Source organism: Chanos chanos, chromosome 1 (assembly GCF_902362185.1).
Source record: "Chanos chanos chromosome 1, fChaCha1.1, whole genome shotgun sequence".
Lineage (NCBI taxonomy): Eukaryota > Metazoa > Chordata > Actinopteri > Gonorynchiformes > Chanidae > Chanos > Chanos chanos.
Window position 1 is genome coordinate 19,013,292 of NC_044495.1, and position 72,089 is coordinate 19,085,380.

The window sequence follows — 72,089 nt, forward strand, 5'->3', positions numbered from 1 at the left end:
GTTGCCTGGTTTATCTACAGTTCTTTTTCGCCTCCACCTCTTTCACTCCTCCCTGAGCTGAACGCGAGTCGTGGTTGGTTCGGTTGCTAAGCTGGAGACGCAGAACGAGTCCCATTTGTCTCAAGCTTAACACTCACCACTTATTGCTGAGATAACATGCGATACCAGAGTCTCTTACAACCACAGGCAAAGTTTCAGTGGAAAGACTTTATATGATAACACTTTTAAAATAAAGCTTATACACTGTCAACAATATTTCATATTTTAATGCAATAGGCCTTACAATGTAGAGTTTACAATCAACAAAACAAAGGTCGCAAAATAGTATTCATGCTAGTTTACAACGTGATAACATTTTCCTGCCACTGCTGGATCTTTATACAAAGAAATAAGAATAACTTTTTTTCTTGCTTAAAAAAACAAAACAAAAAACATTTCGTACGTACTCAGTGTGCTTGTTTAGTTGAGGACAGAGTTCCATTTCCCCCTTGTGGTGGCTCTTGTGTCCTCATCAGTTCTGCAAAACGACTATGCTTTTTTAAGTAGCTAAATAAAGGCTACTTTACGTTTGCACAGTTGCTATCCGGGTCTAAAGGTCCGCCCACCCATCCAAATAGACATTACTACACCTAATGTTGTTTTACATATCTATGGTAACTTTAAGCCTGTGGACTTTCTCATCGAGTTCAACATTAGTCCTCTGAATAAGCCAAATATTGCCGAAATAACAACAGAAAATGGATGTTGATGTTGATCATACTTGCATGAGTTTGTTTACATCAAGGCTGCATCTCAGTATTGTCGTAAGTAAAACATTCAGGGAATTGAGTTACTTCTGAAAATCTGAGAGTTCATTAATCTAACACAGTAGTAATGAGTGATTCAAAGCATGTTCTTGTCAAAGGCTGGCAGAATTTATTGGAAGGTGGTAATCATTCATTCATTTTCTAAGCCACTTATCCTAGTTAGAGTCGCGTGGAGGTGGTTTTCACAAAAAGTAAAATACGCATTGCCATCTTTGTGAAGTTGGCAACAGCTGTATTTTAGAGGATTTGGACTGAAACCATGTCCTGAACCTCTCATCACATCTGACAGCAGCTTTTACCAGCTCTACAATCAATTATATGGCCGTTTGTAACCAAGCACCTATATGTCACCATGTTTATGTTAGTATACTTAAGAATATACTCGGCAAATATGTAAATAAAGCCATTTTAGCAGGTGTAGTCTTCAGTGTGAGAATCACAAGTTTTGTCTAAATGGACTGACTTTTCATACAGTGCACCATTCCTCAGTAATCAACCCTATAAGTTCTTTAATGTTCTTTCCCTCCGTGTTTACAGTTAGACAGCTGTAGTGCACTGTATGGGCAGTTATGACCTTGGTATAAACCATTTATATGCTTATTCTTGCCTTTTCCTGAGTACATTACGAGCTTTATTCTTTCCCTCAGGATAATTCATGGAGAACTGTGCTTGAACTGATGTACAGGAGTACTTCACTATCATTTTAACCCTGTAGTTCATGAGCAGTTGACAGGCAATCCTGAATGGGCCTCGCATGAGTTCTGGAAACATTCTGAGAAAAATACATTTTAGGAAGGCAAGAAGTGTTCATTTGGCTAGTTTTTCTTTTCAAAATTAAGCTTAATATTATCTTACCTGCATGTGAACTACTTTTTTTTTTTCACTCCACAAGAACGTCCCTGAACAAAGAGGTAAAATTAATTGAAGAGAACACTGTGTTTTTCATTGGTGTGTTGCCTGACAAACTTATCCACTACAACACATGTTGAACAGAACTTTCCTAACTTTATTATGACATTATGACAGCTGCATAGCAATAAATGCCTGGAGTTACTGCTCTCTCTCTCTCTGTCTCTCTCTCTCTCTAGATAGATAGATAGATAGATAGATAGATAGATAGATAGATAGATAGATAGATAGATAGACAGAGGATGAGTTAAATGCAGAGGTTAAATTCACTGTTCACAGTGTGTGTGTGCAATCATGGAGATTCTGTTCTATGTTAGATAGATAGATAGATAGATAGATAGATAGATAGATAGATAGATAGATAGATAGATAGATAGATAGATAGATAGATAGATAGATAGATAGAGATATATATATTGTTTTGTTTTGTTTTGATAAATCAAATCAGTCTCCTTGACAGAGTGCTACATTCAGTGTTACCCCTCAGGAGCATAGAATGAACTTTGTGATTTGTGCCAGGCTGTGATCTGTTGGGAGATGGTATGCTGAGACTGTTTTCAAGGCAATTGTCACAGCAGTTACTGGTAAACCTTACCATGCACTATGTGAGAAATCGTGTCTCTGATAGCCGCATTTGGTTGTTTAGGCAAGAGGTTATGTCAAGACTCCCCTAGATACAGATACCAGGATATCAGAGGTTGGACAAGCCCCTGTCCCCCTCAAGACCTGAATTATGAAACTACTACTTAGTCTGAAGCTGGGAACAGACCTGCAAGAGTGTGATAGCAGCACAGCTATAGTTGTGAGATCACCTCTCTGTTGGAGACCCATGATGTGCAAAATCCCTCACTCCCTGTTTTTTTCCAGATGATTAGTAAATATAAAAGGCTTCATGGCTTCCTCAGAACTTTTTCCCTTAAGCCATCAAGAGACACATGCCCTGCTTTGGCAGAATCACTGACCTTTACTCTGACTGCATAGAAAATGAGTGTGGTTAAATAAAAATAACGCATGGTGTTTCCACTCCTTTCCACTCTCCCAAGGGTAGTGTGATCTTTAGGGGATGAGTCAGTGCTTGTGTGTAACAAGCTACAAGCACAGGCTGTGATGTTTCGTCTCCTTCTGCTGGCTCTTCCGCTCAGCGTCATTCAGAGGAGGCTAATGACATGACAGCACTCCTTTGACATATGGTTGTTTGGATGGCATGCATATTGTCCCCCTCTTTTCAGGATGTTGCTGAGGCTGCTGTGGATGCCATGAAACATGAACATTGGTGAACCATGTCATTTTTACTGTACGGACAGTTGGACTTCTGCAGTGTTCATTTACACTATCTGTCACGGCGTCTCTATAATCGAGTCACCAGCTCAGAGGAAGATGCAGGCGTTGGGTCTATATTTAGCTACATTTTGAGATGCGTGAGCTTCAAGGCATTTGAATAGAGCTGGGAATGTTCTGGGGACCCAGCTTTTGTTCTCTCTCCCTTCTTTCTCTCTCTGTCTACATGGCAACATGCTCAGTAGAGCTTGTGGATGTGTCAGCGGATACTCAGAATGTGTGGATGAACATGTAATACATCTGAGAACACTCAGTGCTTAACCCTTCGCAGTTCATTTCCCCTACAAACTTGTTGCTTTTTTATGCTTAATTTTGCAGTAGTTTGTCTGCAAGATTGCAGAAAAGGCAACTCTGCTATGTCCTGAGACTTCCCTTTGACAGAGCAACAGACTCTTGATATAGCCTAAAAGGTTCAGTGAAGTCTGATGATCCTTGGTGCATGGTAGTAAACTCAAAACCCCTTATGATTAATTAGTGTGTGTTAACCTAACCTGTTCTGCTGTAATAATAATGAAGCCTGAAGACAAATGACCTCATTATGATCCATAGCCCCTGAGGTGAGATGGAGTGGTTGCACTGGAGAGCTTCTACCCATGATCATTACCAAATAGTTCTAACTGGTTCTTAAAGTCTTCACAGAGCACAGACTCCCCTTATACTAATCCTGTGTAGTGTTCAATCATTATACAGATTTCTGGACTATTTATATTTAGCATATACACACAAGTCTGTGCTGTAGATAGTAGGAAAGAAATGGAAATAGAAAGCACCTCTGAACTGATCAAAATAATCCTCAAGTGGAATTACTGAGGTGTGCTTTTTTGGCTACAGTTACTGAGGAGTTATATTCCTTTTTGAATCCTCATAAGCTGTGATGTGGTATCATGATAAGCAAGGTTAATGAACACTGGCCGATGAGTTCAGAGAATTCATGGACTCTCTCTAAGCAACACAGATTTCCAAACCTCAACAATAGGACAGCTGTGTGAAGTACTCTTTCCATTCAGCTGATAATTCAGTCAGGTTTTTGAAGAGAGTCTTTGTGGTGTTTGGTCATTTGATCTGTTGTTATTCCCACCCTGTAAATGGAAAAAATCAATATATATCAAGCTTGAGAGCTGTCTTGTAAATCAACACCAGTAACATAAAGCTATGAGTGATAAGTAAATTAAAATGGTGGAGAGTTACATAACGCCTGTTTCATGTTTATTTGCCAAATGGTATTTGCATGTACTTGGCCACCCACACAGTCAGTCAGCCTGAGCAAACTTAAACAGGATAACAAATGCACACACACACACACACACACGCACACACACACTTACAGACTACAGAAGTGGAAGAGTGTCTGTGTTGACACACATTGTGTGAACATGGATGTCTGTCTGACAAAAAATTATCTGGTCATATTCTTTTCTTGTAATACAGATAATCAAGGAGCATTTTGGTAAATCTACAAATATGTAGTCCTAATTTGTTTTGAAGCCTTTCTTGTGACGAATCGTTACTGTTTGTGCTATGACTGGCTTTTCCTGTGTTACCTTTCACTGTATTTATCAGGCACTCAGATGCCCAAAGCAGTCGACAGTATTTCTGGTCATCAGTTTTGCTGTCATGATTTCTCCCACACACAACATATTTAGCAGGGATTATTTTTGTAGCCATCTGCTGAGTGCTTGTGGAAACACTCAAAAATTCCTTCAGAATCATTAATGTTGACTATTTACGGCATCAGCGGTGAAATGCTGCTGTCACACCATTGTGCATACGTGAATATGCAGTCACTGTATGTTGACTCAAACTGCAAGACCATCTACATCACATATCAATCAACAACGTAAAATCTAACATGGAAATAATGCCCCCTGTTATTTTCAGCTATACACATGTATCTATGTATATAAGGTCATTTTTTATAGTGAGAGAGAACTTGTGCTGTAATCCCCCCCCCCTGTGTAGACAGTAGAGTGTAATCACTCATTAAGAGGTCATTTGGGCAATTCATGTGGCCTTTATTGGATTTAACATAGCAAGCACAGTGTGGTCTGTTACCCCTGGTGGGGGTTGATATGTCTTTATTTACACAGAGGATCTGCTGCATGAAGATGGTAGCATTAGATGTGCATGACTGATCCAGATTCTAAGGCTAGTGATGTGTTGAATGGAAGGGACATCTCTCTCTCTCTCTCTCTCTCTCTCTCTCTCTCTCATTCACTGTCCACTGTCTTGCCATTTTACGCAGCTAATCTTTAGATTGTTTGAATCACCCACCTTGTAACCGTACTATGGCTGAACCCTTTAACCGTACTATGGCTGAGCTTGGCAGCTACCCATGTGGGGAAGCCCTCTATCCCACAAGCATAAGGCAGCACACATCAGATATGTTATTCACTGAACAAGGCTATTACAGCAACAGCCCACAGTGAGCTGAGGGAAGCATGGTTCCTTCAAACCCTGTCATAGAAGCATCCCTGAGCTGTGTTTCACTCTCTCCACCTTGTGCTGATGTGTGGCAATGATCCATATCAGGCCTTTATGAATAAATAAACTTATCTACTGTTGAAACAATAGCCAGTGATTGAGTCTTGAACTGAATGACTTAGTGTTGTTTAGCTTGACAGTGTGTTTCCTAGCAACACTGAATCTCTTTTATCCAGCATGAATGCCAGACTCACAGAGCATTCATTTTTTTGTTTTAATCAAAGAAAATGTCTATTATTATTATTATTATTATTATTATTATTATTATTATCATTACATTTAATACTTTGGTTATTACGTTAAATTTTCCTGGTAACTGACAACTAGACTGAGTGTTATAACAAATTCCACTGCATTCCTACTTCAGTCTCAGTGCCAGTGACAGAAACGATTGAAAGCTCAATTAATAGACTGACAACCAGCATGGCGAGGCAAAATGAATTTATTTTCAGCCTGAAAGACTTAGACTGAAGCGTAAACAGGGGAGCATGCACTGTGCTCATGCAAAGGAAACTCTTGATTTCAGAGCTGGGATAAAGCTTCATTTTTAAATATTTCTTCATTACGTCGGCTTCCTGCCACTCTATCGATTGGTGCACTGTGTGTCTCCGCTTCTGAATAACTAGAGGAGATTGTTTGAACTGGGATACAAACACTCCCAAAAAGTTCACGGCTCAGCGCATCTCTGAAATGACAGGCTTGTGCTTTGGGTCTCAGGAATGTGAAGCCAAGCAGAAGCTCTGCCATCGTTTTGTCGTGGCTGTTTGATGTTTACTTCTCTAAAAATATAGTGCCATCTACTGCACTATATAAAGCTTTAAAAAAAATTAAGATGGTGTAAATGTGAAATATGAATCAAATATTACCCCACATTGGAAAAGCCTGCAAAGGAAAAATCTGTGAAGGTGTACACAGCTGTATGAGAGTGAACTGCTGGGCTGATGTTCTTAAAGAGGCATGCTGGGACCCGAATTCTCTTATTATGTAACAATGCACAGCACACAGAGAAGGCTGTATCTACAGCCTAGAGCTCAGTGTTCATCAATCCATGATAAATGAACAGATTTCCTTTGACCGCTGGGCAAACAAATGACTGTATCCATCAACCTAACAGGCGCAAACAGCAGCCCAATGAACAAGCTTTTTAACAATGAACACACCTCTTTCAGATAAGTACAATGGTAATGTTTCAGTGAAGTGCACTGAAAAAAATCAGAGAACAAACTTTAACGGTAAACTGAGCCCGTACCAGTTTATCTGGTTGCAAGTCTGGTAGCTGTAACCTGTTTAGAATTAAATTCTTAGGTTCACTTTTAAAGTACGTGTTTCAGCACCTTTTAATAGTTTTAAAGTACTTTTAGGACTTTAATATGTGTTTAGTATTTGTTTTCTTCTAAGGAAATGTAAAATGTATTGTATGTGGTTGGCACACCTTAAATTTACTGTAAATTAAATTTCAATGTATGTTGCAAATAAGCAGTGTTGTACTGGCGACCAAAACATTTTTATTAAGGTACAGGGCAATATGTCACACTGTGAGCTGATTGCCTTGCTGTAATAAAGAACATCACAGCTTATTTTGTGCCTTTGAAAAACGACCGTTACATTCACTGCAGCTGTATTTACTCTCTCCACAACATCACAAAGAGACTCATGTTGAAAGATGGTGACTAAGAGTTATGGTTACAACTCTGTTATGGACCTTATGAATCATATTATCAGCTGGAGATAGGGAAGGGTTGTGGTGTTTTTCGGGCTCACACAGAACATGGCTTAAGGGAAGTGATGCAATTTTTTCTTTTCTAATTTGATTTGGCAAATAAGGAAGCAGTGTATCACTACTTAGTACAGAATTTACTTTTCATTTTTGAATCTGCACATTTATGATTGTTAAATGAATGAAAAGATCCTATGACAATAGATAAGTTCTATAGCTATAAAGTTGAAACCAGTGTGACAGTGGTGTGTTCGAGCAATGAAACAAAACAAAACTACTTAAAAATGGATAGCACTTACACGTGTGTCTAGATTTCCTCTAATATTGGTGTCTCAAAACTGAGAGTCTCACAGCACTGACCTTTAGGGCAGAATTAATGATTCACTCATGTGGTAGTGATAATGAAGCATTTTCTTATTGCTCTGCTCTGTTCCCAAGAGAAACGGACTGATATTACCTCACCGTGCATTGTAATTGGAAATCTTATCATTTATACTTTGTCCCAAAATTCAAAGAAAAGAGACAGAAAGGCCTGGGTTTTTAGATGAAAAGCTTTTATCTTGCCTTATTAGGAGTTTGGATCCATGCTGATTCCTTAAACAGATACCAAAAGCAGGTGATTCCAGGGCAATTGAGTCCTTTTTGATAGCCATTTACAGATTCCAAGAAAAGTCCATTTCATTAGCTGTTTGCTACCTGAGGTAGTGCAAATCTCCTGTCACAAGAAGAGCCACACACTGGACTCGCGCTTCCTTCAGCTGGCCGTCTATCTGGATTGGGGCCCTCTGTGGTTTCCTTTGGCTGTCAGTCATCTGTAATTAGCTGGAACCTCTTAGCTATCAAATTGAAGCCACCTAAGCCTGCTGTCAGATAAGCATACAGTGCAAGAAGAACCAGAACACGGTATATGCCTGACCGTTGCTTAATAATTAATTGTGCTGAAACAATGTGTGTGTCTGTGTGTGTGTGTGTATGACTCAGCATAGCTCTCTTCAGGAGAGTACAGTGCACTGTCAGTGAGTAATTGATCTGTCTGTGTGTGAGTTCGATCGTGTACTGTTTCCATTTTCTCAGCACGCTCTCTTGCCACTATAGTCTATAGTCCATTAGTAATACATACAACAGGATTAGCTGCACTCTACAACACTGATCTTTGAACCATAAGGCAGATGGTATATCTGTTAACTGCAAATAACATTAAGAGAGAACATGTCCATCTTGAACATTCTTATTGGTCAATGTCTGATTTGACAGTAAAACAACACACACAAAAATTAACTGGATTTTAAAACCTCTTCCATGCTTTTAGAACTCTTATATAATCTGGGCATAGGGAAGAACAGGGAATGATAGTATAGACTGGCAGCATTTCTTACTCACAGCATCTCATTATTTATTCTATACTATCACAAACACTGGCTGCATGCATGTTCTTTGCAGCTGTGAGATATTTGGGTCTACAGAGGTGAGAGATTTCTTTCATTTCTTCTTCACTCCTCAGCTCTCTGCTCTAGTTACCCCAGGTTAACTGCATTGCTCACTGCTTGTCAGTATGGCAGCTGGTGATAGTCTTATCCTTAAAACAACACTCTTCAGAAGCAGTGACTGGTCACCTCTTATCACTGCAACCCTGTCAACCCCTTGGAATGAGCAGGGATCAATACATCTATCCCATGATGCTTTTCAACTGGCCTTAAGGTGCCATCTCTAACTCTATCGGTGTGGCTATCAATGAAGCTCACTATGTTGCTGTCAAAGGTCAAATTTTCTGTCAGAAAGCTTTGGCCTTATAATGACAAAGAGTTGAAAACTGCTATCAGTGGTGAACTCCATTTGACATGGTGCAAGGTGACTGAGTATAAGTCAATCAATCAAACAATCAATAAATAAATACATAAATGCATAAACAAATATCATAATAAATGTACATAAGTGCTTGAGGCAGGAACTGTTGTGACAATGAATGAAAATACCTGAGTAACCTTATTGTCTACAAAACCCTCTAAGAAGCAAAATAGAAAGTTGCAGTCGGCACAGCAAGCCACAGAAAAGTCGCTGAACTCATCCTCTAGTTTTGACTGGAATGTTGGCAAATGGAAGGAAATGTGAATAATTGCTTGAAGTGGCAGTTAGAACCATCACATTGTTATGAAATCGGCTAATGTTTTCTTTTTTTTTTCTGACAGAATACTGTTCTGCTCCATTAGGCATTAAGAATAGTATATGCAAAACATTTAATATGAAAGAATTAATCTGTCTGAATATTAACAAAAACTGCTCAAACAGTTAGCAGGTGTTTGATTACAGTCTGTTTCTCTCCCTTTTTCCCTGACCATTTTTAAACACTTGTAATTATGAATGCCCTTTTAGAAATGCAGGAATTGTGTGTGTGTGTGTGTGTGTGTGTGTGTGTGTGTGTGTGTGTGTGCGCGTGTGTGCGTGTGTGTGTGTGTGTGTGTGTGTGTTTGTGTGTTCCCACATTCAAGAATAGTTATCAGTGGCAGGCCCTCATCTCCCCCTCTCTATTATGCCATCTGGACCCATCTGTGCTGTTGCTGCAATGAAAATGTGAGGGCTGAGGGTTTCTGGCTTGATTCAACTGTCAGTGTGTGTTTGTGTATGTGTGTGTTAGATGGTCATTCTCATGGCACAGATGGGTGCCCACCAAAACTAGCAGACTCAATCCCTGGAGTCAAAACTCAGTGGCCACCCTGCATAGAGAGAGGTCCACTCCTCCTGCTTAGAGTTAATCCACTTTTAACAAGCAGATCTCTGTGTCTAAGCCACGTGTTAACTTCACAGCATCATGAAACACCCTCACTGACATATGAGTCGTCACACTAACCCCAGGTGTGTTCACAAGCTTAATATAACCCAGTTGGAAATAGCATGTGGGCCTCTATCCTGCAAACATGTTCCACAAATTATACTCAGCATTGTTTATAGTATATTTGTAAAGTTATGTGGCCAATGAGCTCAAACTTTGTTTGAAAAGATTTGGAGATAAGCTTCTTCCTGAAAGCATTTCAGCTTGACGTTATTCCCTGCTGGCTTCAACTCCTGTGTTGCTTGGTTACTATAAGCATCGCACTGGTGCACACTGGGGGCCATTTCTCTCGTTCTCCTCTGTGTTTGTTAATGTTTTGTTGTTATGTGCAGCATGGAGTGTATAGAGGATGACTGACAACTCAGGAGGTCATCTAGGAGGTCAAAGGGCATAACCACTACTCTGCAGTGACCCCCACTCCCGGACAGCAGTGATCAGCTGAGAAACTGTGTCAACTGTCCACTGTCCTGTATCACATTCCACAAGCCCCTCCCATGCCCTGCCATGTCACCTCACAAATACCAGCCTTGCAATTCCCAGTAACCCACCCCATCATCCCCCAGAGTTGCCTTTTATAGGGAAGGGGGCCATCAGTGATCCAGATTTTAAAAAGAAGACAATTTTTCACCTGCTGTTTTAGATCACGGGCTTTCCTTTTCCCTTCACTTCTATTAACAGGTCCCAAGGAGCAAGTGGGCAGACTTAACCTCCAGAAACAAATCATTTTATTTTTGGTACCTGATTCTCAGCATGGCGAGACAGCTCTAAACCCAACCAGCTGTCCCCTGCCACCCGTTCTTTTATTCTGGGTATGTAGCTTTCTTTAGGCAGGATTAGTTTACCTCTGCAGGGGGAGACTGCTTTCCGCCTGACATATGCAGGGAAGAGAAGCTTGCCCTGTGTCTTAATGCACCTCTGTGCCGTGTGTGGGACTGACTCACCGGTACAGGTGAATCAACACAGGAGCCATTCTCTGCATACTGCAAGGGCTGAAAATAACACAGCAAAAACAAAGAGGTTTGTTGTCAGGTCAACCCCCCACAGTCCTTTTGGTGGATGACTGTACCATGAAGACTGTCTTGGTAGTTAAAATGGTGCTTTCTTAAAGTCCTAGAGTCAATTAAAACTAAAGCCCCAAGACTTGTTTTTGTTTTCAGTTGCATGACGCAGTTTGATTTCCTGGGTACTAGAGATGTCAAGCCATATTTGGTATTGCAACTCAACACTTTGATAACGGCTATCATCAAAACTGACTTTGAAAAATGGCAAGTGTCTTATCCCACCACTGCCACTGTGTGCGTGCTGAATGGATTTGTAATGAATACTCAGCCGGCTTTGTGAAAGCTTGACGTCAAACTGTCACATTCTGTTACCATCCACAGAGAAGTGGCCTCAAGAAATGAACTTTTTCTTGTTAAGGAGATTTTTTAGAAAAATAGTTTGGCAGGGAAACACAGCTATGCTTTTCAGTCTTACCAAATACATGCCCTTATCACCTTCCAAAATGAATTATCTTGCAGTATGTATAACTGGCATTTACTGCGGGTGCAATGCAGAAAGTTTGAACTATATAAAAGCTGGTCTTGAGTATATGCATGCGTAGATGTGTGTTGACACCCATCAAGTCTTTAAGCTCTGTTCACAGAATCTGACAATGAAACAATGAAATACTTTGGTCACTTGCATAACATGTTTACATACATGTCTGCGGTAGAAAACAAACAAGAATTCTACAGTTAGGTTGCAATATGTGAAAAATAGATTAGAATCTACAGAATCATTGTCATAAACATTTAGCTACAAGTAATTGTCAAAAAAAGGAAAGGGCTCAGTAAATGAGAGCAAGCAAATACTTCCAGACTTATGCTTCCAAACATGGGTTGTTTTAGAGTTACCTAAGTGATTAACATTCCTTCATGCTTAGAGTCATGTGTGAAAATGTGAAAATATCTCAATGACTTTGCTTGTTGAGGCACTTGATGGGAGCTTCAGTGAAAAAGACTACTGTAATTGCTGATGTTTCACAAGGAACTGTGGCAAGCACAATGTTTGTATGGAATTTTGATAAAAAGACATCATTAGCTGAGGTCAGCTGTGGTTAAAAGTGCATGCTACGAAATCACAATTTTCACAAACCGGTTTTAAATGTGAGGCGACCAGACAAACAACTCTGAATCAGCTGACTGTAAATATAAATGTGGAGCATGAGGAATCAGTTTCATCAAGAACTTCACGGTGAGGGATATTATGGATGGGTTGCAGTTTAGAAATGTATTACACTGAAACATGTATGTGTGCGAGTAAAGTAGTGCAAAGAACACAGGCGGTGGTCTAATGAACTGTGAAAATGTCATATGCTAAGATGAATTATCCTTTACCGTGTTCTCAGCAAACAGACAAGAGGATATCAGGACCATGGCAAAAGAGCCCTAACAGATCTGAATAAAGCATTTTCTATTGTGAAGGGCTCTGGAACCTCTGTAGGATCCATTTTCCTGATATATTTTATGATCACTGAACACCCTCTAGGACAAGGTAAACACAACTAAATACGCAGCCATCTTGAATGGTTTTGTTTTAGACAGTGTTTCATTGCAGGCAGTATCTTGTGTGAGGGTCACACAAATAATCATCAGACCCAGGGCCAAAATCAAAGTCTTCAAGTCTAATTTCACATGGTTTTGAAGTGAACTGTGTCAAATTCATCATCCACAATTAGATCATAAAAGGATTCAGTTTATATCTGTGGACCTCTTAGATGTCATCCTTATGTACTTTAAGGGCATGAACCACATCACAGGTATCCTTTAGCTTTTCCTTGTGGTATCTTTTTTTATTAGATAGCTTTCATGTTCTGACTCTAAAGTTGCTTTGAATTGGAGCTTTGTGACTTATCTATAAAAGACAACAAAGAACAAAACTGTTAAATTCACCTAGAATGATATCCCTCTCTGAAAAATAGTACTTATGAAAATAATCTGGAACTACTGCTAGGACTATCGTGGAAAACTAGAATTCTGATCATCTGAAAGTAAAAAATATCCAGTTGAAATGTAATATATACATATAATACACACATAGTTACATGTAACATGCAGTCCTACAATGGTAATTGAATCAACTCTCCTTCAAGATAAGCAAGAGACCTTTGTGCATTTGCAACTTATATATGAGACCTTGCAGAGGGGATGTAAATTTATCTGATATTTAACAGGTTCCAGAAAGAGCAAACAAGGCTAAGCTCCAGCATTAACAAGAAAAAGAAGTTCTGATAAGATAAGATAAGATAACACTTTATTAATCCCCGGGCGGGGAAATTTGGGTATTGCAACAGCTGGTGATCAACTTCAAATCTCATGTAATGTATTTTGTTTGTTGGAAAGTTATGCCGATTTTTTCATACTCTCCCACACTTGGAAATAAGTTTCTGTTTCATGACTAACTGCACTTCATTAACTTAAAGGATGTCCTTAGCAGTCTTGTCTTGTCCACGTGGACATGTAGATAATGCTGACGCTAAGCACAGGCCTGCTGCCTGAATACTTCAGTCAAATCAAAATAAACCCCTAAACTATTCAAGAGGGGTATTTTTGCCTACTGAGAAGACAACTCCACAGTGTGCAAATTAACCAGCGGCATGTGCACACCAATATGTATTTGAATCAGAGATGTGAAATAAATAGCTTTGTGAGTTTTTGCCGGCCCTCACGCCTCTGAGGGAGTCACAGAGGGCACTGCCGTTTAAAGACAAGCTCTTGGCGTGTTGTCGGGCACAGGGGATTGGAGCTCTTGCCATCTTGGCAAGACTATTATGAAACAGCAGAATGACAGGGATTCCAAAAATGGACCACTGTGACTAGATCCAAATGAACCCCCTCACCCTGGCCTTGTCATAACGGAGCACAAAGGGGTGCTGTTCAATATCAAAAATAAACAAATGATGTTTTTTTTTTATTGTGCTTGTTCATGGATGTGATTTTGCCCTATCCTGCTTTTTTTTTTGTATTAGCTTTTCTATGGGATGCAAAAAAAAAGTCTCTTTTTTATGAGAAAATTTTTTATGAGATCAAATCATCTTATCCACACATTGGTAAGAGCAAACCCTTAAATTCAGTTTTCTCATTTGGTCAATGGTTGCACTGAAGTATACACCACATTTCCTAAAGCTGTTCACGTCCAAATATCTGTGGCTTTACAGTGTGAACATCAGTGGACACATCCACTCCTGGACTGGTCCCAGACTGGAAGTGATCTTCCTTGGCGGCTTCCTCACCACGTCCATGGAAGCCCATGTGGTAGACCAGAGAGGAAATAGGGTACCGGGCTTCATCTGCTTTCATTCAGGGCTTGACCTTTGTCTTGAGACCTGTTTTCTCAACCACTTGCTACATCTTCAACATTTCAGTTTGACAGGTGGATATTGACAAACCACTGATTTTTGTCAGAGGAGCATGTGCCGGGATCTGGGTTTAGACCACACTGGAAGCTTGCCTTGACAGTGCTCCACTCATCGTTATAGAGTGGGTGACTTCACAGATAACATCATAGATTCCCATTTGCTAAAACTACCTCAGCTTTTCTCAGGATGTCACAAAATCATAATAACCAGTCACCAAGACATCATAAGGACACCATAAGAAGCTATATTCATACTTGTTCAAAATACATAATTGATGTATTATGATTGCCTTATTATTCTTTACACATAGTGTTTTGAAGTGAAACGCTAGAGATAGTGTTTAATAATGCACTTGCTGATGTAACTCGTGTCAGTTTTGCTTCACTTTTGCCATGTTGTGTTGTACAGCTTATATAAATTGAGGGAAACGTGAGTAGAGATGTCATCTACCTCTGTTCTCTCAACACAGACTGTTGTCTCCCAAGTAGCAGAGTGACAAACACTGTCTCAAACCACAGCAATGAAACACACACCCACACTCGAAATGCTTACAGTCGCTCAGCACTGTCCAACCATTAAGCACTAGACCACAGTGCTCTCTCATCAGTGCTGCTGATATAAGGTGTTCTTCTAATAGATTTGACACTGACGTGATCCTCTTGAATAGGACATGGGCTGAGTGCTGAGCTGGTCATTAGTGCCATTGCTGTGCTTGCAGTCACATATAGGGAGCTATGTATGCATTATAACACATTGCAACGTCTCAAAAAGGATAAATTAGAAGGTGGCACTCCCTGTGAGTGAAGGGGAATTGTGAGCCTGTGAACAGGTGGCCTGTACTGAGTGTATGCGTACGTGTGTCCTGCTCCAGGATGAAAAGAGGGATAAGACAAATGCAGCAGAACAAACAAGAGCAATGATGAAAGCCTTAGGCCTGCTTGGACAGACAGATGGGATGTAATCCACCAGAGGAGGGAATGTATCAACACACACAGTACAGCAGCACGGACAGTGGGCTCATGTGACATGCCATGTACAGTTCACATATGTGTTGGATTGATGCATTGTCATGAGACAGTAGCGGTGTCTGCCTCTCTGGTCGGGTGAATGGCCAGAGCTACTGTTTCAGATGCTATGGCTGCTTGTCCCAAGGGTCTGGACTGGTTACCACATTTCATTTCTGTTCAATGCCCTGTCCATTAATGTTTTTCTCCAGGATTCCCAAAATAGGATTTAATTACATTTAATTATATTGTTGATGCTGTGAACACACAATGTCAGTTTCTCCACCTTTTATGCCCCATAAATGCTTGGTAAATATAAATTATAATTATATATAATTATATCATACGGTGGAACTTAAGAGACTTGAACAAATGCATGTCACTGTTTTTCCATACTCAGTGTGTAAAGTGGATATTTTTAAAAGGGAAAGTCTTGAGTCTCACAGTTTGTTAAATTTATTTTCACAGTTTGAGTAAAATGTGTGGCTGCAAGCATAACCAGAAGACTAGACCTGACTTTTTTTTAGCCCCACCGTGAAATCACACATTAAACATGAACACAAACAGTTGGTAAGCATCTGTGTACCAATTTTAAGAACTTGCTGGCAATGTTCGGTCCACTGTGTGAAAAGTTCAGTCAAAATCTGATATCATTCCAAAACAAGCAGAGGATTAATATAACAGGATTGTATCAAGGCTCTCATTCAGTGGATTATAATTGAAACTGTTGAGCGCCTGACCTCTCATGTCAGAAATAATAAACAAAGATTACCATGTCTCAGGATGTGTCCACTCTAATCATGTTACACAAATTGTTGCTTTACAAAGACATCATCATAGGACCCAATGTTTATATATCATTCACAGATGCTCACAGTTGAGAAAAATGAAATGATGAATGAAAATATTTGATTTATTGATTTATTTATGATTTATTGAAATACAGTCAATAGTTAATAAGGCTAAAACCATAAGCCTGCTGTTTTTAAATGATCAGTCAGACCCCTAAGAAGCCAGTTTGGGATCATTGATGAGAAACTGAGATATCAGGATGATACAAGAGTTTCTCATCAGATTTGTTAATTGATTACACCAGAGACAATAGGTGATACTAATGAGCCAAGTCATCAGCCAGCACATTAGGGTAGAGAGACATACACGAAAACTGTTGGCCACTGAAAAATCTCGTTTTAGGATTCTGTAGGTTGAAAAGGGATTTCATTGGGTGCAGACTGTGAATTCACTGGGAATCTAATACTACTACTACTACTACTACTACTACTACTAATAATAATGTATTTTATTTACATTGCAGTGAGAAACTAGGACTTCAAGGGAATAAAGGAACAATCATGGCACTCCAAAGGCCTGTCAGATGGACAATGAACTGTGAAACCCAAGACCCTTAGATACAGTAAGACCTCAGGCAGGCATTAGCCTCACAACCACAGTTAGCCAGTTTTCCATGTATGAAGCCACTGGTTTGTGGCATAAAAATGATTCATTGTTAGTATGTACTCATAGAGGAGAAAACATTTAACCAGACTAAACTTAACTGGTACGCTGCTCCAAGTCCTTTAAATAATATGAGGATACTCTATATTAAAAAATAGAGACAAAAATACAAGACATATGTGGTCCAGACTTCTGTAATATTGTATAAAAATATACAAACATAAAATGTGGACAATGAATTCTGATAGGAGATTTTCTATTCAAAATGTAACTCAGCGCAGGAGAAAAAACAATGACCAAAAAAATAACTTGTGGTGCCATCTTGTGGCAGAAACATAGCAGCACACTTCACTTTTGAACGCTTCAAGCTCTCCTTCAGACTCTTCAGACAGGCCACTGCCCCCTGTTACGGTAGCAATACTCCAGTGCATACGAGGACAATCTTTCTCAGATTACTCAGTAACCGCACAATAACCACATGTTCAGAGAGAAATAGAGCCTGTTGAATTAATCCATATGTACTGCCGGTTCCCTCCTGCAAAACCACAGTGTTTTAACCTTTCACGTAACGTCACCATTTGGTCACGTTTGCTCACATCATGATGGGGGTCAGCCCACCCTGTGCTGCAAAATACAAAGAATGCACACCACCACAGTGAGGGGGCTGAGCACAGAGTCTGCAGGAGGTCTAATGGCTGACCAAACAATCAGAGCGTGAAACCAGGAAACCATTACACTCACTCACACAAACAAAGCAGTGTGAGGACTCAGTGAACCCTACCCTGCCTCACAGCACTCAGGTATGGACTTAGAATCCACAGTGTAAAGCCATAAGGACGGTGCATAGGTACATTAAATCCTATTACGGCGGGGCCCTGTCTGACTGATTAGAGGGTTAAGGCTGAGACAGCACCTCTGTAATACACGGGCTGGGACTTTATATTCCTCTGTTATGACAGTGTCAGTCCTGTTTTCTTAGATGACATCCTCACAGTGCCACGTGTGTTACTGTGGGTTGAGTTTGCATTTCGTCTCCTGATTTGAAAATTATATTTAACAATTATATCCCTGAAGCAATTTCAGTATGTTTGCATTTAGAACAGATTAGAATGTGTTAGGGAGAACACTGTAGACTAACACTGGTCTGTGAGGCTTTTAACAAGCTGACGCTGTGTGGTAAGGATGAAAATATTAGATATTTGAAGCTCTGGACATTATTGAACTAGGATTATTATGGTAATTAACATTTCATATTACAGTAGCATATTTAAAGAAAATCAGAGTAAGACAAAATGAGGTGTCTTTATTTTCTCAGCAGAGAAATTGTGTCAGTTCACCAAATGTGTAGCTGGCCAATGAGCCATTGTCTTAGTTACAATAGTGTAAACAAGAATTATAAAAATGTATTCCATATTTTTTAAATAGCATACAAATCATTTATCATGCTCGCCTCCTCATTAAGGAGTTGTCAGTTACCGCCTCTTCACTACAATCACTGTCAAAAATTAGTCAACGTGACAACTTGTCTGACAACAGATAACTGGTAACTTTAGATATCTCATTAAAGAAAAAAACATCTAACACTCAGAATGATGCATTATCAGTAAAGAGAAAAAAACTACAAGATCTATAGCCACTGACAAAAAATTGTGTTGGATTTATCATGCTAAACTGATTGCCAGGACAAAAATATTCATTTTTCTAGTGAAACTGATGAAGATCTTTAACACAAGGGTATGACCTAGCAACCCTAGTGTATGTACAGCACACTGTTTAGCAGAATCTCTGAGGCACTTCCTGTGTTACTCATTGACTTCCTGTGAACGTTTGGCCCCAGGGGTCCTGTTCTAACACGCTTTAGAGCCCCCTGGGAACTCTGTGGGGAATGGATTAATAATCTGAGTGACTGCAGAGATTTGACTGCTTTAAGCCGTTGGAACAGAAGGACCGTGAACTCTCTCTTCCAGCTCCCTCTCTTCTGTGCCGTATAATCAGCACTATTTCGTTGATGCTTATTAGTCCTGTCACAATGCCTGAGAATGCCTGAGGAGAGAGGAGCTGTGTGCTGATTGGCTAGGGTGTTTCTAAGCACTAAATAAATGGAATGTTAAGTTAAATATTTAATAGCACTATGTGTCTTGCCCTTGTTTCCTTTGTAAATGTTGTGCAAGCGGGAATTTTACCTGAAGAGAAAGGAGTGAATTTCAAAAAAAAAAAAAAAAAAGAAAAAAATGTCTGTGTTAGCAGGTAATGTTCAATAGCCTACAACCTCAAAGAAAGGCAACGTTATACATGATTGCATTGCTCTTTCTCTCTCACTCTCTCTCTCTCTCTCTCTCTCTCTCTGTCTCTTTCTCGCTCTCTCTCTCTCTCTCTCTCTCTCTCTCTCTCTCAAGCTGCATGTCTGGATTCAGTGCAGCGCAGCTGCTTGGGAGAAGGTGTTGGTCGGGTCATGGTGATTCTTGGCAGCATTTTTCCTTCTGAACTGGACAGCACCACTGTACGTTCCCACAGAGAGCAGTGCTGGCCCTGGGATGCATGTGGCAGGGCCTCCTGGTGGAGGTGGTCTTGCTCATAGAGGAGAAAATGACATGGGGCCTGTTGTGGAGTTGCATGGTAGGGAAGGGGTGAATGTAACATCTGGTGATACAGATGCTCTTGAAGCTTAGTAAAAGGCTCCAACAGGCGTGTGTGACCAGGTTGAGACTCACAGCTCTGTACCCAGGAGCAGTCTTTGGCTCTTTGGAGGACTGGTCTTTTCTTCAAAACAGACTTGAGGGGTTGTGTCACTCTCTCATTGTGCCTTGTCTGTTGTATGGAGGCAGAAGTGATGGGGTAGACTGTCTGTACCACAGGGCTCTGGAAAGTGATATGGGATTGCAGAGGCACATTGGACATCAAGGCGCAAGGCAAATGCCTGCAGTCATTTTGTACGGGCTGAGGCTTTACAAAATGAACACTTTTGCTGGCTGGAGATGCATTCTGAATATGTTCCCCTTTTTGTACTTGCTCAGGTGAAGCTGGTTTCATTCCATTTAACCTTTGGAAACAAAAAGTAAATAACAAAACAAATGGAAAAAATTCAAAAGAAAAACAGAGACAAATAGCAGCAATAAACTGCAAAATTTGCATATCACCATAAAAAGTGTTGCAGCTCTCCCAGGCAAGATCAGGTTTAACTGTTATTGATGAAGCTCTATCGCTTCAAAACAACAATCCATTTGTTGTATTATATGTTTCAGTTGCACATTATCATCACTTTTACAGAAGAAGAGCGATGCTTTACAGCTGAGAAAGCATCTGCACAGGGTATAACAAGATAAGTGTGGTACCTTACGAGTGATCAATCTCTATTTTTATAGTTTGTTTTGGAATGCTGAATTACAAAGCAAAAAGATGAGAGTGATCTAGTTTTAAATCTTATTCTCAACAACTTTCCTCAGATCTGTCTGTGGGTGTTTTTCCTCTTTGCTCATGCAGATATACACGTGGTTTCAGTAAAGCCTCTGTGCTGACCTAAAAAGGGCCATTCAGCCTTACAGTGAAAAAAAATGTACCATACTATTTCAAATTATGTTCTCGTTCTGTGTTTCATAAGCTCGGTCTTAACCACACGTTTCCATTCCTCTTCAATTCCATTTTAATAGTTCAGCTGTTAGTGCTGATAGCAATGGAAATCTCTATGGCCCCTCTCTCTCTCTCTCTCTGTCTCAGACACTTAACCTCCCTCTCCATCCAACCTCCCACCTTACAGCCTCAGATAAAGGAGTGTCACAGAAATGTGCCTTCCCTTGTGATAGCGTGCTGAACTGAGCTTTAAATCATTAATAAGCAGAAAATGACTCTGCACGCATCTGCCGGATGAGATATCGACTTCGTCTTCTCATTTCTGCTTCATGAAATTAATGAACAGCTTTTTTCAATGCAAAGAGGCGTTGAGTCTGTGGGGGGAAAAAATGTTGTGCTTGAGAAGGAGGCATGAGAGATGAAGTGGAAGTCAAAAGTAAGAGAATGTAAGTACTTTTTGGCCCAAACGTGCCTGGGTTTCCCAATATCAGCAAGGAACTGCTTATAGCGAGGTGATCTTCAGCTTGTAGCAATTGAACTAGAAATATAAACTGGTGAATTTCTTAGGCTCATACCCTCTTTGTTATTCAAGCAAAAAAAAAAAAAAAAAAAAGGTCAGGAAGACAGATTGCTCAACACATCATCTAATCTCAAAGTAAAAGTACAGATAACTTCAACAAACCATGGGATGCTTGCACATTTCAAGATCCCAAATGAATAAAGAAATGTGAAAATCATCCACCTGTACCCTGCGCGTGATGGTGGTCTCTCCTGGTCTTTTTGTTCCCGCATGTTCATGGATTTGATGACAGGTGGAAATTTGCAGATGCTTGTGTATCCCGTACCCTTCACAATCAGTGTGCACCTGTACAAACACGTGCAAATGCTCACAATGCAGTGAGAGACTCAGTAAACACTGCATACATTTAAGCATCCTGTGTAAGAGACATTCATAATGAGTATATGTGAGGAACTGTTTGTAAAAACAATAGCATCTGCTCAGCTAAGCACATAATCATGCAGTCATATGGAATACTGTAATAAACTATGTTTAATACTTGGATTCACTGTAGTTCAAGGTAAGAGGAGGCAGTTTGAGGCCTGTGGTGACTTGATTCCTGGGGTATCGTTGTGATCTTTTGACCTTGGGGCAGATGCTTAAGGGGGTCATAACAGTTGGTAGGCTTCTTAAGCTCTGAGTCTCCTCTTCCTCCTCTTCATCATCATTCTGATGTTCCTCTCTCATCCCTGGCAGAGGGAGCAGACTCCCCACGACATTCTACAAACCACATAGATAAATCATACTTTCATCAAGTTCTGACACTACATAATGGAAACATCACATAAAAGGAGTCAACTTTGAGGCAACTACATCAAAGTTAGCTATACAGGTATGTCATATTAAGTTGCATAGGCATCACAAACATGTGTTAGCTGCGAACAGCTTCTAAAATTTCTTAAATCTAACAGAGTTCAAAAGAGGGCAAATAGTTGGCGCATGAATTGCAGATTCGTAGACTTCAGAGTTATTTTGTGTGTTATGGGACACTGTCAAAAATTTGACACCACATACCACCAAAAAGGACAAATCAGGGTTCCCTCCAGGTGCACCTCTTTTAGGCACTGTTTTACAGTTTAGAAATGCATCTCACAGGATTCAAAATCTGGCTATTCTGACACAACTGGTCACGTACTTTGAAAAGTCGCGTCTCTCTTTCTCTCTCTCTCTCTTGAATAGTTTTGATTATTGACAGTCAGGCATGTAAATGGTTGCAGCGGAATTTGAGCAAAAAGTGCTCTCTTCCAATTGTGTTGTGTCGCTTGACAATGCAGTGCAACTTTTAGTGTAGGGGAACTGACTTGCTGTCTAACATAACAAAATATGCTTGAGCTAGCCTCAGTCGCATAAACTGAGATGACCTCCATGCAAAATGGAGACTTGTGTAATTATTTACATGATAACGGCTCACTGGTCAATCCAAATTGGAAGAGAAGATAAACTGCACCAGAAAAGAAAGACTGTGGTGATAAATTTATGCTTGACTACAAGGACAGACAGAAATTTTAAGGCAAAGATAAAAAAAAAAACATCAACTGCCAAAAAAATCACCACATACATGCTGTTTTGACCCACTCTCAATAACAGAAATATTATTTATAGCCAAAAAAAACTGAAACACTGAGCAGTGGTTAAAGTAATAAAGTATATGGTAAGGCTTGTCTTTTTCATGTGAACCTATCGGTAGGTTTATGTTTAAAGAAAGTGTTAAAGCCACTTAACTATTACTAACTGTAAAACATGGCAATGGACCTGTCATGGTTGCGCAGCCATCTCATGGGAGTCATGGGTTCGAGTGATTGCAATGGTATTGCAATGGACACACTGGTAAACTGAATCTATAGTTTCAGGAACACCAGGATGAAATTAAATGGTTTCACTGATCTCACTGATCACCAGATCTAAACATCAGACCTGAACTTTTAGTGATGTTTCTGGGAGGCAGATCTCCTTGAGGTTCAAAGACTATTTCCATTATTTTGTGACTCTGAGGACTACAAACTGTTTCCCTCACTTTATGAACAGACATCCAGGAGCAACGATTTTATGAATTTCTTTATTGTGAATTTATTTAATACAAAATTTAGTGAGTAATACAGTAACCTAGATGCACTGCTTGAAGGAAGTCAGTGAAATAATTATTCAAAGGGAAATCATTTTCTCCTGCCAGAGTAAAACGTACCTTGTTTTGGAGTGAGACAGGCTCAGAATAATGAGAAGGCACAGGGGAGGTGTCATGACAAGGCCACGGGTTTCTTTTGTTCCTTAGATTCTGGACCCTGCGGAAACGAACCTCAGAACGCCTGTTACAAGGACAGAGTGGTTAAAAGTTTTGTATAAAATCTTTGACTTGACGACTAAGTTGAAGAAAAACTTCTAGGTACATATTCTAGGGACACTAACTAGTCTGTTATTTCTGATTCAATTTTAACAATGACTTATGCTATTTTGAATCACTTAATCAGAGTTCATCTTTTTGTGGTATAGGACGGTGAAGGTTTAGGCAAAATAAACATGCTGTATTGTCTATTTATGTCCACTGTAGAAGAGCAAATACATCACAGATAAAACGCTTACCAGCCTCTAGTCCTGTCCATGTCAGCTTATTTATCAGCAATGCCCAGGACTCACTGTTCCTTATTTATCCTTATGGAGAGAAGGATGTGAGAAAATGGCTCTGGCAAAAAATAAAAAAGAACTCAAAAAGAGTAAATGAATGTTAATGATTATCTCTGCAATTTGCTCTGCTATAAATAATTATTATAACTAGGATAAAGATTTTCTTGAACATTACTTCTCTAACTAAAGAGCAGGATTTCAAAAAGAAATTCATTAGTGTGAGAACACATTTACATATAAATAGGTATTTTATAGCACTAATTCAAAGCCTGAGATAGGAAAAAGTGCAACGGAATTGACATTCTGATAATTTAACTTATTCTGAAACCATAAGAATTCTTTAAATCTGTCTTGTGCTTTAGAATAAATAGCTAATCATGTGTACAATCCACCATGAAATAAACTGCTGAGTGCCAAGTGCTCTTCCACTGGAAAACATTATCTTCTCCAAGCTTCAAAACTAACTATACATGAAATGGCTGGCATCTAAATTTATTCAGTTTCTGATATACAGCAAACCACAGAAAAAGAGCTTTAAAAAATGCTGCATTTTGTCAGCTTAAGACTATAGAACACACAATTTTGGCGTACTTTTGATATTCCAAAATAATTTAATCCATGCAATATACTGCAATTAAACAGATCACTGAGCGTGAAAAGAATAAGAGCCGAGACAAACAAAAGGACATACCTTTTAAAAGTGCAGCCCTGGGCATGCTGGCACAGGACAAGACAGGCAGCTAGAGGGGACTACTGCCAACGCTGACTTGGTCCTTTGACTGAAGACAGGCTTTATTGTGAAACTACTGTGAACACGACACAGGCCACTGAAATGCTGCTGATTGGCTGGTGGATCTCCTTTAGCAGCTATTGTACTTGTGTGTTTGCAATGTTGTTTTTTGGGGTTTTTTTTTGTTTGTTTGTTTTTTATGACTATTATCAGCAAAAAGGATAATCTTTATTTTCACAAAGGGAGAGGAGAGGGGTTATTCAAAGACGGCCTTCTTAGTTAATCAGATAGTTAATGAGTGCTTCTATTAGATAGATTTGACTTTTGACTGAAGTTATCTGGACAGCTTGTAAATCCTTTGTGTTTCTCCTAATGTCTGCTGTGAGTACAGTACATTTCTAAGATCCTTTAAACTTCAAACGCCATGGGTGGAATCTGGATGTTATTTGATGAAGTAAATGAGACAGGATTTATATTCTTTGCCTCCTCTGATTAAAAAAAGAGACTGATTCACTCCAGTTTGAACTCCATTTAGTTTTATGCGCTTGTGCCTGTTTTGGAAGTAAAACATTAAGCATAAACTTTAGAGCTGGCACTCTGCAAATGCTCAGTGGTCTGTGAACCAGTCATTAATCTGAGGTCTGTGGGGCTCACTGAGGTATTGGGTCCTTCAGGCCTCCAGCTGTGTTCTCCCATGGGGCACTGCTGCTAAACACCTCACCACCATCAAACACATTCCACTGACCATAATGATTAACTTACTCTGGCAGTCGTTTGCTCTCTGTAACGTATACACCTTTTGAGTCTACTATCACCCTCAAGGAGGCTGCACTTACATTATCAAGTGTTTAATGTTAGGAATTTGAAAAGTCACACAAGATGTGGCTTACTGTGTCTGTTAAGTTACACACTAATATATATATATATATATATATACACCAAAAATGTAGTAAGCCTTAATTTATGAAAACAACATGTCCAACAAATAACAACCATGATTTAATAATATGAAGAACATTGTCCAAATGGACCGTCAAGGTCACTGACAAGGACGATTTTGTTTGAACTGCAATAAGACTGGCCACCTAGCAGATTCAGTGTAAAGAAACCAAGGGTAATGTAATGAAAGCCCTCAGTGGGTATTTCAAGAACATATTTTAAATGTGTTTATTGAAGTGGCCACAGCCATCTCTATTCAAACATGAAGAAACTGGGTCCAAATAGAACAGTACATCATTTTCTCATTGTGATTCCGTCGAGGTTGTGTGTGTGTGTGTGTGTGTATTTGTGTGTGAGTGTGTTATAGGCAGGGGGTAATATTTCACAACTGATGAATAGGAAGAATCTTGATTTGAGATGATTATATTCCTTTATGCAGGTGGTGTTCTGTAAGTGCAGAGAGAGAAGTGATTCCATCCGCTGCTGATGGAGTCTTTCCTAAAAGGCCATTCAGAATTTATACCCTAAAATTCACTTCATTCCAACAGCTACTGCAACTACACTGGAAGGAACATGAGAGAATTTGACAGTAGGCAGAAATGAACCTCTTTATTGGGCATTTCTCACTGATGGATTTGTTTTCATACCATCACACACTTCCAAGGGTGTGGAACTCTGAGCGCACACAGCTATACAAATAAACCTTGCCAGTGTATCATATACACCACGGCATTCTGGACACCACAATCAAGCCACACTCAACTGTATACCCCATCTGCATGGTCTCATCAAAAGTTTCATGAGGAATGACTGGGCCAATAGGGCTAAGAAAGTGTCTTTTTCTTTTTTTTTTTCAAATTCAAGACATCCCATAAAGTGAAGAATGTGTAGCAATGTGTCAGGTTCTAACCTGAGGTGACGATATTTAAGTGGGATATGTTCTATTAGAGTGTCAGATGGAATGTAAAAATAAAGTAGGCAATAAGAAAGAGGCTCTGCTAATCCAATTGGACAGATCAGTCATTGAAACAGTTCAGTACAAACACACCAAACCAAACCAGCAACTGCAAAATGAAAACATTTCTCTGGTAAAAGTTATGGAAAGACTATCTCAATATAACCCTGTGTTTGAACAGAGAATATTCTCAACTCTATTTTTATTCACATATGTGCAGAACTCATGTCCATACAGAGCAGTTATTTCTCATAACAATGTTGTTTTCATATTTCATTTTAAACGCTTGAGCAAACAGAACTGTCAAGCAGAAACAAAATGAATATTGTATACCACAAGCTGATGAAAACCATGTAATTCAGCAGATTGTGAGAATGTTATGGGGGGAGCGAAAAAAAAAAAAAAAAAGTAATACTACTTGCCTAGCCAACGCATCATCCTTCAAATATAACCTGCCTCTTTACTATATCTAACACCAAAAATGTCTCTGAGAAACGTCCCAAGACCAACAGTTAACACAAAAAAGGAACAATGAAAAAGCAATAATAAAAAAAAAGAGAGGATACAACGCTCACTAACTCTGGTTTGGTAGGAAATAAATGGAAATAAATGGTAACAAAAACATCAAGATGGTCCTTAAAACATCAAACTCGGCATTCTATTTTGTTTACCCATGTAGATCCTGTGTGAGTCTTCAGCCCAGAATGTAATAACAATGCTCCCATTGGTAACCTAATGCTTACACAGTTCATTTCCATACTGTCTGTTCAGCTAGTGCCGCCAAATCAGTTATTCCACAGCACCCAAATCTCTGTGTAGAGGTACCTGTGAATTCTCTGGAATGAAGGAACACAAAACCAAAAAAAGAATAGAGGGACAGGAAATGGAATGATGAACAATCAAAGTAATTTCTTGTTCTTTTTAGGGGAAAAAAAACAGGAGGAACGCAGTGATAAACTTTGAAGCTGAAGAGAAAGTACTTCTTTCTTTTTGTAAGGGTTTTTTTTTTAATTATTATGTTTTTCTTTATTTTATCTTTTTTGTTCTCCTCCTATTACTGTTGATTCAGTGCAATGCATGGAACGATAAAAGGGTCCCCTGGGGTTTTTCTTGCGGCGTTTCTTGAAAGTGACGATGATGGACAGAATTTTTGGGTTTAACTGGTGTCCATGGACTCCATGTTAGCAGATGAGGAGTCCCTCTGGATGCTGTCAAAGATGGCCGCCAGCTCAGGATTGGAGCTTATCTGGGACTGGAACTCACTCATCAGAGGACTCTTCTCTGCCTCTGGGATGGTAAGCAGGGCCACCACTGCCCGCATGGCCGATCTTTTTAGCTCATCTTGTTTCTCAAACTCCTGTTTCACTGAATTAGCCTTTACCTGTAGCAATGTGAGAGAAAAAAAAATAAACTTAGTAAATCTCAGAACCTCAAAGATCAACGAACCAAAACAACATGTTGTGTTAATTGTAAACATCACAACAGAGCCCAACACATGTTGAGAGAAGTCAAGAGAATACTAGGATTTTTTTTTTTCCCCCCAATGAAATACTTGATGAATGTGATACACAAAACCAAACCGTTGTTAATTATATTTGTGGAAGACTGCAAAGGCTCACCTTTGTAGTACATGTAGCTCTAAGAGGCTCCACAAGTCTATCCAGCCTCTGAAGAACTGCACTAGGGCACAAAGTAGACAGCCTGGCCAGCATAAGGAATGTCAGCATCTGGGAGGGAAACAGAACTCATGGCTTTTAACCAGCACCAATGTCTGTGGTGATCCTCATCTGCATGTTTCACCCCATGTGTCTATTTATGATGCATTATGCCATGGTGTCTTTGATTTTACTACACAGCTTCTTTTCCTGAGCAACCTTTTATAAGCAGAATACGCCTCAAGCACTGAACTGAATAATGTGACTAATTCGACTAATTCATTTTAGATTCAATGCCGAGCACCCACAGGTGTGCCCTACATCTGGGATTGACAGTTTGACTCCACTGTGTGCTTGACTGGTGTAGCTGCCATTTGAGGGGGAGATCATGGCAAAATGGAGTGAAGAAGAAAAAAAAAAAGTCATCACAGAAGATTAAGAACAGTGATGCCTACCTTAATGTCATAATGGTCCTTCAGGCCATCCTCAACATGGTTGAGGAATTCAAAGATGTCAAGTCTATCTAGGCAGCTGTCCAGCAGAGTGTACATGCACTCAAATGCAGCCTTTCGGATGTCTAGACCATCATCCACTGTGTGTTTAAATGGGCCCATTTCCACCTACAATCGAAATTTTCATTGAGTTTTATATGGGAAGAACACAGTGTTAAGAACAAGAACAAGCAGCAGTAAATATTGTGCATTACCTCTCTGATAAGTTCCTTGCGCACTTTGGTCTCATTATAGAGATGAGGGAGAACAGTGTCCAAGAGGTCACGAATGAGGGAAGGCTTGTTGTGGGCAGCAGAGTTAAACGTTACCAGGGCCACTCTTCGAACATTGAGGTCTGGATCTTCCAGCGTCTTCAAGAAATCACCTGAAATCCAAAGCAAGTTATCAACCCGACAAACAACACTGAACAGTCCTGGTGCGCTATCCACTTTAAAAATAATGTACCCATACCTATGCAGTTCTTAAGAAGAGGATCAATTGTCTGTGGGTGGTCTGAAATGGTGAATTTAACAGCAGTAACTACTGAGCTTCTGGCGTAAGATGACCCTGAAGGAAAAAATGAAACAGATACAAATGAATATCCCAGAGCTCGCGTATTGTACGATTTGAGTATAAATTTGATTAGATGATCCATGGACTCAAGAGAATCTCACCTGACAGTAAATAGCCCTTCAAACGAGGCAGCAGTGTTTCTGGATCTATAAGTGTTAGCTTGCCAAGACACTCTGCTACCACATTCCTGGTGCCTTCCTCTGTGCACTCGCAGTGTTTCAAAAGCAGTGCCCACACGCTCTCCACATAGGGTTTGAGACCAGCCACAGAAGCCGAGCTGATGATCTCCTTCAGAGAGTGCAGCAGCAAGTACTGCCTCTTGGGCTGTCCAGAAATCTCCTGTAAAACAAATGGCAGGTACTCCGGCAGGTTTCCCACACTGATGCTTCCAAGTGCATACGAGGCAGCTGACTTCACCTCTTCACTGGCCGAAGAGAAAGCATCCAAGATGACCGTTTTAAGCTCGGGCTGGCTGCTAAGGTCTACGTGATGACCAACCTCACCTAGCGAAAGCAGGGCCAGCAGACGAATTGAGTCAGTGGAGCGGGAGTTCTTCACATCCTGGATGAATTGACCAACTACTGCTGGACCCTCTCTGGGACAAGCACGGGTGAGAGCGGCCACGCACTTGGCAATCGAGTAGTAGGACTGCTTGTGTGTAAGTGCAGCACTCTGAGAATACACAGGGCCTGTTAGCATACGCAGAAGGTCCATGTACCCCAGACTGGCTGTGCCTGTGCCTACCAGCGCCTGGAAAAACTCCAGCATTGCGCTGAGGGCACCACCTTGCAGCAGTGGTGAGCGCACCAAGGCAATGAGCTCAGCCAATATGGAGCCACTGATCTTGGACAGAGAGTCAGGGTGAACCTTGGCCAGGGTGGTCAAGAAGCTGATGGCCATCTGTGAGACATGCATGTCGCTCTCGCTGATGAGGGGCGGAAGTTCTGCCAGCACAGCGTCTATCATAGCTGGGGTTACACTGTCACTGTAGTTCTTTACCAAGATGTCCAAGGCAGCCAGGGTGCTCAGCTTCAGAGCACGCTGGTTTTTGCGTAGGAAGGAGGCCAGAATGGGCACGGCCTCACCCAGGATGGGTCGCAGGTCGATCTTCAGGGGTGAGCCGGCAATGAGAGTCAGTGCCTTGACAGTTGTCAGTCTTGTGATCTCATTCTTGAGACGCTCTAAGAATATATACAGTGTCCCTGGAAGGTCAGCACCCAAGCTGTCCCCAAGATTGCAGATGATCTGTCCCATACATGAGATAGCACGCTCCTTGACCTCTTGGTCAATATCGGCAGCCTTCAGCCTCTTGATGGTGCAGGCAAAGAGGTCAGCAATGTAGGGCGATGCATCAAAGGCGTCAGTCTGCTCAAGTGGCCGGATGACCCGCACAAGTTGCTGGGTGACAAGTAGGGCCTCAGAGGTGATCTTGTAAAAGGGGTCACCCACGCAGGCCACAACAGGGGGCACCAAGGCCTGAACATGGGGATGGAAGACTTGAGGTTGATGGTTGCACAGGATCACATAGAGGCAGGACAGGGCATCTATCTTCAGATTGGAGGAGCTTGATTTATCATTGAGGGAGAAGATTATTCCTGTGTGGAATACAGACATAAATCATGGTTTTCCTGACACATAAATACATCTGGATATTAGTCAGAGTGACAAAAGAGCAAGAAGGAACATTCTAGCCAATTTCACAAACTTTTCTAAAACAACTTCCCCATGAAACCAAAGGACATTATGCTATTCAGTCAGTCCTTTGCAAGAATTTTCTTTCTGCTTTGACATGGAGGATTATGCCACAAGCACATACCTGGGACTAGTACTGGAATATGCTGAGTAAGAGCCCCAGGCAGGACATTCACCAGCTCTGTCAGCATGTTGAAGCAGCACTGACGGGTTTTCACACTCTTTTCTTTCATCTGCTTGTGTAAAGCTTTCACAATCATGGGCACCTACAAAAGCAAATAGCTTTTATGTCACCTGATACACTTACAATCTGGAAAATAGCCAACATTTCATCTATGTGGCCGTGCAGATACATGTGTGTCTGAGTTCCTCTACCTGGCTCTGAAGCATGGTGAGTGGAGTCTCTCCCTGTTCCATAGCATCCGGGTCACACAGCCAGCTCTGGGCCGGGCGTGTCTGCTTGAGCAAGGACAAGTAGGCATGGAACACATCCGCCTTCACATTTTCCTCTCGCTCTTTAAAGCGAGCGATAAGTGCCGGTGATACAGTGCGGTAGAACTCGGGCAACATCTCATGCCTCGTGCTCACTACCGCATCCAAGCACTTCGCTGCTGCCCGTCGCACCTTCCAACTCATGTCATCATCATCACTGTACTCGTCATCACTTCCTGTACCAGACACACGGTGCAGAGTAGAGACACAGATTTATACAGTAAGGCCAACAAGGTCTGACTTAAAAAAAACAACAAAAAAAAACGTCCAAACTGTTCTAGACTGTAACAAAGAAGACAATTTGTAAAGGGAAATGATGGACTAGAATTTCTATTGCTAGCAGGTTTGTGGAAACATATACAGTGGAAGGTAAGTGACATTCTCAGATATACAGAGGTATACTCCTTTGGCTAGTTCTTGAAATTTGGCTTCCTGTACCACTTCAGAACTACCTGAATTTACCAACATACGCAGACAGCAACTGTGGAGACACAGATTTCTCACACTTGAAGCCACTCTGATGTGTGGCTCTGTCAAACACATCCTATATTCCTGCCATCTCTAACAAGTTTTCCTGGGTTGTTTACAAACAAGTGTGTATTCAGAAAAATGAATTATTGAGGGGACTTCAGAATGAGAGAAAAAACTAAATGGGTTTAACCACGCGTGTAACTGAAAAGGAAGTCAAAAACTTGAAGTCAGGAACACTGCAGAATCCTGACAAAAGAGCACATGCTGCTGAGAGAGAACAGAATTGTTATGCATTTTACGTAGCAGCGCTGCCCACTGAGTTCATCTATTCCTAAGAAACCACCATCATGTTCCCTGAAAAAGTATTTCATTCCAGTCCATTAAAAGGCATTTTTCAAAAAGACATACAAACCAGCAGACACTGAGTACCAACAGAGCTTTCCAGTCTCTACTATTGATAGAATTCTTTTATTCAGAGAATTATTCATAACTGCCACTAAACAGAATGTAGAATAGGATGCCTTTCATGACACAATCACTGCAAATGAGACAATATGTGATACATGACAACCAGATAAGAAAGGGAAGGGAAAAACACGAGACAGCTAAGCTCTCAATGATGAACTTCACACATCTTCACAAGAGCAAAGGACTAGTGGTACAGTAGTTTAAAGCCTGCCTGGACTTTACTGGATAATAACCCCCCCCCCCCCCCCCCCCCCCAACACCCCAAAACAGCCAATTGCCCAGCTAATTCATTTGGTTAGGAATGCTTGGGTCTTATTCAAAGGCAGCAGACTTCACCAAAGACTGTTCATTCATCCACTCCTATAATGAGGGCGATTTGACAGTCTGGTTCTGGTCTTTCACTCCTTCCAATGACGCCTTGCTCTTGCACTCAAATATACACCAGACTGCTTCTCTCATTGAACCACTATCAAACTGCTACACTAAGAAGTAGTCATAATTGTAGACTCAATCTGTCAATTTCCTAGTGAAAGAGCAGCAAGATTAATGATGTTATGGCATCATCATGCCCATGCAGAAGGTGCCACATTAGGCTAAGGTTCATCAAGCTGCAGAATTACAGCCAAGAGATCTTCATAGGGGCAAGGGAGAGACAACAGATTGTTCTTCATTGGTTTGTGGCCAATGAGAGTTGACAAACATCTCATACCTTGGTAGTCTTCGTCTGCACCATCAGCGTCCATAGCATTCTCGTCTTCATCCTCATCATCGTAGTTGTAATTAGGATCATAAGTCAAGTACTTGAGACAAATGCTTATGACTGTCGGAACGTGGGGGTAAACTTCCTTTGGACACCTGTCATTGAAATTGAATGTTTGTAATAAGTGTATAAATAAAGCATAATAAGGCGAGCTGCAGGTGTTAATATTCTCTCTGGTTTCATCATGTTTACTTTTTCAGTTCTAATCATAAACAACAACCATCTTATCCTTCAATGCAGATAAGCTTATGTTGTTGCTTTTGTTTTGCCTATGCACTAACTTATTTGAATAAATAAATGAAACACACAACATAAATAATTAAAAAGATAAGAATAAGCCAGTGGGATGTATAAAACCACAGTGCTAAAGAGACTGCTAAACAGAGGTCAAGGAGATTGTGCAGTCAGTTCTTCACCAGGATTAGACTGCGGTGAGGGTGAATGCTATGGATACACGCACATCTCTGACTAACCGACATCACATTCTCACTGTATGCATCGGCACAGAGCGAAGCAGGCTTTCCCCAGGTACTGAAGAACATAACTACTGCCCTCCACTCAATGACTAATGGAGTCTTAAGAAATACAGAAAAAGAAACTTCAAAAAAGGGTAATGTGCTGGGAAAGAATACCCCAGTTACAGAAAGTACCGTTCAGTTGTTCAACTGGCAAGTCACAGCAGGCCCATTCTTGGCATGAACCTTATGTTACTGTTTTTCCCAGGTATTCCCTGACTCATCAAGCTGCATGACCATGCACAATGTGTTAGTCCACAGTGACAGCACAGTTATATAGCTGTTATATTCGGCAGTATGTTCCTGAGAGTGGTCAATCACTTTATATATTAATCCAGAGTCAGTAACAAAATGAATGAACGAAATAAAATTGTGTGTGTGTGCTATTTAAGTACATGTGCTGTGAGGACTCCAGCAGACTTGCATGAACAAGATCACTGTTGTATTACTAATCTAAAAAAGCATTATATACACACAGTATAATCAATATAGATATATACACTCACATACACATTCTATACATATGTATTTTTTTTTTTTATTAAGTTGACATACCTCCTGACAAATGATTCGAAGGCCTGGATGCAGTACTCCCTCAATTCATCGTCATCAATGTTGCAGAATTTAACCACTAGCGGAATGATCTTCTCTAAGTATTCGCCTGCAAAGGAGGAACACACACATTTATGTTCAAACAACATTTCTAATCAAAACTAACGTTGACTGCCAAGCCCTCGGAAAGATCTAAGGAGGCTCTAATCTGTAAAGGCGCACAAGGGTTGGGGGACTTTTATCAACAAGCAGTAGCTCACTCAGAATTACAAATCACTTTAGAGTCTGGTCTGATAAAGCCCCCTCGCTTTTCCATACAATACAGAGAAAGATCTTAAAAGATGACAAACTTAATTAAAATAGTAGCACCAGAGATAGCTGCAAAATGGTTCTGAGTGCGTTCCACTGAAGCAATCTTGCACATCTTGCCTGCTGTCTCTGAGTCATCAAACTGAGGCAGTAATTGGTTGATGGCATAATTGCACGGCACTGCTGCTAACCTAAATGGCTTGTCCCTTCATTTCATTTCCACTGAATACTTTGTCTCTGCAGTGCAGTGACGGGGCAAAACCATACGACAAGGTGACAGGTAATAACAGCAGTCCCAGAGATCATCTTATTGCCTATCATCGGCATTTAGTCATTTGTTCGGTCAAGCTCCAAGGAGACTCAACTTCCTAGAAAATCCTTCCCCTGTTACTTCGTTGCAATGACAGCAGAGAGAACAAACAAAGAATGTTTGCTGTATTTTATGAAAATGGTCAACAAATGAAAATAATTAAGTTCTATCACAAGGTCTAGAAAATTTGAAAAAATGGTGTCATTGACACAGTGAAATGAAGGAGATGGGGAGTCGAAGCCGGAATCCCTCAAACCACACATCAGTTCAGGCAACCACACGGTGTAACATCATCCCAATTCAGTGTCAACTTCAGTGATCTCAATTTGAACATAAAATTGTCCCACATTTGAAGGGATTTTAGATGGCACAAACTATGAAGCAATGAGGTGGGTGTCTGCAATAACTCTTGGCAGGGGACAACAAATTTAGAATACGGGGGTTTTTCAAAATGTATCATTGCAAAGAACCTTATCTGGTCTCCATGTTTAATCAGATTATAAAATCAGCACTAATAAAATCAGAGCACAGTAATTATTAAATGACTGGAGTTCTGACTGTGTTCCATACAAAAATAATGTATGCTTGTTCTGGTGCTGCTAAAAAATAAATACGACTTTGGATAAGTACACATCATAAAATGGTTTCCAAATTAGTCTCATGAATTTAGCCAAAACCAGAGGCTTTAAACATAATATAAGACCAGTAAAAAACTACAACAAAAACAAAATAAGATGCCCTTTGAGCAATCAGCATGATCTCACCGATTCTATGGCCCGCCTGCCGGCTGATAGCTGCAATGCATTGAATGTAAGTGCGTGTTGTAGACATGGAGTCATTGCGAGAGAGCTCAGACAGTAAGTGCTCAATGAGGTCCACAAAGACCAAGTTTCCACAGCTCATAACCAAGTGACCCAGGGCAATGATGGTCCTCTTCCTCACGGCAAGGCGGGGGCTGGTCAGCTGGGGCAGTAGGCAGCTCAGAATGGAGGGATGGAAGTTGACTAACAGGCCTCCTTGTCTGTTAAAAAAAAAAAAAACACACACAGTTAAACTCAAGTACTGATCTGAGAACTAAGAACTGAGAACTAACTCCATGTCTTGTGCTGTATTGCTGAATATACAATTAGTCTTATGTGTAATTCCATGTTATGCAGTAGGGCTGAACGATTAATCGATTTTGAGTCGAAACCGCGATTTGAAACAATGCGATAAGCAAATCGCAAAGGCTGTGATTTATGATATACGTTATGCAGCGTGGCTGACCCAAGGTTTAAACTGTCCTGTCAATGGTTTTTTTTTAGTTCATGCCGTCCGCCTTGTGTGACAGTCATGTTCACCAATCAGAAGTGACCCAAAGGTGACTGTGTATACTCCCACCAACAACAAACACATGAAACCTAAGGAAAGCGTCACATTTGTGGGGCGGAAAAATGGCCTCCGCCGATCCAGAAGCAACGGTGGACAATTTAAGTGCAGTGGAAAACCCACGAGGTACCTGGTACCAAAAATTTCTGAATAGCTTCTATGAATAACAGACCATTGCTATAGAACTATCTTTTTTAGAGGAAGCAATAATTTTTAAATCGCTTCACCTCGAGGTCTTGTATCACCTTGTCGGGGTTTATATGGCTTTAGTGACTGGCTCGCCGTATATCACCCCTTACATGTTCAGTTGTTCTACGTTTTATGCCAATTACAAAAATGTAATAAACATGCTGAAAGCAGTTCATATCTTTAGTTTCTCATCCTTGCATTAGAATACAGAGCAGTTAATATTTTGATGGTATCTCATGTGGTAGTGCTCCATCACATGTTTTAAATCTATTACATAGTGAATATTGAACTGAAGCTTGACTTTAAAAAAATTATATCACAAATCCAATCGAAATCGCAATATCTGTCAGAAATATTGCAATTAGAAATGTTCTCCAAATTGTTCAGCCCTATTATGCAGGCGTTCTTGTGCTGTATAGCTGAATATACAACTAGTCTTATGTGAGACCAAATAGCCAATCTTGAATTTATGAGAGAGTGGGCGGGTTAAGAATTTGCATTTTTTTTGAGTGGCAAATACTCTTAGGCAGACAAAACTAGATCCACACAAAAGTGGATGTAGTTAGTCAGTAAAATAATATAAGCACAAATTTCCTGAGACTATGACTAACACAAACTGCAAGGTGAAACGCTAAACATGAAAAACACTTCAGGGCTGCAAACCAAAATGTAGTATGTACAAAACTTAGGCAATCCTACAGTGAATGAATGGCACATATAATAGACAGTAACACTAAAGCAATAAAGAATACAATGTTGTAAATGCATATATCTATCTGAGGTACAAATTTTAGGCCATCCAAATGCAAGCAGTAAAAGGGCTGTCCTGACTGTTATCAAAGAGACTCAGCCTTATGCATTTAAAACCCAGTTACATGGGTCTGCGCATATGCACAGGTTGTGGAATATTTAGCTTGCCCACTGTGTAGCTCATGTGCTCCAGCTAATTGTTTTTACAGCTATGCACAGAAACCACGCAGTGTCAAATAAACAATAATGAATGGTTAAGAGAGGAAACAGGAGAGGATTTCCAGTGACACTTGAAAGGGATTTATGTAAAACTGCCACCTTGTGTACAGAAAATCATGATGCGCTGACAAGTATGAAAGTTGTGTACAAAACGTGTCAAACATAGCACAAAGGGATGGGAGTCTCCCAAGGCTAAAGATCTGACTGCTTAAAAGGGTGCGTACTTCTGGACCACAACTTGGACGTACATACAATAAGTCACCTTGCCGGCGGATATGTACGCTGAACATGTTATATATTTAAGATAATATTTTTCATTTCAGGCTATTATCTGAATCAAACAGTTTCTGACAGGTACAGGTAAAAAAAAAAAATAGACAAAATGAAGGTACGCACACAGGTACACCAGCTGAGAAAATAAATTAGTCCAAGCACTTACAAGGCTATTTATCACTAATATCAAGCTACTGAGAGCAGTTCACAACACCCCTATCAATCTAAATCAAATTTTGCTTGGGTCAACCCTGGTCTGTTTACACCAATCAAAATGAGGTATTTATGTGATTTACTCCATAAAGGCTACTAGCCTAAACCATATTAACAAAATATTCATGCAAAAGGAGCTATTGTTGAGAATTCTACCCTAACATGCCAGCTAATGCCTACTAATGTTGCCATCTTGAAGCGACTGTAAATTGGCCTGGAATTAAAGCAAGGAGACACTTTAAATACCAAAATCCAATTCATGAATACACAACTACAGACTCAAGACTTGGAGGCAGAACAAATCTGTGAGAAAAAGCAGCTCAGCGAACCGAGAAAACGGCATGAAGGGGTTCTCAATATCAGTGAGGAGAAATACAGGTAAAGATCAATTGGCAAGAGCCGATAAGATCCCAGAGCTGACTCTACCACGACAAAAACACGTAGTCACTTTAGTCAGGTTATGTACTACTCATATGTAAGCAGTCAAACACACCTGCACAGCATGTCTGCCATAATATCCAAAGCCTCGAGCTGCACAGAGACGTCTTCCTGTTTAGCAATGGCACTTGTGAGACGACCTGTGATCTTTTTGCATACACTGGCAGCAAGGGCGGAACCTGGAGTCAGAGAGAAACGCACATGAGGTCACCAAAATGTATCAGATGGGCTCTGTATACTCATAATAACCTATAACGGTAGAGAGTCCGTGATCTGAAATCTTCAGAGACTTAACAACATGACTTTGTTAAGTTTACCTTTTCTTAACTCTATCAAATCAACATTTACAATTAGATGCACATATAACAGGAGAGAAAGACTATGAAAGCTTGTATGTCAAAAAAGTTATTCATGTTTGACTATAAAACAAAAAGGTCATGGATCATACCACTGGACGCTGGAGGGAGCTCTCCAATCACTGTCTTGAGGCCAATACTGGAAATGTCTCGCAGCTGCTCTTTGTCAGAGAGCATGTTGGTGCACAGTGTATCAACAATTGTTTCAACTTGGTACTCCTTCACTTTGCTTACAAGTGGTCCCAAACTGTAAAAGAAAAGTGCATTACCCTTTAAATGACTTACTGATGTCGCAAACAAAGTTTAAAACAATTCAGTGTCATTCATGCATCAGTACAGTTTAAGGTTTGATAAATAAGAAGCTTCAGGAGTTCAACACCTAAGCTAGTAGTGAATCTCTAGCTACACTGGTATCTGCGCACAAATGATCTCTGCCAAACATCAATATACACAAAACAAAACTCAGAACCATTTCCAATATTTAAAACAGTACATAATAGTGCCTCAGCTGCATTCATCCCAATCAGGTCAGGTTAATACATTTTCACACAGTTTAGACTGATGTCACAGGTCAAGTCTTCTGCGGCATCCTCCTTATACTTCTGTAGTATGTTGGTGAAGTATTAGTTGACCATGGCTAGCTGCTTTTATTAGTCCATTTAATTACTGTAAGGCTATCATCATTCTTCCACAACAAGTTAGAACACTTGACATTTTGTTGATGGTGGCATTTTGTTGTTTAAGCACCACACCCAAGTGTTCAAATGATCACTGAATCGCTTTGTACAAAAAGGTACTAAATTTGCACTTTAATGGGTTATACCATGTCAGAAAAAGCAAACCATAACATGTAGTCAGAAATCTTCATTCTTACTTTAACTGTGTGGTAACTCATCTAAGCATATGACTTTTTACATGTTTAATCGTTCAGGCTACAGTTTTTTTGTCCACCATGTGACCATAGTCTCCCTCACTAGTTCTCAATGGATTTGCTCATTTTTTGTCTTTCACCTTGTACTTGTGCATAGACATCAAAGTTGATGTGTATTTACTTTTGACCTCAGCTGACAAATGACAACCCCCCCCACCATCAACCACTCTGAGCAACTATTCCTGACAAGTTCGTCTGCATGTTGACCATCACTGAGGCTCCTTTCAGATGTGTTAGCGATCTCTACCCCTTTCAAAGTCACTAAGATCTCTTCCTGTCACCATGGCAGCCCAAAATAATGAATAAATGTTCCTGCCCAACATTTTTATACATGAATCCAAGTACGATGGGATGTTAAATTTTTAATCAACTCTTGAACAACAACTGTGTGGAAGTGCCTGCTCTAAATATACTTTGTATTCCCCATTTAATCAAGGGTTTCCCTTATTCTGACAACAGTCTTTCTGAGCATGTAGGTTAACTAACCACGACACCAAAAACAACTACATATTCAACAGCAAAGCATTAAATGACAGAATCCATTGATGTCACTCTATTCTCACCATTTGACAGCCAAGTTCTGCACTTCTCCATTCTTGTCCTCCAGAAGTTTGAGGATCATCTTCACTACCTTCCGCTCACTGTCATCATCCAGTTTGATGGAGTCCTTCTGCAGCTCTGACATCAGATCATTGGTTGCCATGAATCTAGAGGAACAAAGAGAACATAGAGTGAAGCTGACAAGCATCCTACATCAGTGCAAAACTGAATACGAGCAATCCTACAAGTCCAGCATGTTGAACCTCACAGAAAGCAATTTATGTCAAGTCCAGGCTTAATCCTTGTCTGAGAAATCTCCTCAGTGTGTTTACATGATTGTCAACCAGAAGACTAAGTTTAGCTTGGCAATAAGTCAACGGAAAATCCATGATGAAAGTCCCATCACTCGTCTCTCTTGTCATGGTTGACTCATCATAATCCTAAAGAGGTAAAACTGGTGCATGCTAACTTCAAGACAACATTTTGTTTTTGGAATTACAGAAACTTTCACCACAATGCTAATACATACTACTGGACAACTCTGCGATCTAAATGTAGCAACTATGAACTTAAATTTGAGGTCAGGGAATGTCCAGTGAGAAATCAAACATGATGAATGATGCATGCTTGGTTGAAACCATTCCTCAGTGTAGAGGGAAAGCTGCAACAGCCAACAAACACAAGTAAAATAGCTGTAATTGTGTGTAAGGTAACGTTAGGATTTCCAAAGAGACTGCCTCAGACAGCCTAACGCTCTCACAGGATGGAGAGAGAATAATGAGGTTGGCATATGTCACATTTTCTTAAAGATAATCTCTAACTACCACCCCCCATGCCCCTCCCCCCAAAACAAACAAACAAACAAAAACCCAGATGAGAACATTTCAATATTTCAGTCACTGATGTGAAGCCTCATGTGAACAGTAATGGAAAAAAATGTACATGCTCTCCACTGACGATGACAGTATTCTGGCATGCTTTAAATACCTGAATACTAGCAAAAACTACTGTAGTTGTGATTGTTTTTCAGAATTGTTTTACGGGGAGTACGTCTTCGCAGAGGTGCTTGACAAATAACCTGGTTCTTACATATGCATATCCAAAGACACTTCATAATACAGCTTGACTGACAGATTTCTGTGTTACGTGTGCAGAGTACACGTGTCCATCAGTGAGACAACCTGTTCAGGAGCCTGGAGCATTTCTGGCAAAATGTTCTGACACAAGAGAATGCACTAATGTGGGAATGGGTGGAAGGTCTGAACTTGCGTGTAAAACATGCAATATCATTCAGTCACTGTGGACTGCACAGAACATAAGTAAAACATGGTAAATCTGCAGTTGTCATAGCCTAAAAGAGCCTAAAAAAATCTGTGATTTCTCCTGTAAAAGGCTAAGGTGTACCATCACAAATGATTAAACAGATAAACCTCAAGAGCTAATACTGGGCATTTTACAGTGACATGATCAGAGTTTTAAGTGATAAAACAAACGTAAAACGTCAATATGCTTACACCTAGGCCTGGTGGGTAAAGGAGGACTTACAGAGAAACAACTGTCACTTACACCCGGTGGGCAACGTGGGACCCATGTCGAGGTACACACATCGTAGTCTAATTCCACTGGCCATTCACGCAAAAATAGCAATAGCAAACGAACAACACAAACGTTCAAGCGCGGCTGCAATGCAAGCTAACGAGTATTTAAGTTGCTGTCCAAGAGAGCAGTCACAGTCACATTCTAGCTCACGTTAGACTGAAAGGCTACCAATCACATCTTGTAAATATTTACAGAGCACTACACTCAATACACTCCTGTTTTCTCTGTCATCACCTTTCAAAATTAGACGTTATAACCTCACTTAGAACATTAAAATCATAAAAAAAAATTCCGCAGTTATATAGTGAGGCAGTTTAAATTGGTAAACTGGACTGCTACAGTTAGTTTTGTTGCTGTCTGCGTTAGCATAACTACCTTCTGCTAATATGCTAGCCTAGCGTTAACTACACTGGCGGTCTCTATGCTATCTAGCTACATTAGCGAGCTAACTGGCTGGTCCAGTATCACTGACAGTCTCTATCATGTCATACACAGCAAACACCAGCCTTTTCACTTGGTTCCAGGAACACCTGCTGCAAAACCATGGGTTAAAATTATCTAATGTAACTTCAGAGAAAGCAATGGCTACACAGGGCAGGCGTTTACAGTATGTTTGCTAAATAAGCAAGCTTGCTACACAAAACGGCGAATGATTTGCGGCCTAACTAACTTGTGCATCGTTCCTTAGCCGACCACTTGAGTAACGGGCGATCCCATTCTCCATTAATAAGGTCTGGACACAAAACAAATGGTACAAATGCATATGCATGTAAATGTACTTTGTTTTAGATTTGATGGCATGTCTTACCTGAAATCCTTGTCGCTAGATGTCATTTTTTCCAAGAGATTAGAGATATGGTATGAGGCACTCGCCATGTTTGCAGTCTGTTGGGATAGCTTGCTAGCAACCACTTGTGAGTATCGAGGGCCAGAATTAATTACCTAAACCTTTCGCTTTATTGTCTGTAAAATGCAACAGGCTGTTAACAATTATTTGTCTTTACTTAAGATTCGAGGCGGCGTTCAGAGGCTTTAAGACGCAGAACTGACTTTCATCCCTTTGAGTTTGGATGTGTTTGAATGGAGATCTCCTACTTCGCTCTGCAGAGGGAGGAGCTGCCAGTCCAGACGTTGTCGTTGACAGGTCAAAGTTGAATATGCTTTTTGGAGGCGGGACCCGGAGCAATCGTTTCTTGAACGTTCTTCTTCTGTATTCATATTGGCGGGTCGAGAGTATTGTGTGCGGTCATTATGGTCAATGTTAAATAGCAACAACAGTGACAATACTAAAAACCATCATCATAATCAGCAGCAGTATCGTCGTCATTATTATTACTGTTATTATTATTATTATTATTATTATCATCAACAACAATAATATTAATAATATGACGTATCTCCAACTAAAATCAGTCTCCTACCACAAATTATCTAAGTTCTTCCATCTAATTAAGTACTATCAGAATGGCAAAATATAATTTTTTCACCCAGTAGGCACACCTTACACCAGGAGCTTTCAACTTTTTTCGACATGCGCCCTCCCACTTTGTCTAGGTTTGAACTCATGCCCAGCCCTCCCCCTCCTTCTTCACTGTACTTGCTGGTTTACACCAAAAAATCTTCTAAAAAAAAATCTTGCGCCCCCCTTGACAGGTGCTTGCATCACCCCCACACCCCACGGTCGGGTCCCACAGGTTGAAAACCCCTGCCTAACAACACCCCTGGCCGATTCCTGTAAGATTGGGGGGGGCAATTGAGATGTTGCAGAGCAGACTGCACAAATCCTGCCATCAACAAAACATTGTCAACCAGATTTTGCCTCACTTCTTTGTACCAAACCAGACACTCACATACAACATGCTTCTGTTCACTGTTCCTTAACAAGTTTATCTGCAGCGTCATTCATTACAACAATCCCAAGACAAACCTAACAAAACCAGATTCCACATTCTCATACTCTCATATTCATCAGCAGAGTAAAAACAACTACCAGGAGCTCATAGACTGATATGAGAAAACACTACAAACTGGAAGTGCCCAAATCCAGTCCTGGGGGTCCAAAAGCCTGCTGCTTTTTGTTCTCACCTCTTGATTAGAGGCTGATTTTTAGCTGAAAACAGGTGAGTGTGCTCTTCAGCCAATGACAGACCATGTGTAGTTGGTTGAAAAGAAAAGCAGCGGGACTTTGGCCCTGCAAGACAGGATTTGGGCACATACAGAGCCAAAGCAAAGTCAGAACAGGCTCCGCTCTATGCCAAACTTCCACTACCCACCGCAGTCCAGGTTTTCTAGCCAGCAACTCAGCTGAGTAAATTAGAAAATTATTTGCAAGGTTTTTTACTTCACCAATGGCCTAAACCTCTTGTTTTGTCAAACTCATTTTGCAGCAGCTAGATCTTCAAGACCTAAACTTCATGTCATCAAATATGCCCATAAAATCTAAAACAGGAGCAATCTGAGAATCCTTGGCATGTCATCTAAGTATTACACAGTAACAGGGACAATGTAATGTAATGTATGCTTATATGTTGATATAGCTCTCTGAAATCCACCAGCAAAGTGCTGACCAATTCCTATACAGTCTACATATATTGGTTTGAGCTTCAAGACCACTCGAAATTTTCATAATAATTAACAGGCATTATCGAAGTTTGGCAGGTATTCAACAAAAAGACAGCATTTAAACCCCTCTCTCATGTCCAAAAATAGAGCTAGCATCACGTTAATTACCTTTTTACATTTAAACTCTATGAGTCAGCTGAGATCACCAACTCACTGCCAAGCCATGCCTCTAAAATGTTAAAAACAGTCATTTGCTACTCCTCTCTTGGAGAAGTGCATACTTGCATATTTATAGGGAGCTTAAATCCCTAATCCACAGCCTATTTTCAACAGTTAAAATAGCATCAAGAGGAGCTGCTGCTATATTTGAAATATTCCTGACTTCCTTTCCAAATAGTTTCATCATCAGAATGTCAAGAAGCCTCAATGCACCTCCCTTTACTTGCAAAGATGTCATTTGTCATTATGTATAACAATGAAGATGGAGCTTACTGAAATTATAAACAAATGTAATATGCACACTAAAAAAGCAGAAAATAAAGAAATTGTACGATTTGTGTTGGTTCTTGAAAGCCAGTTGAACAGACTAAGAGGCAGACTAGTAATGGTGATGTTGTCAAGACAGTCTCAAAGTCTTGAAACAGTCTTCTCATTTAATTTTGGAATCATTGTTAGGAAGTACATTTATCAGAGAAGCTACATAGCTACATAAGCTACCATCACAAATGCTGAGGAGTGCACCGAGGTCGCTAATAGCTATGGTACAAGCTGGTGATGGACAGGTCTCCTCTGCTAAGAGGAAGGTGAGCATGTCAACAATGAGAAGACAGGATCCTTTCAGATCTCACAGACAGTGATGCTGCAGGTCAGAATTGCTCTACTTTAGTAGTGAATGGGGTAATGCGGAACTAGACAGGAACGACTGAGCTCAGCTCCATGTAGTGGTGTCTGAGACTAGTAAAGCATTATATACTTGCAGAATAAGAGAGTAACAAAAGTCACTCTAGGGATAGTTTTCTTGAGCTATATGGGGTTCACCCAACATCCAGAGGTATGTATTCATTTGACTCTATTGGACTATTCTGGCACTGATGAATTGGAAGGGAATGGATGCAAGGAGTTCACTCCTCTATCAACATGCGGAATTTATGATGATACGAGTGATATGAGACAGCTAGTTTTTTTGTTTTTTTTGGTGTTGTTGTTGTTGTTTTTTAAAGAGTTCAGATGTGCAGAATCTGAACTGCAATTCTAAATTTTAACAATTAGCTTTTAAACAACACAAATTCACCTCTACTGTTGTTTATACTTGCAGACATGTAAGATTGTAGATCTACAGCAAACAACAGACCTTCATACACAATTTCACATATACATGCCACAAACCTTCACACAAACCTTGTGTTGAGCTGTACAGTCTCACAATTTCATAAATTGTTTTTTTTGCACTTCATAGCACCCATAGGATGTATTATGTTCACCCTAAAAATAGAAAGAGCCAAACCTTTTTGATTTTTTCTGTTGGTCGTATTCTTGTCATCACTTTGCACACCTCAACCTCCCTTACCAAACATCAGCCACATGCCACAATTTACTGTATTTGTAACACTTCACTGGAAGTAACCTATAAACCCTATTTGACCTCTGTCAGGCAGCCGACCCTGAAACTCCAGAGGCATGCTCAAATTCTGTATTCCAGCCCAGCCGTCCATCCTAGTCTTAAAGCACTGTATTTATATGGTACGCACTTTTATATTTATCTTGATGGCTTCAAAGACAACATTCAGTAGCACCCTAGAATAAACCCCATGATACTCCTATGATCTTGCCTGAGGTTTAATGAGTCTGAGATTTCAAACATAAAATCTTTTGTCATTGCAGTTCTCTTCCGAATCCTCACACTACCCAGAGACATCCAGCCATCTTAACAGATCCAGTAACCCTCTCAACTGCCTGAGGGAGCCTGGTGGGGAGCAGTGTTATCTTGTCCACTCATTACAAATCAACAGTTTTGAACACCTCTACATGAGTGCCTTTAATACTTGTCCTAAGCTGCTTTTTCCTCCTTTGACTAACATCCTTAACACTTGATGGATCTCCTCCTACTTCACTATTGTCAGTACATTTCTTCCGATCTGACTTCTTTTTTTTTCATTTAGAGGCTTGTGTTTGCTCAGTGAAATCCATATTACCAAATATTCAGTCCAATCCATCTGCGTTTTTACCCATATTGATTGTGCATCAAAACTTAAAGGTTAATGAGAATGCCACGGAAAAAAATGTTTGTGAATTAGTTTTGAATATATCAAAACTAATTTACGTATCTGTCCATTTGTTCTTTCTTCTTGAATGATGGGTATTTGAGCTCTTCAATCATGAATGTATCATAATATTGATCAGGCACAGAAAGTTATCAGTTTGACTTTAATACTTCGGCTGATATTATTCTTCATTGTGACAAAACATGTCTGAAAGGATTCACATTCATTGAAAAATGAGGGGGAAAACCATAAAGTATGAATGAACATACCAACAACATTCTTATGATAATAGTTGTATAGTTGTGTTTGCCCAGTTACATTTATTCCAATGGTGTTTTTCTTGTTTTTCCTTTGCTTTGTTTTGTTTTTGTTATGTAACATGTCAATTACTACCTGAAAGATAACATTAAAAGCAGCAGTTTAAGTCTTGCAGGAAAACCACGCTAAAGAAAACTATGGAGAAAAATAGAAAGAAAGACAGAAAGAGGGGGAGAGAGTGAGAGAGAGAGGGTCATGTGTACTCAGAGTTGAATAAGGGTAATTTGGACAGGCACAAGAGCACAAGAGATATAAACAAACCACCAGCTGACATTGTTTGAAGATTCAGAGGACAGATAGATATAGATTTAATCAGTAGATTTCAGCATTATTTATCTCTTTATATGATTTATTTGATAGCATTTAGGAGAACTGTGCTGTCTTTGTCAGATCCCAGTTTCTAATTGAAATTCAGCGCAGGTTTTCTACATCTTCACTAATTTGACTCTGAAATCAAATAAGGTATGGTTTGATGCACCACACTGTTTCATAACTCAGTGGCAGACAGGAGGTCAAACACGATTAAAATTATGATTAAAGCTCCATCAGCAGCGCAGTGAAAAGATGCACAGTGAAAACTCACCCTTACACTCAGAAATCCAACCCCAACTATCGTTTAGTACTAGTCTTCAAAACAGAGGAACCACAAAGACAGTAGAAGTTCAAACACTTCTGAATACATTTTGAATACATTGAAAAGCTCATTTTACTCCTCCTCCTACTACAGCTAAAGTCACTACTATCAGTGTTGCTACTACTCCTACTAAAAGTACTATTACCACTACTCCTCCTCCTACTTCTACCAGTAGTACTATACTACTTCTGGTACTACTATTACTGCTACTGCTACTGGCACTGCCACTACTAGTATCTGGAGTGCTTTCAATCCCGCCAACCCAGTTGAAAGCACACTGGCAAGAATGGCTAAAAATAAGACTGTGTCATCATTTCATGATTTGTACAGAATGCAGTATTCCTATAATGACATGAGTCATCTCAATAACATTACTGATTGAGATGATCATTGAAAATGAAAACTTGGGCCAACATTATGATAAATTATATGACAAATATGAAGCTATCGTGTTAAAATAAAAAGAATTTTGATCAAGTCCTTGCACTCTGTCTCTTTTCCAACCCATGGGCAGTCTCTCAATTTATGTTATCACAGTACTCATAGTGAATGTGAGAAATATTTGAGAAGTAAGTGAAACACAAGTCACTCGTGTAACAATATTGATAGCTCTTTGGTGTAACGCCGTTTGAGAAGAGTGTTGACTGTAAGTGGAGTAAAGAGAATTATTGACGCGGTGACGTTGTGTTCTGACAGGTGTGTGTGTGTGTGTGTTTGTGTTTGTATGTGAAAGAGAGAGAGAGAGAGATAGAACAAGAGAGAAAGCAAACAGACAGAGATGATGTACTACTATTGTGGAGAGGCAGATCCCTGTTCTGACATAAATCCTGATGCTATTGCCCAAGACTTATCTGAGCTTTTTTCAGGCAATCATGCACATGATGTCCCAATTATATTACCTCAGGAGGGCACTGGTGTGTGATGAGAATGGAGATACATGACTGTAGCAATCACATAATGGCACAGCTCCTGCAGGCTTTACTGCTCATATGCTTTCAGTAAACAACAGCAATCACAGGACACAAGGATAGATCTAGCCTAATTTGAACAGAATTGTGTTTGCAGTGTTTGCACATCTTTTTCTTTTTCTCTTTATTTGTCTGTAATAACACCTATGTGACTTAGCTGAGTGGGACTGTTTGATGATAAATTCGAATGGGCTTGAATGGGGTTTGGACAGAAACTGTCTGTTTACAACAGTCCTTTGGGCCCCGTCATCAGTTATCAAATGGTAACTGTTCTGTCCTCTGATAAAGTTCTGTTCTGTCTCTCAGTGCTCTGATCAGTTCTCTCTCTCTCTCTCTCTCTCTCTCTCTCTCTCTCTCTGACAGTTAACGACAGAGATTATGAAAAGATGTTCCAGAAAAAAGCTTTCCTGCCTGTTCCTCCCAGTATAATTGTGATTTTTACATATGTAACAGATTATGTAAAGGTAAGGGCAAATGTTTTCAGTGTAGGGTCAGTTTTCTTCCATCGCCAGTCAACACAAGATTCCAAGATTCTAAGCAACTGAATCATTTCCATGAAAAGTACTTGGAGAAGTTATGTGTAAATACTGAGATTACATAATTTACTCAATGCCTACACCCCTGAGGCATGATTTTCTGGAGAGCTTAATATATTAATGCATAGTAACATACATGCAGTCTTTTATGCCTAATTCGTCTTAACTAACCTAAACAAACCTGATGATTCATAAGTAGGACAATCTAATCCTTTTTTTCCATTTCTCATATTGTCTTTTGATGTAAATATATTTAAGGCAAATTGTGATGCAGGATGTGTACATGCACACAAGGAGGGAAAACAAGAATCTTACTTACAGTTTGTACATTTAACAGCTATCACAAACAATGGCATCCATATTTTTGTCTCTCATCGTCTAGTAAAAAAAATCATATCACTCAGCTTCCAGCTCTACTTTTTTAAAATCGATCACCACTTTTCTTCTAACATGTAGTAAATCCAAGTATTTTATGACCACATTTGAGTTACAACCATCATTAGGTCAATGTTATTGCAGTGCTGTATCACTTTGATGTATGAGATGATCTTAAACACTTCTTTTGCTCAGAAGATGAGTATGTGTTCTGTAAATGCATAAATGTTGGATAACTGTTGGATACCTCAAGTCTCCTAATCAGTGTTTATTTCCCTTTCTCTCTCTCTCTCTCTCTCTCTCTCTCTCAGGTGTCCTTGGACTCTAAATGATCAATACACAATATACATATATATATATATATATATATATATATATATATAAAAGTACAGTATTTTCTTTACATTCTTTTGATTCATTTTTTCTTTTCATACACACACACACACACACACACACATATATATACATATGTGAAAAGAAAAAACGAATCAAAAGAATGCAAAGAAAGTACTGTCCTTTTACATGTCGCTTCCCACTTTCTTCCATATGGAACCCACCTCACGCAACTGTTTCGATTTCTGAATCATGGATGCTATAAACACAACACACTGAAATACACTTAGACTCACTGAGGTAATGTAATACATAAAGAGGGAGGCAAATCCCACTAACACCATCACAAGCCCCTTGGCCCATCAGCCAGGAAGTTTCACAACAGCACTTCATCTTAGTAATCATCGAGAAACATGGCATATGTTTGACTTACCCTCATTTACAAGTACCTCTCAGAAACCTTATAAGTACTGTAACCTTATCATGCTGCTGACCACATTAGTGAAAATTAAAGTTTTCTAAAATTTGAGGGCCAAAGCCCTGATAGTATTTCTCACATTATATCCTTGGGTTTAAGGTAATGTACTGCTACCAAATAGCCATAAAAATACATTTGTGTGTGCAGAATAGATTTACCCATCTGATATTACACTTTTGTTTGGATGATTATCTCTGCGTCCCAGGTTCTGGTCTTTTGGAATGTGATGACAGTTTAATTTCCACTCATAAATTGCACTTTGCTTTAGCACTTACTATTGTAATATGCCTTAGAGGAGATTTTGACCTTACCTAATCAGTCTTGCTTCTGGTCAGCCCATTCTTGTTCACAACACATTTGACTAATCTACAAACTTCATTTAATTCTCATTTGATTAACAAAAGCATTGGGTCAAAAGCATTGTCTCTGAGAATGTTCTGTCATTGCTAGTGATTTAATTGAGGTTGAAATGCCAGACATATACAGGCCTTAATCCTCTGATCCAATTTCATTTCAACACAAGTTGTTGTCCAGAGTTTTCATGAATGACAGCTTCCCTGGCTGGAAACTGGAAAGACAGCCCACATTCTCAAGTTGATTTTGATTAACAGCATTTCTGTGATATACAAATGATTTGGATGTGCATCGGTGTGCGCATTTTCATATGATAGAGGGGTGGAGATTCATGAGGATAAAGATGGCAAATAATAGGTGAACGCTAACGTGAGGTTAAGCCCTTTTACAGAGTGTGTGAGATGATGGTGGGGCGATGTGAAATAGCTCTTTTTTGCTTCTGTACTAGTGATCTTGCTTCTGTACTTACTAAACGCTCACGTGAGATAAAGCCTTCTTAATTAATATGGTTTCTGAGGTCACAGGCCACTACACTCCAAATCTAGACCTTTGATATAATCTCTCAGTTGCAGCTGGTTTTGCACGGTTGCTTTCAAATCTTGATCCATCAAATGAGTTAGTTTTTTAGAACTGTATGATCATGAATTCTATTTGAATGCTCTGTCTGTACACTTTGCCTGAATGGCCCTTAAGATTCCCTGTTCCCTTCATGATTACCAATATTTATCACTTTTGTTTCCAAAAGACAGTGTTGTGTCAGTCTTAACTACTGCGACCTTTTTAACAACAACCTGGAGCTTCCCATCACAACCCTTCCGTGAGACTGCTTTTCAGTTGAAACTGTGCAAAATATGCAATGGACAGGACTAGGTCTGATTAGCCTGTTATGCTCCTGAGTGTTTTTCCATTCATTGTAGATTAGCTGGAACATCAGAGAATACTTGGAGGGGAACTGGAGGCAATTGACTTTGTGGTTTTAGTAGTAATCTCGCAAATGAGGAGAAAATTAAATCTTGGGAACCTTGAAAGTGTAATACAGTTTGTTTTAATAGTGTTGCCTATCTATCATTCCGTGCAGTCGATAACAACTGCACTGTAACATAATTTTCCCATCTCATCCCCCAAGGCCTTCTCTTCTGACATCACCCACCCACCCACCTATCACAATTCAGCTGCAAATCACATCTTCTAAATATCTTACGCAGTCATTTAGCTAGTAGTTTTCTTTGAAAGCAACGAGGAGATTGTGACAGCACATTAGGTAGGTGAGCTTTGAGCTGCATAACCTCTGAAATGGAGAAGGATCCTTAAATGTAACCTTGTTTGAGTTTTCAGCATAAGGTTTATGTAATGACATAAGTCGCCAGTTCAGTAGTGAGCGCAGATAACTCCATTACCATTTCCTACCCAACAATGCATTTCAACATGTTACAACAAAACACAATAGGTGGTAGCCAGGACTACAAGCAATAGTGCCCTGAATTACAGCCTCTCTCAGTTGTGATTCATGCAGAGATCTTCTATAGCAGGATGTGCTTGTGTCTCTTCTTTTTCAGTGTTTTCTGCTTGTTTATTGATCCCTCTCACTCACTGGCTGGCTATTCACAGCATCAGAGGCCTTTGTGCTTCATGGGCGTGCTCAGTAAAACTCCACATGACCACAGCTAAGCAGAACAGTTTGCAGAACACAGAGATGAAAAGGCTTGATAACTAGGAGATCCTGACATCAGAAATGTGATGACGCGTAAGAGAGATTTAAGAACAAATAGGGTTTATACTGGGATAATCAGTCCAAAGGGATAAATAGAATTTGCTTTGTAGTTATCACAGAGCAGACATTGAGATACATTTTTAGAAGGGAAAAGGTTTGTTTATACTGTGCCAGATCAGAGGCTTTATTGATCATCTTTGATCAGAACAAATGCAAAGATGCGTCTGTTCTAATCAAAGATGATTATAGCAGACTCTGCAGTGGACAGTGCCATGGTTGCTACGCCTCGAGACCCACAGTAGCTGCCAGCGGTCGTTTTGATTCATGGAACATCAGGACATTTGACAAGCTGCATACAGGAAGCCAAATAAAGACAAAGCCAAATCAAGACAAAGTTGCAGCGTGTCTCTGACATACTGGAGGACACATGACGGTAGCATCTGGTACAGGGAGGTCTCGCTGGGACCAGTGTCTGGACTCCAGCTTTGCCACACAACAAGAAAATATGACTGACCTCTTTTGCTGCCCTTGTTAACTTGTCTTTGTTGGCTTAATGTCTGATACCACCTCTCCAAACTAAACCTCAGAGAGTGTTACACAGAAGGTGACATGACAATTAAGTCATTTCACAATTAATATTTTTTCCCTTGTGCTTGATATTTATCTTTCCTTTACTCTGATATTATTTCATCTGTCCTCTGTATCTCCTAATGGACAGCAGGGGACACATTCTATTAGGACAGCAGGTCCAGCATTAGCCAGTCCATTATGGAGGATAAAAACTGTCATAAATGCAAGTCAAGTTTTCACCTTGACGATAAGCACCAGCCGAAACCATTAAAATGAGTTTTTGTTGGGAGGACGTTCTCAAGTGTCTGTCTCTGTCTTTATTCTGACAAATGCAGACCTTGTGGATATGGTATGGGTACCTCCAAAACCAGAGAGACTGCTGTTTGAACACTCTAGGGAATGCACACAAAGTGAACAAATTTAATGCTTCCCCTTGTCACAGTTCTGCAAACATCCTTTTGACTGCTTTCTCCCCACTCTACCCAAAGTAATTACATGGCAACGTGTCTTTCTTGTCTTCTTTCCTCTCCTTCCACTCCACTCCCTCTGGTCTGCTCTGTTTTTTTTTTTTGTTTTTTTTTTATTTTAATATCCGTGCCTTAGCGGTTTGCTAGCTGTGAAGGGGAAGCTGACTGACACAGGATTTTCATACTGCTGTTGCAAACAAGTGGTGTAATGGGCACTAAAGCACTCTGATTGAAGCAGAAATCATATTGCCTTTGATTGCCTTGAGAGACTTGAAGCAATGCCACAGGACTATAAATCAAACTGTGTCGGGCACAGTCACCGGCACAAGCAGTGGAAGCTGGGCGCTGTAATGCTAGTGCTGAGTGTTGTTCAGATTCATGCATCCTGAGCTCTCTAGAAAGATGAGGAGTGGACAGGGTGTTTGCTACTAAGGTCCCAGCTGGACTGATCTCAGGGGTATGGGCATACAGTACATAAGTTGTTCTGACCTTATTTGGTGATGATTTTGCCAGCTGTCTACTCTTATCTGCCAACCAGATCAGAGAAGGGAGAAATGACCATATATAAATTATGGCTTTGACAATTCCTATAATGGGTATAGTTGTTGATGTAGTTTAAGGTAACAGCTGAGAATTATCAGCGGTTCAATAACAGTTTGTACATGAGTGGAAATTATAGACCATAAGAGCCTAGACATCAGGGTCAGAGGCTGCTAATGAAGAATGGCACCATAAAAGTAAATGTGTTTTTATTACACATTCAAAGCCCTTCATTGTCACTGTCTAACGGAAAAAGACCTATCCATGTGAAATAAACAGAGACATCCTTACATTTCTTTTTATTTTTTAATTATTACATTTTATTTTTTAATTAAGAGATTGAAAACAAATAAATGTCTCAGACAAACAAGCAACACATCAGCTCTTTCATACTTGCTTTTTCCACTCTTGCAGCTGACGCGGTGGCAATAAAATGTTGCTCAGACAATTTATTGCACCAGGGTCTCTAGGAAACGGCAAGTTTGCATTAATATCCATCAAAAACTGACAATAATTGCCTTCCTATCAGCCTCTGCCGCTGTAGGTGTGTCTCACACACAAGGTAGATGACACATTCAATTATGAGGAAGGTAAATGCTCATCTTCAGATGTTTAGTTTGTCATGTGGAAAACAGTGCAAAAAGGGAACCATTAGGCCTATTCAACATCAAGCCATCCCTGTTTTTTGTGTAAGTGTATTTTTTTTAATGAATTTGAATTGTTTCTTAATAATAACCCCCTAATTCTTTTCTGAATTAAAAAAATGGCAGTAACCAAATTCATCTTAAAATAACAATGTATAAAACAATATTTCTTGCAACGTTTTACCAAGCTGTTTGATGTACTGCTAATGCCCAAATAATGATCATATACTGAACTGAATTATATACTCTAACAGGTATAAAGATTTGCTTATTCGCGAACAAGAGATTTTGCTATTAAAACAGGATGGAATGCTATACTGTGCTGCTTCTTTTCAAGAGAACCTGTGATCACTATATGAATAAAGGCACACTTCTACGTGTCATGTTTCTATTATCAAGATGTTTTGGGTCCACTAACTCAGGAGGTGGCTAATGCATTTGGACCAATAGTTTTATGACAGGGGCATTTCAGAGGCCCTTACCCTGTTTAACCAGCATTTCACAATAAGTCATTGCTGCACTTTTCATTCAGCATAGTTATATGGAAGAAGATGACTTTAAAGTATTTCAGAAACTTGACATAATTTGAAATACTACATTTCTCCTAAGTTTGTTCTGAAGAGTATACCACAATTCGAAATTGCACTGTTAAAATAAATAGAAATGTACAAAAATTACCTTTAGCACTTTCCTCTGCTAACCTTGCATCTACTAATGCTCTAACATTAAGGTCACTGCATGGCTTATTTCTCTTTTGATTTATTGTAACCTGTAGTCATTGATGTTATATGAAGAGGTTACCAACTAGACAGAGCTTTCATAGACAAGCTAACAAAACCTGCAAAGAGAATAAGCCCAGCGGGCATCTAGATATGACACTGGAGGACACAACTACTGTCTTCACACCACAATGACATTCTTGTTACCACAAACACTGCACAGCCCCCACCTCTCAACCAAGAAGACTACGTTAGCCCCAAGGGTAGAGCAATGGATATGGGCATCCCTTGCCCGTCAGCAACAAAACATGACTTTACTGCCCTGTTTTCTGTCTCAAGAACAAGACACTTCTATGAGTGCAGCCTGAGGGAGGGAGGGATGGATGGATGGACAGAAGAGTGTGCTCCCTGGCTCATTACAGACTGGCCCTGCCTTGCAGTGTATGCTCTGGCGAGCGTGAAGCCGCCAGGGCAGGAGAATGGATTGGGGGGGGGGGGGGGGGGGGGGGTGAAGCGAGGGGGCACCACAGAAGTAGGCCGTTGACAATGTGCCACATCATCCATCAGGACAAAGCCCTCCCTACAGTTTTTATCCCCTGCACTCCTCTTAGAGGAGAAAGAGACAGAAGGAGAGTGGTGACTGTCACATTGTTTGTTGAGAGTATACAGTAAAGACAGCACCAGCCTAGATAGAATTAATCTTTCAGGTGCACAAGAGAGCAGAGCACCAGAGTGGCTGGTTGAGTATCATAAAGATTAAATAACTATCAGAAATTAAACCAATAAACATGTGGATCGATAGATAGATAGATTTAAATGCTGCAATGACGACATAACCCTAAGGCAGAGCCTTCTGATTCATAGTATATTCATAGATATTTTTGCTCAGTATGCCTCCTGGTTTACTGTGGCTGTTCCTGTTTTCACTCACCCAAATCTCCCTTGAGACTGAGATACAATAAAGATTGCTATTCACAGTGCAAGTTTTATAGCACGCGTGTGGGTCATATTTTCAGATTATGTTACCTGGTGCATAAAGGGCCAGTTGCAAGTCAACATTCTGAGAACTAAATTTTGATTACAAAAGTACAAACCTAACATAAATAAATGCAAAATATGTGTTAAATCATTACAATGACTGACGAGAACACCATTTCATTTCAAGACCAGACCATTATGTTATTGTTGTACGTAAAGATTCTTAACTACTACCGCCTGTACTTCCACTACAGACATGTTGGCCTCGTGCGTTACCGAACTCATTGACAATATATTTGTACAGAGTCATACGGAGTCATTGCACAACGACGGCGCTTTACCGGCGCAGAGACCGTATAGTCACGCGCCCCCCTCGCCCTGCTTGAGGTGAATGAATGAGGCTGTGCACGGCTATAGTGCCGTCTGAAATAAAACGTTTCTGAACGTACACTGCTCTTTTTCTAAACTGAGTGAACAGAGTATTTCTACTGAACCGTTGCAAAATGAGTTTGGTGTGCAACAGTAACAATCTAAGGCAGCTAGAAATTTCTGGTCTGTGCTCACGGCCACAGTGTAGTCGCGTGTCGGTTATTCTGTAGTGGGCACCTTTACGATTACGTTTTTTCCTCACTGTCTGCACACTCCTTAGTTCACTCCACAACGAGGCTGAGGGAGACACGGCATTGAATTACACCGGCCACTGAAAAGGGGAGAGACTGGGGGATATGCATGCGAAAGGAACCTGTGTCGAGATTGAAATGCGTTTAAGATTTATTTTGAAAACATTCTGAATGCACTCAACGTCACAACAATGCCGGGTTGGAAGAAAAACATCCCTGCTTGTCTTCAAGCCGATCAAGAAGGTAGGAATCGCGCTGGTCTTACAATTCTCAAATGAAGAGGGGCTTTACTGATTGAGCTTCCCAGTAGTGTGCTCACGTCCTGTGTGTAAAGGAGTGAAAGTTGTACTTATTATTTTACGCTGTGTTTACACTATTTGGGTGTTTATTACAATGTAACCATTAAGCACACATGGTGTTAATGGTGGGTTGTTGGCTACCTTCAACACTCCGGCATGTTAACTTTTCGTCAGTTTATGCTTCAAGCAAGTGGTTTATGAGCATTAAGCTATGTTACACTACAGGGCCCGCTTCGAGAAATTCTTTATGGTGTGCACTTGTTCGCCGAGTGTCCTTCCTCAAATCGTCATTCTATATATCCTTTAGCTGGTCGCCTACCCACATGCATTTGGTAGCTATATTGCTGGGTTCTGATTACACGCATGACTCGGTGTAGCTAGTGTTATGGTTTATGTACTATCGTTCGAGTCAAGAGGATGAACGATAATTATCACCATGTTTGTTCTTATGGCTCGAAGGAATAACTATTTAGATTCTGATTCTAATGTCTTCACATTATAGGACAGTCGCCTTGTCTTGGTTGGTGGCAATGTCTGTAGCAAAAATGAGTGTGACCACCTCATTCATTTTAATGCTGGCATAGCACCGTCTGCGTTTAACGTATTTGCAAACAGAGCACCTGCCAATTATGGGTAGCTCTTGAATTACTTTGTAATTTGACTTCATTTTAGATTTGCGCACGAAAGTGTGAAATACACAGCCTTAGGGCATACATTGCAGCGTGGTACTGTCACCGTCATATATAACATTTAGCATTGGCATCCACGAAGATGGAAATAAGTGGTGATTTGTTTTTTAGATGACATTGTTATTGTTATTTTGCATCCTATGTATCGCAATATTTTTAGTGTCATGCATTACCTCAAAAAACACCATGGAGCTTAATCATGTCTGCCGTGTGCATGTGTAGACTGCTTAACCACGTCGGGGTTAATAGTTGTTCCTGAGTTTCCGAAGATTTAACCTGTATATTCCAGTCCAACTGTCCGCGTTGTTTGTCAGGTAACTAATTGCAGTTTGAAAGGAGAAAGAAAAAGAAAGAAAACTCTGTCTTTACTGAACACAAATTTTCTTTTTCCGTAATACTCATGTATTTAGACTAGACTGATTAATGAGGCTTCATTCTTCAGACTGTAAACTATTGTGCTGACAGCGCAGAAGATAAACTGCATTTAGTAAAACATAATCAGATACTCTATAATAGCCTACATCCTAAAACTCATTTCTTGTGGAATAATGAGAATTATCATCCTTATTCTCAATCCATGGTCATAGTGAATTCAGTAGACTATATGAGTCAAATCAATTGATTATGTGGTTTGTGCAATCGAACGAACACTTGATATATTCTTACGTTCTGATGACTGGGTGCATCTTCTGCGGAGAGCAGCCCTCAACTGAAGTTTATAATTTACAAGGACTTTTGCTGCACCACTGTACAGTTGTAGCTAATCAATATTTTTGGATTCTTAAGTGTTCTGTAAAGAAAGGTGGATTAGTGTCAGGGCTCCTATTCAAGTTAATTTAAAATTGACTTTTGTGAAGTCACTGTGCCAGACCACCAGACCATGGCGACACCTTTGGTGTTTTATAGAGGTATCAGTGCATGACAAACAGCATAATTGTTCATACCAGGCTCTAATGCTTCACAGTCCAACCACAATCTCACAACAGTCCGTTGACCATTTGCTCAACTAGCAGTCAGTAGTAATTGAATGTGGAACATTAACCTTTAGGCATACACAACAGTTTCGTCCGATATTCATATTTCAGAGAGAGTTATGCCTGATTGATAGGTCGTAGCAACTTGCAGAGTTTGTCCTGGCTAACTCTGCCTGTAAAATGTGTTGTTTATTGCTCTGAGTAATACAGAAGCCTCTACAGAGGCCAAAATACACTAACATTGCTAGCTGATATTGGCTATATAGCCTGTACTAACAGAATTATATGTTCTAGGCAAAATAGCCCATGATGTCTGTAACCCCTCACCTGAACTCTTGAAAATACTAGATGGGAAAAGAATATAATTAGTGCATTGGTAGAGTATGCCTAATGTTGTCTGTGAAAGATGATGTACAGTGCCCTGATCCAGAGTGATATCACTAGCCAGGCTGTAATTAGGGTGTGAGGAGGTGAGAAGCTTAATCACAAAACAGAGTATGTAGGAAGCTTGAGAACTGTACTCTTGAATCAGTACAGTTCTACAACAAGCCATAACCTCCTCCACTCTGTGTGTTTGAACTGGGGCAGAGGACAGACTCAGATCATGAATGTATAGGTCTAGTCTCATTTCAAGAAGCTGCTTTGTTGTGTGCAAAGCTGACATTGTTTGATTAAATACAGGAAAGTTATATCACTAGTTCACATCAGGCTTGTCCTTCAACTTCGAGAATTGAAATTTGGTTTCACACTGCACAGATGCCATGACGATTATTGTATTAGACACGAATGCTTAATTAGGTGTATGAGCTGATCAGATCCTAGCCACATTTAACCTGATTTGCAGGCCTATGTTAGCGAATCTAATCCAGTTAATGCCTTTACTCTGCCAAAGGGCTAAGCACTGTGCTGGGAAACAGAGGACTTTTTGAATCTGACCCTGTTAATTGTTCTTCTTCTGGTCCATCTAATGCAGGCACCATAAACTTGCAATGTTGACTCTTGAACATCATGTATTTGTACCCTCCTTTGTAAATTTTTGTTTTCAGCCTAGTCAAGAGTGTATTTCCCCATTCATTCATTCACAAATTACACTTGGCAACAGTACCTGTCTTAAGAGGCCAAGTCATAAAAAATTATCATTGGCAACACCATTCCATACTTAAGTGCTAAAAATTCATTGTTATTTTTCCCTGAGAAAATGAAGGAAGTTTTACAAATAAGCCTGATTCAAGTTTGAGTATGTCAGTCAGTTTTAAGAACTGAAGTATTTTCTCAGAATACAGGTTGGCAAAATAATTATTTTTCCTAATTTAAGTTGATGAGTAATTTCTTAGTGTCACCCAGCGACTGTCCTGTGAATTGGACATCTGTCTTTAATTCCATCAGAGTGGTGTAAGTCTGTGCTGTGCCTGGAGACACGTTTCACTTTTCACTCAGTCAACTTATCAAGGCTCTCTTGTGTTTAATTATTTCATTTCATTGCACCTGCAGCTTTTTCCTATTCATTTGAATATGGGTGCTTGGACCCAGTGTCTACCCATATTCATTGGCAGATTTTTGCTGAAGACTTAACACTTGACGTTAACTGATCATATGTACTGCATTAAATGTAAGTTAACACGCGATGGATCACGACCAGTACACTCTTTGAAACTGGTTAAATTCTGTGTTTGTGCCTTTGATTCAGATATTGTGCTGTGGATGTCCATAAAGTAATGGTTGAGGTACTGTGAGGTGAGGCAGCATAGAGAATACATTATGGGGTTTTTTTTGGATGAAATTGAATATGAAGTATAAAAGATGCAATTGAACTGCAAAATTGGTATTTACCTCTTGGCAGTAGATTCTGGTGCTGATTTTAATGAAGGGAGAGAAAATTTGTGTTTTATATGTTCAAACACAATCTTCTCGTGTTTTCTCTTATCGTTTCATTGTTTCCATTTCAAACAGACCTCCAGTGGCTCTGCTTGTGTCTGTGTGGCTGCTTCAAAAGGTTTGATTAAATGAGTGTTGAAATGAGCACAACACAAAAGGGTGATTGTATGCTCTAAGTTTGTGTAACTGTGAGACTCCTTCTTCACTGCTGTCACCTTCGGTATACATGGGGCAGAGAGCGAGTCAGTTTATCCTTTTACAGTCATATCTCAGTGATGTATTCTGAGAACAGACTGAGCCGACAGTCTGTTGTTAATGATCTGGGCAATATGCTAGATTGACACTATCATTCATATGATTTAAGCGTATACTGTAAATCAACACACTTAGGTCCACATTCTTAGTTATTTTCAGTACTTCAGCAGGCATTCTAATTTGTAGTAAGTTCAATACACAAAGAAACTAAATAACTATGTAAGTTTCCTGAAGAAGGACACAATTATGCCTCAAGTTTTATCATAGGGACAGGGATTTTCAAGTAATTACAGTTTGATTAATTATGTGAATTAATTAGCTGACTCAACTAATTGCACAGAATAGAACTATTCTGACTTCAGGAGATCTAGTGCAAACACCCTCTAGTGCCCCCCCCCCCCCCAAAAAAAACAACAACAAACAAACCCAAAGACATACAAAGTATTTGTATGTAGTGGCTTCAGGAAAAACTTGGTAGAGGCAATCATAGCCACTTTTGGGCAAGATAGGAATATTTTGTTGAGGATAGCTTACAAAGTGTCGGTCAGTTTACATGTAGGCCACACAAATACTTTTCCATGAGCACATCAGTTTGCACGATTACACAGTGATGTGTAAATACTGGCACAAAATTCATTTCACAGTCTCTTCTACTGCACACAAAAGTGGTGACATATCTGTTGAAGAGCACTGGAGCACGGTGTCAATGTCAGGGTTTACCTTTTCTTTGGAAAGAAAGTAACTTGCTTTTTCCATTTTGTCTAGAACTGCTCTTTGGTTATGATGTCGTTTGTGGCCACAACAAGTGCAGACATGTCTCAGTCTTCAAAGATATTATGGCACAGTGCTTGTTTTGCTAGAGGCTGAAGAGTTCACATGTCTTCAGCATATGGAGTCAAACTAAAATAAGTTACAACAGTGTAGAAAGGTATAGAGTGAAACTGTGGTCCTGCTGCAGCCATTCAGTAGCTTGTTCTATGTCATCTTGTGGAGGTAATGATGCACATTATTCCTAGTTTATCTTTTTTATTGTCTGTGAGAATAAGCTGAGTTTTGGGAATTATAGGAAACAGAATTAACCTTGAGAGCTTGTGGGCCAGAATGCCCTTGTCAGCTGTGGCCAATGAAACATGCAGTCAGCCTTTGACCCCTTGTGGTAGTGGTTTATGTCCTCGTTGGGGCACTAATAGTACTATATCAGTGGGGTGTTGGATTCCAGTGTAACGCACATTGTTGTGTGTATCTGTTAAGTGTGTGTCAGTGTATGGGCTTATAACAGCCAGTAGCACCATGCGTTTCAGTTTGAGTTTACTTACAAATCAGTCTGTTGCTCTATTTGGTTCAAAGTTCTCTTCAACCCGGTTTTCAATTGACAAAAGAACCTTCATCTCCAACTTCACTCTTTCTTGTACACTCAGTGGCCACTTTAGTAGAGACACCTATCTTTTAGGTACACCTTGGAGACTATGGCCTATCTATTGATGTGAGCAATTGGTGTTAGACATCCTTCAGCCCTGATCAGTGTTCAGTGTCTGACCACAGGACTGCTGTTGGCTGGATATTTTTGGGTGGTCGACCACTCTCAACCCAGCAGTGACACTGACATGTGTAAAAACCCCAGCAACACTTTTGTCCCTGATACGCTCCAGCATGACACTCACTAATGTGCCACTACCATGTCAGTGTCACTGCTGTGTAGAGAATGATCTACTACTCAAATAATATCTGGTCAACAACAGTTTTGTGGTCAGAAACTGAGCATTGATGAATGATGTAGGGGGTGGCTGACAAATTGTAAGTGGTAACAGGTGGGCTACAGCCTGTTACTGTACACTTGTATAGTGCACCTTTAAGGTACGTATACCTCATGAAGTGGCCAGGGGGGAAGGTCCAAGATAGGTGTTTCTAATGTAGTGGATGGCAAGTGTGTAAATGTAAATAAATTAATATTAGTTTAAGCCAAATATTGGTAAAACAGTTCTCTGCAACCAGACTGAAAGATGAGTAAGAATATATGGAGAGAGACTGTACATGTAATTCAGTGTTTTGGCTAAGTGAAAATGTGAATTATGCTTGACGTGAAGAGCTCTTTGACTGATTGAAATGGCCATAAAGTTGCCGAAGGTTCACCACAAGTACACTGGCAGGTCAGAAGCACTGGCAATTCCAAACATGAGAATCTGACCCAGCCTTGTTGGTAGAGCTTGGCCTTGTGACAGTGATGAGAAGACAAGATTGGCCAATACTAATTAGAACTCACTCTTTCACCCTCATTACTGATCATGGGCTGGAGATTAATGATAAGATATGTCAGCATATAAAGTGCAGGAAAGAACACTATTTGTAACTAATGAGCAACAGTCAGAGGCTGCAACTCAGTCAGGCTATAAGAGCTTGATATTACTAACATGATGAAGTCTTTCCCCCTCCTCATTAATTACTGGAGTTAATTGCACTGGAGTGCAAGTATCAGTGAAGACATCTAGCAATCAAGAATAAAAGCGCCAGGATGTATTGCTGTGTGGTCTCATCCTGATCAAGGAGGCGCCACTGTACATGGCTTCGTAAACAAAACTTTGCTGTAATTTAGATGAACATCAGTCTGTTACCCTTCTGAAGCACGGAAATGCATCGGCAATGCAATTTAGGTTTATTTAATTTGATTTCAAAAATGGTCCTTGAAGCAGGTTGTCTGCACTGGCTTATCAACAGTTTAAATCCTTTTATAATTTGATTTTGGAAATAGCCTTCAGTTGATTCTTGAGCAGCTGTCAGTTGTCACTCCTGGATGAGTGACTGCACTGCAGCTGGGTGTAGGTGCTTTATTTAAGATCCTCAGTTTGGCTTTGTGGGTAAAGTAGTGAAGTTGCACTTTTGCTCTGATTGTAGATGAGCTGAGAGTTAGAGCACAAGATGTCATAATCAGAGTGTTTCTCCTCAGGGTGGCATGTTTATCTAATGCACAGTCATCAAGGGGTCTGTCAAACACAGCTCAGCAAGAGGCACTCTGATGGTTGTCTTCTGCACTCTTTTATGTACAATAAGGCATAACTTAGGGCTTGCAAAGAACACCATTTTGTCTTCAGTGAGAAGCAGTATGTGTCTGTATTGTGGATCTTGTGACACAGTATACATTGCATTCAAGTGCACAGTGTGATCTTCCAGCAGAACAAAATTGTTCTACACACTCCACACATCAAATGTTCCAGGTGACAAATGCATATGCTTGACGTTCTCCAGCTGCAGAATTCATTCTGTTTTACCTGTTTCACATTCTGATTTGCTGAATGGGCTGTATCTGAAAGACAGCACCTCTCAACTTCCCCCAGTGTCAGAATCATCTTTTACACCTTCACTAGTGCTACTTATTGAAGCTGTTGTTCTGCTTGTCCTTTGTAATGATCTTTGTCTAAACGATGTTATTTCATGTAGAGTTAATTCTTGGCCGATTTTGAGAAGGCTCAATTCTGTTTTTGACCATCTGCTAGGATTCTATGATTTTTATGGAGGAACTTCAGAATGTGCAATTTGGTTCTAAGTATGCTCTCATTAAAATTTTGCAATTTTTGTTTTCCTTGAGGTGTACATTTTTTGCCTTTTTTTGTAAGGACTTTTAGAAGGCAGGAGCAGTTACAGAAAAGCACCAGTGAAAGAAAATCTGTCATGTTGGGTGGTCAGTTTGTCATGTAGACTCTCAGAAACTGCAAACTGCTCCACTGTGCACACACACTCAGACACACACACACACAGAAGCTGATGCCTGTCCATCATAAGATCCCTGTCTCATTCATCCGTCACTCTCTTGCACACACTGTTATTGCAGTATTAAGGAGGGGGGAAAATTCTCTCTGCTTTTCCAGAAGCATCCTTTTGTTGTTGTTGTTGTTTTTACCTCTTTTTACTCAATTTGGAATGGCCAGCTCCAAAGTCCCTAATATGGCATGACCCCCTGCTGTATCTGGGAAGATGAAGACAATCACACTTGTCCTCAGGTACATGTAAAGCCAGCTACTTTTCTTTTCATCTTCCAGTTTACAAGCAGCTTCATGGGAATGTGACATGTATGGAGACCCACACTGTTTCCGCACATTTGCCTGCAACTGGGCAGGTGCCCCATTGCTGCTAGGACTTGCTGAACTGTGTTGTTGGGGAGAGTTTCCTGACCCTGTTCTAGCTCACCCTCTCAGACCATGACCAGAGGTTTTCCTTGTAATGCTTAACCCAGCGAGTGTTAACACTGAGATTCAAACTCACAGCTTCAGCAATCCGCTGAACTACTAATTCAACTCCTCAGCGTTAATGAATGTCCCTTTGGACAGACCAGAGTTATTGATCTGCAGGCTGTATACATACACGTTCCATGAATGCTAAACCAGAGTTAAAACCTTTCAGAGTATGTGATTGGACAGTCACTTATTCTGTTGGCTACACTGTAAGCAGATTCCAGATGAGTCATGAATGTAGAAAAATAGAGCAAAAATGGAGAATGAAGTAATACTTATTGTCATGTAAATGAGATTTGCAAGATGCATGTGATGAGAATTCTAACCACTGTTTGATCTATCTTTGCTTTCAAACAGTTGAGCTGAAACACTTCAGGCCTTCTGTGTGCTTCTGTCAGTTGTAGTGAAAGGTGTGGAGGGAAAATTGGGTCTTTCCCTTATTGTAAGTTGGCCAGAGGTACAATGTTCTTATAGTCTTGCGGATTAGGCAGGTCTGTTAAGCAGTGATACATTCTGCAGCACTGCTGGCCTGTTTTGATGAGCCTTTGGAGGGAGGGTGCTTGAGAATGGAGGGGAGATAAGACCCAGAGGAGCTAAAGGAGTCTTTGGGACAGTGTATCTCGGAGACAAGAAATAATGCAAGTGACACATTCTAGCTTGGCTACTGTGCATGAGGCCCCCAAAAGGCAAGTCTCATGCACACACACAGCAATGGAGCATCTATTGCAACAGTTTTTGATCTAGCATGCTTACATGTATAATAGGGCTTCTGGATCTGTTGTTTCAAGGCTGGGGTTGATTTCAAATAAATTAAAGCTTTGATTCTCTTCAAAGCTTTGATTCTGTTCCATTTAGTCATTAAGTGAGTAAATTCAAATTGCATAGCACATTTGATTGTATCTGAATCTGCAGTTTGCTGTTTGTAGCCAAATGAGAGCTGCCTAGCTCAACCTATGTACCTGTATGCGGAAGATGGCTTTCTACCCAGTAAAACAGAAGCAGTTGTCTTGTAGCCAGATGAGATGATAACATGAGAGGACAGCTCATGACCTGAAGGTTACAGCTGTCTTTTAGAGGGAACAAATGCAGATCAAAAGGCAGCAGAGGTAAAGTGAAATGGTCATTCAGTTTGTACTTAAATGAGTGTCACATCTGACCCATTATCTCTACACTAAAGTTGTGTGGTTCTTGGGAAGTTTAAAGGTCAAGGAACTAGAAGATTGGAGTTTTTTTTTTTTTCTTTCTTTCTTTCTTTCTTTCTTTCTTTTTAGATTGTATGTATTCAGAATTTTCATCAGCATTCCCTCATTTTGCATTCATCTGTAAAACCAGTTTGTGTAATTTACATGCTCTCATGATACCTGAGAAGATATTCATATTTGTGCGTGTAACACAATCATTTAAATTTCATCTAAATACACATTTGCTACAACATTTTGAAATAAGACCCCTGAAATTATACAACTATCCACTGTATTTTTTGAGTGCTGAAGACTCAATTTAAAATTTATTGCAAGTGTTGACCCATATGAAGCCGTAGCAGATCTAACTAGGGTGGTGCATCTCTTCCTTATAAGACGATCTGATACGATGCAGGAACGATATTTTTTAATACGGAACGATTCGCCGCAATTTGATTCGGTGCGATGCGATACAGTGCAGTCTGATACAGTTCTTAACAATTGTTTAATATAGACACTCATTTTCTATTATAAATTAAAATAAGCCAATTCTCTCGAAAGTGGCATTGCTTACCTTCAAATACATACATTTCATGAAAGATCAGGGAATCTTGGTCGTTACTGTATGAACAAACAGACCTTACAAATGGCCAGACTTTTGTCCAATTTTCCTTCCCTCTTGTAAAATCTAAATGTCTTCCAAACTTTAGATTTTAGATTTGATGGCGCGCTGTAAACCGTGTCGGCGTTGTCGGACATGTTGCTCTTGTTTGTACCTCACAAGCAACACTAATGTCACATAAAAGGTAAAAGGTCAACGCAAGACACTGTGCAGATTTATTAGCAAATGAGAGGTTGTCATTATTATTTTGAAAGTAACATGACTTGTAACGTTAGATCAGTGAGTCTTCTTGAGCAGCTTAGTTTGTACTAAAGTATAATTAGCGGCAATGCTTCAGTCAGCCGATTCATAACTTTAGAATCAGGCCAACGACCGGTTCATGATACATTTAGATTGATCCAGGAGTCTGCGCATCGATGTAGTCATATGCGAAGCGATGAATCGTACCATCCCTAGATCTAACACATACTAGCCCCCCAGGAAGATACAAATACATGCCTACCTTCAAATAAATAACAGTAACAATGATGCCTCTTGATAGGTGATGATGCATCTTCTGACAGTAGAGTGACAGATTCTAAATTACAGTGTCAGATTGGGATCAGTCAGTCAGGACACTTTGTTACAACTGCAACACATGTGTGTTTGAACTAAATTTAAAACCTCATAAGAATCATATAATCACAATAACCATTACTCATGTGACTGCTGCTGGAATCAGCAGAAGGAGGTGCTCTGGTAAGATGAATGCTAATTTAAAAATGAAAAACACAGCTAAATCTAAGATGGCCTGGTTCTGGGATGTGATTTGAAACTTGATCCCAATTCTAGTTCAGACAAAATCAGACTCTTCCTGCACTGGCCTTTCCCACTAACACTGGATGAGTCATTGTCATAGGGCTGAGACCTCTTAATCAATATGTTGGTGAGTTCGCCCACCTGCTTTTGCATGCCAAAATAACACGGGACTCAAAATATTTTAGCAGAGTGCAGAAAATGGTGTATTTTCACCGTTCTGATTGTGTACCTCTGCAAGATGAGTGTGCCTGAGTAAAGTTGGTAGAAGATGCACGAGTCGATGTAATTTCTTTCGACTGGAATTGAGCTTAGGTTTGTAAGTGCCAGAGAAATGCCAGAAGCCACTCTCAGTGATGACAGTGATTAGATGGAGTCTGATGAGGTTCAATAGCCTGCCAAGACCACACCACTCAATATTGATCACAAGATACTGCAAACATCAACTTGGCAGTGGTCTGAGAACCAAGTCTAGTTTCATGACATATAATTTGCATTTGGATATCATCAGCTCACTAGAAAAAGAAGTGATAGAAGGGACATAAAGTAAACTCAGTGTAGTCTACTTCCCTTTCTTGTAATAGACTCATTAAATGATTCAGTAAATGATTTGATAATTGAACAACTTCTTTATGAGATATTCAAAAGTCCTGGCAAGTCTTTTGGTCTTCCCAGACTTTAAAACATTTCCTGTGACCAAGGAACCTGTTAGCAATTGAGAGGCAATTTATTTTCACTCGGCAGAAGTACTGCCCCTATGACTATGCAGTGTTAGTGTGACATTTGGGTTCCAGTCAGACCTTGACTCACACTCTTTAAAAATGATGTCATGAAGAGGCCACATAAATCTGGGCCATGCAAAACAGTTTCACTTTAAGTATTTAAAGTAAGAAGTATTGGTTGCCATAATGTCATGGAGCTGGTTAGTCATAGCACACTGGAAAAGTTTGAGCAGTACTAGTGCTTTGATTTCAGGGGTTATCTACATTAAACAGGGATTTACTGTCTGTGAAAAAGTTAGGTTTTACTTGAGGCAACTGATAATCTGCTCTGTAAGAATCTCTGTCCTATGACGTCAACACAGACCTTTGTAGAGTGTTAGGGCTAAACTATCATAGATTATCTTATGTCTAATGCTAATTATATGAATGAACCTATTAACTTAAAAACCCTATTCAAAGCTCTTTAGGCCCATAACCAGAAAATGGGCGCCTGAGCTCTGTGCTCCACCATGGCTCAGCATGAGCTGAATGTTTGATGCAGAGTGCTACTCTGATCATTAATAAAACCAGCAGGAACCATCTGCACAGTCAGCTGACCTATGCCGGCTCTGGCTCACCCACCACTGCCCCTCCCTCCCCTTCCACACACTGCTTCAGAGTCCTCTGAGATATGCTGATGTCAGGCCTGAACACATTCTCTGTCACTGGATTACCAAAACACTTAGCTCTAAAGCCTGCTTTTGTCTGGTGTGTGTGTGTGCGCGTGCGCCTGTGTGTGGTGTGCGTGTGTGCACGCGTGAGTGCAGGCATGAGTGCGTGCGTATGTTTGCTTGCCTGTTTGTCACTTTGCGCGTGTGTGCATCTGTCATTTTGTGTTTCGGACGTTTTTCTCTGCTGTGTGTTTCCATATGCTTGGTGGTGTATGAGGATCTATGAATACATAACTGCAAATGACTATTTAAGCATTTTCAAAACCGGTTGTCACTCTCTGTGGTCTCCCCTTATGCGAATTTGTGTTTGTGAATAGGTTGAACAGTGCCGTGTGTTTGCACACATGCGTTGCATGCCTCTATGCATTATCTCCCAATGGCACATTTCCCAGCTGAAGCGTTTGTTTACTGTGGCTTGTTTAATGTGCACAGACATGAGTGATGCTTGACAGCTGATGAGGGACTGAGTAGGCAAGCATGTTCTGACTCTAATTATTTATTAGCAGAGAAATGCTGACTGTGGCCCCTATTATCTTTTGTTTCAAGTGATGAATGCTTAAGCATGGGAGAAGACTTGTAGAGTAGCCAAATGGAAATAAACAGGTTGTTAAAGTCATATATTTTGTCTCTCAAAATGAGCAGTAGTGTGAGGCTGCACTCACTCGTATATTAAAACAAATGAGGTTGTAATTTGGACCCTTTGTACAAGTGCTCAAATGTTCTCATTTTACCCAGATTTTATTTGGTATTGAGGATAATATAAGCAGTGCCAAGTGTACCAGCATGTGATTCAAATGCTGTCAGTTACAGTTCCTCCAGTTTGATCTCATTAGCAATGGTATGACCAGCCATAAACTCCCCATGCCAATGGTGGTGTCAGAATTCCACTGTGATTTATCCATGCCATTCTTTCTGCTTCTCTCGTCACCAGCGCATTGACCCAGTGCATCCTAATGTAACGTTCTGAGGCCATTATAGAACAACTACTATTAGTATGCTGGCTTCAGCATGCTTCACTATAGATGAGAGGCTCCAGGAGGCGTCTGTGCACTCACTGGCTGGGTCAGCCATCTCGTCAGCCTCCACAGATTGTGAGGTGCTGTCTGTCAGTGCTCTGCCGTGTGTCGTTTCCTCTCACAGGGCCTGGGATGGTGATGAGAATGATGGTTAAGAGCATGATGTGACCTGAATGCCTTTTCTTTGCTTCTTTTCTTTACCTCAGCTGTTTGAAAGTGACTTCAGGGGGAGAAAATGTTAGATAAGTAAGTACATTTGTTGTGCACAGAAAAAACTGTGATGATTAAAACACTCCTCATGAAGAAGGCAAATGAACTCTGTAGGAAGTTTATAATTTCCACGCCTGAAGGGACAACTGTGTTCCCCTCATTGTCTTTGATTCACTGTCTGCTGAAGGTAAATGATGTTGCGCGCTCCCTCTAATATCCCCATAATATTTATGGAGTATTATTAACAGCAGATCTGTCTCTATAATATTCTATATCAGCATGTTATTATGAGCCAAACGCCACAAAGCAGAAAGTTTTGTTTCTATGGTATTGCTTTGTGTATCAGTCAGATGTCGTAATACATAAGCTACCGAAGACCATTTTGACTGTTTGAATGGTGAAAATGAAGGAACAGAGGAACATTTTGACCCTTTGGGATAAATGTTAGAGCTGACAGCGTTGGTGAATGTGGTTACGGGTTTATAATGATATCTAATGAAAGTTCCAACATGTAAAATATGTCAGCTCAAATCAAGTTCATTATTTATATTTTTATAGTTATTTTGTGATTCCACTTGTGATTAGCTTTATAGATTTCTCTGTACTGCTCATAGGGCCTTTACTGTACTGTTACTATGAGCGTTTACTCATATCAGGCATCAGTGACATTACTGATCTCTTCCTCAAAATAAAAGGCTGTCAATTTAGATAAATGAGATTATATTTAATGTAGCAGAAAAGAAAAACAAACAAACAAACAAACAAACATACAGAAATCTGGATTTACTGAATTTGTATTGCATTTTCTGATTGCGAAAAGCTAAAATTGCACAATGTTGAAATAAACTGGTATAACCATGTTTCAAAACATTGCTTGGTCCCATGCTTAGACTCTATATGAATGTGTTATATAGCTTTTATGGGGGTTTGGTATATCATACCTGTTAGGTTCATATAAGTGAAAGAGCCTTTCTGTTCTTTCTGATGATGAACTTGTCCCCTACCTCTCTGCCGAGGCACTTTTTCTTGTTCTTTCTTAGTTCGTGATAAAGAGTAGACCGATACTGATGTAGGCCTCAAAACCTAGAGCCACTGTTTCCAGACGGGGGTCCATATTCCCTCCGTATAAAAAAACTTAATTAAAAATTTAAATGATGAAGGAATGATTAAAAGATAGTAAGGACTTACTAAATGGCACATTGATAATGAGATATTCAATAATCTCAGCCTAATCCTGGCGCTGCTTCCTGTGCCCTGAGTGAAAGGTTAAACAGCTCTGTGTGGAAGAGCATCATAGCCCTTACTTACATTTCTCAGCCTTTTCCTCCTCTGAGCCTTTTGAGGCTAAATGGAGGTGTCACAATGCCTGTAGGGGCTGCCTAAAATATGGGCATGACTCTCTCTCTCTCTCTCTCTCTCTCATTTTCTTTTCTTGTCTCTCACCATCCTTTCCCCTTTTTTTCTTTTTTACTGACTTAATTCTCATTTCTTTTTATTAGATTTTCATATGTTTGGCTTGGTTTCTCATGAAACCATATGGTTGCATGTACCTCCATGAATTAAAATGGCAGGCAGTGTAGATGGTAAAGTGTTACTGGAACATGATTGTTTCTGTCACTTTTAGGGACACTTTTGTGCATACAGAGTGAGATTGTATTTGACTGGGCTGATTTGTTGTTGAAGGGAATAAGCGTCGACTAATACGTCCATTCTACCACTGTGAGAGGGCATTTACATTCTGTCTTACAGTATTACCCACTTGTTCCAGTGGCTCACAAATGTGTCAATTACTTTTTCCTGTGAAATAAAGAGTGTTGCAAAGGGCACACTGAGTCAAGTCTTTGACTCACAGGCTAATGATGAATAGCAAACCAGTTATTGAGGGTTCCCTTGTGCAATAAGAAAATGATGTCTTTCACGAAATGAGCAAGTTTCATGCTCCCATATAGTTGGTGTAAGATCAACAGTGCTGACAATGAAA

The 72,089-nt window shown here is 40.1% G+C and overlaps 2 protein-coding genes across 2 annotated transcripts; both read right to left on the minus strand.

The window, feature by feature from the left end:
- Positions 1-19,327: 19,327 nt before the first annotated feature.
- Positions 19,328-23,659, minus strand: LOC115807441 (uncharacterized). The gene is made up of 5 exons (XM_030768465.1): positions 23,640-23,659; positions 23,245-23,365; positions 21,562-21,782; positions 21,252-21,368; positions 19,328-19,976 (listed from the first exon to the last, which is right to left on the minus strand). Exons 1-5 carry the CDS (start codon positions 23,657-23,659, stop codon positions 19,328-19,330), a joined length of 1,128 nt encoding a protein of 375 aa, XP_030624325.1.
- Positions 23,660-25,932: 2,273 nt separating this feature from the next.
- On the minus strand, positions 25,933-42,577 carry cand1 (cullin-associated and neddylation-dissociated 1). The gene is made up of 15 exons (XM_030773795.1): positions 42,278-42,577; positions 39,894-40,037; positions 38,492-38,646; positions 38,099-38,222; positions 35,358-35,614; positions 33,978-34,083; positions 32,857-33,002; positions 31,092-31,384; positions 30,841-30,982; positions 29,126-30,619; positions 28,923-29,018; positions 28,667-28,836; positions 28,416-28,580; positions 27,925-28,032; positions 25,933-27,686 (listed from the first exon to the last, which is right to left on the minus strand). The coding sequence occupies exons 1-15, from the start codon at positions 42,343-42,345 to the stop codon at positions 27,462-27,464; spliced, it is 3,693 nt and encodes a 1,230-aa protein (XP_030629655.1). The 5' UTR covers positions 42,346-42,577; the 3' UTR covers positions 25,933-27,461.
- Between the last annotated feature and the right edge of the window lie 29,512 nt (positions 42,578-72,089).

Bases quoted from the DNA above. Each gene is read 5' to 3' on its own strand.
- LOC115807441 (XM_030768465.1), bottom strand. From the start codon at position 23,659: ATGGACAGGACTAGAGGCTG. The intron at 23,366-23,639 runs GTAAGCGTTTTA...TCCTTGTAACAG, and splicing joins ATGGACAGGACTAGAGGCTG to GCGTTCTGAGGTTCGTTTCC. The intron at 21,783-23,244 runs GTACGTTTTACT...TGTGGTTTGTAG, and splicing joins CTGTCTCACTCCAAAACAAG to AATGTCGTGGGGAGTCTGCT.
- cand1 (XM_030773795.1), bottom strand. From the start codon at position 42,345: ATGGCGAGTGCCTCATACCATATCTCTAATCTCTTGGAAAAAATGACA. The intron at 34,084-35,357 runs GTGAGATCATGC...CCTCCTTTGCAG, and splicing joins GCAGGCGGGCCATAGAATCG to GCGAATACTTAGAGAAGATC. The intron at 28,033-28,415 runs GTAGGCATCACT...TTTCCCTCCCAG, and splicing joins AGGACCATTATGACATTAAG to ATGCTGACATTCCTTATGCT.